General features: G+C 35.1%; 3 protein-coding genes and 1 long non-coding RNA gene across 4 annotated transcripts in view; 3 read left to right on the plus strand and 1 right to left on the minus strand.

Annotated features, from left to right (window-relative positions):
* Positions 1-5,889: 5,889 nt before the first annotated feature.
* LOC102806055 (uncharacterized) lies at positions 5,890-35,883 on the plus strand. The gene is made up of 15 exons (XM_085497760.1): positions 5,890-6,115; positions 13,744-13,793; positions 15,160-15,325; positions 16,293-16,326; positions 16,663-16,728; positions 18,367-18,514; positions 19,196-19,273; positions 21,442-21,511; positions 23,378-23,442; positions 24,619-24,685; positions 25,379-25,427; positions 29,098-29,234; positions 31,450-31,601; positions 33,392-33,451; positions 33,643-35,883. Exons 1-15 carry the CDS (start codon positions 6,008-6,010, stop codon positions 33,761-33,763), a joined length of 1,371 nt encoding a protein of 456 aa, XP_085353886.1. The 5' UTR covers positions 5,890-6,007; the 3' UTR covers positions 33,764-35,883.
* Positions 35,884-40,039: 4,156 nt separating this feature from the next.
* On the minus strand, positions 40,040-46,290 carry LOC100368232 (FAD-dependent oxidoreductase domain-containing protein 2-like). Its single transcript, XM_002737139.3, has 7 exons — positions 46,185-46,290; positions 44,380-45,060; positions 43,545-43,799; positions 42,919-43,161; positions 42,592-42,805; positions 41,739-41,967; positions 40,040-40,470 (listed from the first exon to the last, which is right to left on the minus strand). The coding sequence occupies exons 1-7, from the start codon at positions 46,210-46,212 to the stop codon at positions 40,303-40,305; spliced, it is 1,818 nt and encodes a 605-aa protein (XP_002737185.1). The 5' UTR covers positions 46,213-46,290; the 3' UTR covers positions 40,040-40,302.
* A 9,091-nt stretch (positions 46,291-55,381) lies between these two features.
* Positions 55,382-72,089, plus strand: part of LOC102809259 (uncharacterized) — an 83,016-nt gene continuing 66,308 nt past the window's right edge. The window contains exons 1-8 of the mRNA XM_085497761.1: positions 55,382-55,468; positions 60,649-60,793; positions 62,072-62,147; positions 62,697-62,776; positions 66,543-66,618; positions 67,444-67,764; positions 70,311-70,439; positions 71,730-71,868. Of these exons, the coding sequence (XP_085353887.1) occupies positions 62,087-62,147; positions 62,697-62,776; positions 66,543-66,618; positions 67,444-67,764; positions 70,311-70,439; positions 71,730-71,868 (806 nt within the window). The 5' untranslated portion in view covers positions 55,382-55,468; positions 60,649-60,793; positions 62,072-62,086. The remainder of the gene's footprint in view (positions 55,469-60,648; positions 60,794-62,071; positions 62,148-62,696; positions 62,777-66,542; positions 66,619-67,443; positions 67,765-70,310; positions 70,440-71,729; positions 71,869-72,089) is intronic.
* LOC146746613 (uncharacterized) lies at positions 63,198-65,076 on the plus strand. The gene is made up of 2 exons (XR_014929085.1): positions 63,198-64,418; positions 64,903-65,076. It is a non-coding gene; the product is annotated as an uncharacterized LOC146746613 (long non-coding RNA).

The following is a 72,089-nucleotide window of genomic DNA, read 5'->3' on the forward strand; positions in this document are numbered from 1 at the left end:
GTGAATACAACTGAAAAGTTGGGAAATCGTTATTTTCAGTAAGTGATACAAAAATATAATTTAAAATGGCCATGTGAAAGTACTGACGTAACTTATCAATATTCACGACCTGCAGATTACTAATATGTTTATAATCAGTTGGTCATTGCTATGTGTACAAATATGACAGTTGAAAGGTGAAAGGTGAAAGTTGATTAGTATTAAAGCGCAGAAAACTAATGAATAAATTGTTTAAAATGGGTCTTCGGCATAATTCTTTAATTGAAATGTACAAAAAACGCATTAATTTTAATTGAACATTATGCACGTAAAGGGCGGTGGTCGTCGTGCTGCGTTCTGTTCGGTGTGGGACTCATAGCGACGTATACAACGCGTGTAAAATACGTTGTTTGTTTACATGAAATTCGAACACGCGCTACGCGACGACCACCGCCCTTTAACAATGCCATGTGGCTGCATAACAGTTAAAAAGTTAAATCACGAAGATAGTAAATTGTCTTGAATCACATTTAATTCAATCTTTACGTAAAGGGATCATAAACATGGTAATAAATTTACCACATACATAGAAAATACAACACTCTGAAAGCGAATATTTTTCTGCTGTTGTTGCGCTTATTTCGGATTACCCATTTCAAATATTCAACTTCAAACTAAACCGACTACACAGACAGTTTTAAAAGATTCAGGAATGCTATTCAAGAATATAAAGCTGACAAAATTTGCTTGGAATGTGGCCTTCAACGAATTTTGTTCTGTGTCTATATTGAAATACATGACCTCTTCTAAAATAATGTCTTTAATATTGTTTTTATTATTTTTTTTATTATTATTTACGTTAACCACATATATAATTACATAGATTTATCCCAACAAAAGAGTAAAATTTCTACAAAATAATATGGCAACGGGATAATTATAAGAATACGAAAATAAAGATAAAAGAAAAGAAAAGAAAAGAAAAAGGGGTATGTCAGCGTCACAGCATATTAAATGATTCCCACTTTTCAGTGTGCTTCGCTAATTTGCCTCCCCCTATCGCTATCACTTTTTCTAAATTATAAACTTGCCTAATGAGATATAGACATCCATGGAAAGAAGGTTTTTCGTTTCTCATTTTGGAAAAGTAGATATGGCGTTTAGCTAGAAGAATAATATGATTTGTTATTTTTGAAAAAACCTTGTTCCCAAGAATAATATCTTGGTTGGACATATTACTAAGGGCAGGCAGATGATCGAAATGCACCGAAATAGTTTGCCAGAAAGTCTTCACAACTATACACTCACAGAATAGATGAATCAATGTTTCATCATACGTTTCACAGAAACTGCATTTTGCTGATGTAACCAGGCTAGAGTTGATGAAATATAAATCTTTGTTTGTATAGAGAATATTATGATTTAGTTTAAATTGAAAATGTCTTGTTCTATTATCAATTGTAGTGGTGAATGGCAAATTATACACATCTGAAAAATTAATACTAGTATGGTCAATATTCAATATTTCTGACAGTTTTCTTTCACTCGTAGGACTGGTGGCAACTTTGTTGATTAACTCTAAGCGTATTTTCCTGCTGTCAATTTCGTTAATTTTGGTAAAATTATTGTTGATATGTAGTCCAAAATCGTAAATTCTAAAATTTCCTTTAATATTAGGAATAGCGCTTACTACCCTATTCCACAACATAAGTCCCAAATGTGATAACCCACGTGTTTGCCATTCGTCCCAAAGAATGAAATCGCCATTCTGTCTGAAAAGATATGATACATAATTTATACCAAATTTGTGCAGTATTCTATAGAAAATAGACTTTCCTCCAACCGTAATTACAGTATTATTCCACAAGTACATATCAATACCTAAATCAGTTTGGTTATTTAATTCTGACCATGCGCTAAATGAATCTATGTAAAATGGTGGCAAATTAACATCAAGTAATTCAATGGTGAAGTTACATTTAAAAACAATACTCCCACCTACATTTTCAATTCTCTTTGTTAAAAGATCCTTCCAGACGTGGCTGACATTTTTATCTAGATAACGTATGATCCAGTTTATCTTTTGTGTTTTATAAATTATACCAATATCTGGTGCTCCAAGACCCCCATTGTCAATGCCCGATATCATAGTTTTACGGGAAACCTTGTATTTACCGCCCCAGAGAAAACTAAACAACATTGCATTAATTTTTCTCAGTTCTTCGAGCGGAACCGTTATCAAATTTAAAATGTACTGTAATTTAGAAATACCAATTGCTTTCATAATCTGAACTTTGCCAATAAGAGTAAGGTTGCGTTGTTGCCAAATATTAAATATTTTGAGGAGATCAGATTTAGGTTTTAAGAGATTAAACGCCAACGCTTCATGTTTATTGTATGAAAAATCAATGCCAACTAATTTAATTGGAGACGTAGGCCACTTAACATTGTACAATTTATGTCTACGCTTCCGCCACCTACACAACCATAGGGCTTCAGTTTTCTGAATATTTAGCTTAAGGGCAGAAGCCATATAAAACTTGTTAAATAAATGCAACAGATGATTTCCAGAATTTTCTGTTGATAAGAAACAGGTGAGATCGTCGGCATACGCGGACGACCTAACTTCTTTGTCACCTATTTTGACACCACAGATATAAGGACTTACATTAATTTTGATGCCAGTTTGGCATCCACATTCATAAGGGATATCGGCCGCCAATTTTTCAAACAGAGATGGTTTTTACCCGGTTTATTAATTAATGTGATAACACTTTGCTTTTGTGAATCAGATAACTCGCCCTGTGCATAACCCTCATTTAACGAACCCATGACCAAATTTCCAATAATGTGCCAGAAACATCTATAAAAAGTAACCGTTAGACCGTCGTTTCCAGGTGATTTGTCACACGACATCTTTTTTAGAACCCCGAAAGCTTCATCTAATGTGATATCACCGTCTAGGACAGTGTTTTGTTCTTCCGACAGTTTTGGTATATTTTGATCAAGAAATTCATCTTGGCACAAATTATCAGTAACACGAGACAAATACAGGTCACTATAAAACGACTTAATTTCTGATAATATATGTTCAGGATGCTCTAAAATCTCGCCTTTCGCCCCTTCAAGTCTAACAATATGGGATCGTCTACTGTATTTTGTGTTTCTTTCACCCAATTCATACCACTTTGCTTTGGAGCGAATAATTGCGCCATCTGTTATATGATTATAATACAATTCTAATTCATGTTTACATCTATCCAATTGTTCATATTTAGTCTCAGTTGGCTCACTGGCACACAAAACCTTGTAATAATTTAATTCTTTTTCCAAATTAGCAAGTATTGCTATTTTTTCTTTTGCCTTTTGTTTACTGTATGTTCGTACTTCCAGTACGATGGGCCCCTGGACATACCCACCCACTTGAAGACAATAGCAACTGCATCATGGTCAGAGCCAATGGATGGAACAATTGAAATAGATTCTACCTGATTTTGTGCCGAATCCGAAAGTAGAAAATAATCAAGTCTACTACAGACATTATAATTTGGCCCCTTCTCCAAGTAAACGCTTTGGTATTAGGGTGTCGGACCCTCCAAATATCTACCAGATCGAACACATTAATAAATTTCCTAACACAATTTAGTGACGCACGACGTGCATAATGGCGACTTCCGAGTCTATCGCCCCCTATGAGTTTAATTGCATGTGCATCAGTACATTGTTGTTCTAATAAAAGCGTTACATCTTCAAGAAAACCTAGGTGATCAGTTTCAATATTTGGGACATTAATATTTAAGAGCGAAAACTGAGTATCATTGAATTTAATTCGAGATAAAATATATCGACCGTTATTATCTGAAACTGTAGTTTGAATATCAATTGTATTATTACGAATTATGGTCATTACTCCCCGACTATTATTGGTGCCATGCGAATAGAAAATACGTCTTGAAATCTCTTTGGACCAGAGCTTTTCAATATTCGGTGTGGAATGGGTTTCCTGTAAAAAGAAAATATCAGCGCGTGTATTATTTAACCACATGATTAAACGTGATCTTGCCTTAAAGTTGCGGAGACCCCGGCAATTTAAAGTGGTCACCTTAATTTGAAAATCCATTCTGATTTAACAATAATTTCTTTTGTTGACATTGTAAACATTATATGATAAAATTGAGAAACAAGAAGTACCAAAAAAAGAAAGAAAATAACCAACAAATAATTAACATAAGAAAAACGAGTGATGTATAAGACGACATCCGTGAACTTCACGTTTTAACAAACAATTAATGCAGGAACCATATTAGACATTATTGTTGACTAATGCCGAATTCTTACAAATTGTATTTTCATATTCTTAAATATTGGCATTATCGCTTGCCTTACTACAAATAAAACATGTAATTGAAAATCATATGGACGGGAAAAGGGGCGAACAACTAATAAAACAGTACCTATTCAAGTTTCAGATTTGTTTCAGGTGTTTATCAATGTCCTGGATTGTCACGGAACGCAGACTGTCATCTTCTGCTTGGTACAGAGCAGTGGCCGGTACTTTCCATGCAATAAAACATCTCTTTTCTGGATACCGTTCCCGAAACATTTTAACAAAACGTTGACGTAGAGTTTTCCTTTCTTGTGCAACTCGACTGGAGACGTCGTCCGACACATAAATTAAGGTACCACCAAATGGATTGATTCGAAGCGCTTTCGGTGCATTAAATAGTATACGGTTAGCAGTGCTGGAGTCAACGAAACAGACTTTAATTGGGCGGTGGACGATACCCATCTTTAGCTGGACCGGAAGGTGTTCTGTACGCCCTTTGTATTGCCACATTCTTCAAATTTTTGAACTTCATATGCACAGCAAGTAAATGTCGAATAAGAGATTCACATCCCCCAAATTTCAACTCTACGTTTTCCGGTATGGAAGTGAAGTTTAAATTTTTTCTATGAACACGATATTCGAGGTTGTCGTTAGCGTTTTTGCAATCTGGTGATTTTCTCACGTAATACTTTGCTTTCGGTCAACAGGTGTTCAACATTATCTTTTGTCTTCGCCATTGAATCCTTCACCGTCGCCACTTGGCCGGTAACTGAGACATAATTTCCCTCCAACAGAGAACACCTTTCGTTTATTTTTTCCACATGAATTTCGACATCTTCTATACGCTTACCTATGTTGGAAGTCTGATTACACAGGTAGAACAACATCTTGACTATAAACTGTTCACGGTCTTCACTTACAGGTTGCATAACTTTGTCAACATCCCTGCTTTGAATCAGTTTGTCAATTCTACCAGAGCGTTCTTTACCTCTCGTTTCCATCAGGAATTTGTCTATCGTATTACCGTTTTCACTATGCTGAGTCCCGGCTTTATTAGCTGGCATATTATATCAACGGTATAGTTGAATAAAATCTAAGTCGACCGTTTTGCTGGCCCTGAAATCTTTACGTTCACGGAGCGTACGATAAAACACTACTCACTCATTCCTGTCTTTAATATATAATGTGGCAGCAAAACAAATAATTTTTTCAGTACAGGGTTTGACTATTTTGTGCACGCATGTTAGCATATACTAGTTTCAATCGTACTAGTATTAATCTCGTTTTAGAATAATTCATCAATGACACGTGTAGCTGCGGTTCATATCCCTCTTTGTTGGCAGTCGTCTTTTAAATTGGTGTATACTGTTGAGTATACGATTAAAACAGATCAGATAAGTAAAAGAAAGTTTAAAATCAGTTGTTTGTCACACTAGTGAGCGACAAAACCGCATGCAACACACCGAATCCGCTTTTGTGGGCTCCATTCGAATCGTGTAATGAACCCGAATCGGGAGCTAATACTAACTTCAGCATTGTAATTACAGTAATGCCTCTTCCGGTTGTTTTTAGTCATAACATAATGTAAATACGGTAGTAGAGCGTTACCAGCTGACGTTTCGGCCACGTTGATTGTTTGTATGTCTGCTTCAATCTAACACTCATTTTAGTCACAACGGAGGAATATCAAAGCAATTCGCCATGCACGACGGCGGTGGTGGGACTGACAATCTCGTCAAAATATTTGCCAACATATTCATTTCATTTATTGGAGCTGGTGTATTAGGTCTTCCATATGCATTTCGGGAGGTGAGTACTCCATAAACTTTACAAATTATGTGCCTCGACGTACATGTAGTTATACAACTGTCAAGTACACTACCAATCGTGAGTTCAGTATTGTTGGCGGCCAGCCTTTTATTCCGGGGGAGGGGGTTACTAACCGGCCGCCATAGTGACCAGTAATGGCAGCTTCAGCCCCAACCATTTGCGAAACGGCCAATATACTAGTACTAAATTGTCACTTTGAGGAAATTTTGCGGAAAATGTATTCCACCGTGGAGGCCAGATCTCTCTTTCTCTCTCTTTTTCAGTTATTTTTGTAAAGTAATTAGCACTTTTCTCCATACCAGTATAAAGATTGTTTCAAAGCTTAAAATAGGCTTTTATTGATTTTCAAGGATTTCTTTCTATTGCCGCTGCTAAATGCAGTCATAGCTCTTCTATCACAATGGTAGAGTGTGGACTAAAAAAACCGTGCCCCATCCTCACCTTAAAAAAGTGTTTACTGTAAAATACTTTTTTTTTAGCTGGAATTAATTTTCGCTGAAAAGACTTTTTGGGTGTTTTGTATGGAATTTATTTTCACTGATGTTTGTCCAGTTGAATGTAAAATATAGGAAAAAGGGTATATTCGCTGGATTTTATTTTCACTGAATTATTCCTTCAGCGAAAATTAATTTCAAGCAAAAATAAAGTATTTTACAGTATTACATTACACTACAATATGTTTTGGGGTGGTGTACAAGGCTATGCATGTCGATCAGCACTGATCGAGGTAGCTATATATATTGCACTAAGGTCTGTAACATAGTCTCCATGAAAATTATTAATATGAATTCATTATTACATACCATACATAGCTATCTATAAAATGTATCAAATGTTTTTGTCAAGTAACCAGTTTTATGCAGTAGAATTGGTTTGTAAGCTTTTTGACTTAATTGTTCAACCTGTGTTTTTATATGGTGCAGATATTTGGGGTTAATTCCTATATGTTCCTATATTATACAGTTCTGGGGAAAAATAAGTCGCTGATTAACACTGATATCTTTAAAGCACATGTTTTAGTCTGACAACTCTGAGGCTTAGAATCTACATGTAAAGTTTTGTAAAAGAACTCTTGGTGTGCATTGTAAAGCTTCAAATATAGCATTCAGAAGTGGATTAGATCATTATCCACAGTAACTATCACAAATATTATAAAAGACTTGATAGTGAAATATCCAATATGCTAATAATAATTTCTATGATCCGTTGTTTACATTTATTGAGCACTTATTACAGATTACATTACTAATTATAAAATAACTACTGGTAACATAGACTTTAGCTGACACTGAAACCCTGTGTCATTTTTTCCTTGATCACTGGAAACAAGTTCTTAGTAAATCAGGGCGAAATGAGATGCTTACAATAGTTTTAATGATGCTTACACATTTGTGAGTTATTTGATCTAAAAACAGAAAACATAGTGGCGCTGACCAAATTTAGGACTTCATCCCATTGTCTACCTGTAGAATTAGGAAGACACATGGGAATTAAAAATATAATAGAAGTGACAGAATTTGCCATTTTTGTAATTGCCATTCAGTGGGAGATATTAATATACATTACTTAACAAAATGTGAGCATCACACTGTCAAAGAAAATATCATGAAGTTGCTTGCTGCTTTGTTTATTTATTTAAAGTGTTATTTACTTGTGTGCTTTCTAGAAATGACAGTTATATTCCCAGTAAATTAGAGAACTTTGTTTTTCTTGTCTTAGAATTATTTTAGCTGTCTTTTTTTATTATGTATGTCTTTGAACTGTGCATAAGCTTTGTTTTGTGTATGTACCAAATAAAATATCCTATCCTAACCTATCCTGTATTACATACTCTAAAAGGGTTAATTATTCACTGGGTTTTAATTTTGCTTATTTCGCTGACTGGAAAATGCGCTAAATTAAAACACATTGAATGTGTAAAATTTAGCATAGCACACATTATCTAAATGATTAAACCGTGAATTTAAAACCCACTGAATATCCTTGAAATGGTAAATCAGCGAAATTTAAACTTTAAGCTAAAATAATTTCCCAATAACTTAAATGATCTACATATTCACACAGTATGGTTACTGTCAACAAAATAGATCTGCTTGCTTGCTTATGATGGACTAGCCATGGCTTTGTGTCATTTTGGGTCTGGATATGTTCTTTGCTACATCTGTCAGTATACATGAGAACGTCGATGTGCAGTCCAGTCTGTACACTGACACCGTCCTGTATACATGTACTGACAAGCAAATCCTAGGACCTGTCAAACCCCAAATGATGTGAAAAAATGGCTAATCACAGACGCAAGTTTGCTGGATACCTGTAAATGATGAAAAACAAATTCTAAAAATAGTATAGGTTCGTTAGTAAATGCATATTTGTGTCTTATGCAACAGTTGGTACATGATTATGCAACAGTTACGTTGTTTGTGTGTATTTGATATGACATGCTGTGATGCAACATGTGCTGATTCACTGGTGTGTCATTGAACAACGTACATTGAAATAGTGACATTGAAAAACATTTTAATATATTTATATAATATGTAATTTGGTAAACAAAATATAAAAATAAGGGGAATCAGAGTCACATCCATTTTGTCACCTATATAGACATATACAATTTAAATTTTTTTCATAAAGACCTGACTATGGGGGGATTCCATTCGAGATCATTAAAAATATCATAATGCACAGTGCTAACAGTAATAGACTTGTAATGTAGTATATTCTTCAGTGATCTGTGTGTCACAGCTGTTTTTGTTATTATCGGTAAGCTTTTAGATCTAGAATGTGATTATCAATACACAAATTACAATACGAGTTGTTGGACCTGACACGCTCAAATACATGCCACGCATACATTGCTGAAAAAGAGCTACAATACTACCTAATAAAAGTATTATAGTCAGTTTTATATATTCTTTACTTAAGACATGTTGGCTAAATTTGTCAAAAATAAGGTTAACATAGTCTTCCGCATTAATATTAATGCTGTCAATTTTACTAATATTGTGGTCTCTGGTCTGACATATTCTGAGAAACCAGAATCAAATCAAGGTCAGAAAATTTAGATAGTATTAGATACTGTAAAATACTTTATTTTAATGGGATTAATTTTCGCTGAAAAAGCTTTTTGGGTGTTTTGTATGGAATTTATTTTCACCGATTTTTGACGAGTTGAATGTGAGACAAAGGAAAAAAGTATATTCGCTGGATTTTATTTTCACTGAAGCATCCATTCAGCAAAAATAGTGAAAATAAATTCCAAGCGAAAATAAAGTATTCTACAGTAAAACTGAAATACCGGTAATCAGACTATGTGTCACAATTATAAAAGGCAATGAAATGAAAAAGTTTTTAACTGATAAACAATTAAAATTCATGACAGAAAACATGACAACTGACAATTGTTGATGTTAGGAAACATAATAATAATAAAAAAAATCTGAAGGAATAAAAGGTTGTGTAAATCCTGTGAAGCAAATGACTGTCATTTTGTCATTAAGTGTGAATCCTCAGTACCTCGAACACAGTGCTTCTGTTTGATTCGGCACAACTGACCATGATGGACAATTAAAAAAAAAAATTCAATTTATATAATGGAAAAAAAGATGAATGAAATTTTAAAGATTTTATGGCATTCAGAAACACAAAATTTCACTGACACTAGGCACGTAGGCATGTCGTAGGCACACATTAAAATTTTCAGTAGTACAAATTCTTCAATTGTCACTGACTTGCAAAATTCATATTTGTCTCATGAATTTACATCTAAGATGTAATCTCAACAAACTTTACTCTCATTTAACATTGATATGTGAAAATATTGTCTTAATGAATCGTTAAACTTGATATCTTTTTCAAATGTTAGTGGGCCAAATGAAATAATATGTATGAATAACTTATTAAATCTATATAAAATTAATCATCCATCCTAAACTTTTTTGGGACAAACATGAAAAAATGGCCTAAATGGCAAAGAATTGACTGTGAAACTGTGAACATCAGTAAACAAGGATTGTGTATTTAACAAGCTAGTGCAATGTAGATGATGTCTAAATGGGGAAAAACAATTTTAAATCTGTTTTTGAAACTGTTCTATAGATCTATTTAGGAAGTGCATGTTATTTAAATAAATAACTGATAAATAAATTATAAATGATCAATTAAATAAATATTTAAATAAATAAACAAACAAACGAATGAGCGAGCGAATGTATAAATAAATACATGATCAATTAAATAAATAATCAAACAAATAAACAAACAAACAAATTAAATAAATAAATCTTGATAAATTTGCCCTTTTCATTCAGGAGATTATAAGATTATTTCTGAATATTATATTTACCTCAAATCAAGATATTGACCATCTTACATGTGCTACATTCCCAGTTACATGTAGGTGTTCAATCTCCAAAAGTGTGTGTGTGTTTTTTTTATTAAATCCTACATACATGCATTCATCATATCAATTTCAACATTAGAGATTTACTGTAAAATATACATCAAAGATTACAAGTATGGCAGCCATAACCAATGTATTATATGTAACATGATTTTCAATTGTAAATCAGATACATCTACTTAGCACGCACTTCTGTCTAAAAAACACTAAGGCTATTCACTATTATACATGTATACTGGTAATAATAGCAGACAGACTGCACACCACAATCATCCACCTAGTACAATCACTGATAGTATTTAAACACACAACAGCTGTGCTACACAATAACCTTCTTAGCTATATTAGATCAGAATAAAAACGTATCAGATTTAAATACAATCTTTGTTTGAGGGTCATTAGTTCATTTACTAATTTTTTTTAATGTTGTTTTCACTAATCAGTAATATTCTAGATTGTTTTTTTGTCTGACTATTGTCCCCAGATGTCAATAACTGAATAAATATCAACAAATTATTTCAAAAAAAATTTAATAAACCAAAAAACATTAAAAAAAATGAACTATAAATGCCCCCAAACTGAAATCCTATATTAATCAGTTTGAATTTAAATATAGATTTGATTAAAAATTAAATGAGTATTTCATCTGTTCGGGCATAGACCTTAGAAAACAGGTCTATGGTTCAGGGTATTTCCTTTATAAATTATTACAACTTTGGATACTTTTAGTAATTTATTGTTTTGTGATGCAAAGCAGACAATGTCTGTGTGTATAAATACAAGTACCGGTACTGGTATGTAGTTGTGTGTGTATATAAATCCGTTCTACCCATACAAAAAAAAACCTGAATGAAACATTGTACAATGATGCCAGGAGACAATGCCCAAATGTAGTAGTTTTAGATTGGAATATGTGCATAATAATTACCTAATATGCATAATAATTCCTAATTTCCGAGTTACTATTTTTCTCACGAAATTCGATAGAGGGCGTTCTCAAAGTACCCATATGACAGTTCGTTCGACGTTCGTGGTGGGGTTGAAATTTGAGCGGCGTCAGCTGTAAGCAATATACTAGTAGTTACTGTTGCCGAAGTTTTATTTTTTACAAACATTTTGCAAGAATTGGTCAAAACCGTTAACTGGTATTGTAATGCCCCAGGCTATTCTTGGGGTTTGATTAAAAAGAAAAAACAGCGAAATATCCTGAGATGAAAGGCGTAACTTTTCATACATTTCTTTCGTCCAAGAAATCAACACTTCAACGCCAGTGGATTCGAATGCGTCGTCGGGAACCTGAGTGGACACCAAACTATATTCTCGGGTTTGTTCACGGCATTTTCCATCCTGCACCAGTATTTTTTTAGTTCAATAACTGGAGACAGTCGTCTTTCAACCGCAGTTATACATTGAAAAACGAAGACTCCGTCAGCTTCCCGAGACGAGCGCAGACGAAAACATTGAGCCGGATTTGATGGAAAATTCACTTGTTGCCGATTCCCACATCGAACTTCTTGTTCAGAATCCTTATGATGGCATTTGTTGCGAAGTTGAAGTTAAAATAACTACGGAAGGAAAAAACGTGTGTCCATTTATGATAACTGCATCTGCTGATCGCCTGGTGAATAAAATATTAAATCAAACTTACACTACACAGTTACAAACACCAGAAACTATTTTAGAGTTTGATTTAATAATAAACCATGGCTTGTAAGGATTTTCCTTCATGGATTATTGCCGAATACACTCTGCCATAATGAAAATATATTCTGTATTCTGCACATGATGAAGCTTTACAGAAATTATGAAGTAAATAACCATTATCAAGTCGATATTCTTTCAGTCTGGCTGTTGACCAGTCACTTCGATGCAACAAATATGCGAACATATAAGCTATTTCAAACAAAGGCAAAGTATGAAGGTTTTTATGCCAAGTTTTTACGTTACACGGATCTACCAGAGTTATTGTCGACTCACTGTGTTTTACAGTACGACGACGATTGTTTGACTCTTGGCGAACATTTAACTCGTTTGCTAACACAACAAGTTCAAAAAGTTTAGCTTTACGAACATTGTTGCAAGTTATACCACGATCCTGAAGAAATTTGCAGAGTTCTGGAACTTTTTTGCTTTTCCAATCTATTGATTTACGCATGTACGAATACAGAACTTCAATAAAAACAACCACACTCAAGCTCGTCATCCGGGTATTTTGGATGCGCCCTCTAGCGGAATTCCGTAGAAAACTAACAACTCGAAAATTAGGAATTAAGTAGCCAATTTTCAGCATCATTGCATTTCAATGACAATGTGCAGCCCTAATTAGTTCTGGGTTGAAATTCATGCTAATTAATTTGCATAATAATTTTACATAAATTAGTCAATTTACTGTATCTCAAAGATTACTTATTAATCAGATTTTACATTAAACTTTGGTGTGCTGGAATAAACCACATTTTTATATTATTTTATATCAGTTTTCTGTTGGTATTATAAACTTCAATACTGCAGAACAGATTACATTCATTTTCTGCATTTCAACTATATCAGCTGACATTTTTAATTAATTTTCAAAGTCTATCCCTCTCCCCGCAATGCTCTATATAAAAAGCATTGTGGTTATAATCCCCCAGGCGCTCCTATATTTTTTAGCTTGTGGTTAGAACCTTATTGGTTTGTCCTGGTAGGTTTGCCTTGGTTTTTTCCAAATTATTGTTACAGGAGCTGAAACAATGTGAAGTATACATGGTTTTGTTCATAAACATCTGGGTTTTGTAACTAAGTTGAAATTATGATGAAAAACAAATTCTTTTAGAAGAAAAGAGACAAAGTCTTTCCCAACACTAAAATAGACAACTGTAACTCAGGATTATTCAGATTCCAGCATTAAGTGGAGTCCGTGTTTCTTACATAAATATATAAATGGCAACACAACTTTTTTATGGAATGTACAAAATATAGAAAACGCAGACAAAAATTGCTTTTAAGCGATAACTCCCAAAAAGTAAAAAAAAAACAACAACAAAAGAGCGAAAATTTATTTATCTAATGAGTACAACTGGAGACAGACAGAGTTAGACAGATTAGAGAATATTTAATATATAACATTTTTTTCTATTAGGAGGGAGTGAATTGATATTTTATTGATGTACATTGATAGAAATATTATTTCTGAAGATTCAATAAAACATTATTTTTATTATAGGCTGGTGTAATAGAAGGTGTACTTATCATGGCCTGTGTAGGAGTATTAAGGTAATATTTTTTATTTATTTTTATTTTTAGAATTCATTTTAAATCCTTGTGTGTCAGGCCTTATGCATGACCCGTCTAAATTTTTTGTTTGTTTGTTATTCTTTGTTCTCATAATAATTGTAATTGTTTTTGTGTTTTGTGAACGATATAAGATAAACAAAAAATGCATAACATGGGGGTAATGTGCACCATTATTGCAGAATGACTGTGATCATAGAAATGTTATATTTTCACATTCATGCTGTGATAGGCTTCCATAGCTCTTCATGACATACGATGTAAAGTGATAGGCATTCTTCACCATATTTAGGGGATGTATATTGCTCAATAAATTTATAATTGTGTTCTCATGACCCTGTACCATTGTGTTTGGTTGCGTTCACAGATGACTTCAGGTCACATGACATAGGTCAAAAGATCAAACTACACTTTTTCTATTATACTTTAAATGTTTCAAAATTCAACAAAAATACCAAACCACTCTCCCAACATCCAATTTTCTTCCAACATGCTTTTTTTTTGTTTTCAAGTGATACAGTTACTGTAGAATACTTTATTTTCGCTTGGAATTTATTTTCGCTATTTTCGCTGAAGGGATGATTCCGAGAGAAAAAAATCCTATATTTCACATTCAACCTGTCAGTGAAAATAAATTCCAAGCAAAACGCTCAAAAAGCCTTTTCAGCGAAAATTAATTCCAGCAAAAATAAAGTATTCCACACTACCACGGTATATGCAATAGTTTCATCCATTCATATAACATGCAAGGGTATTAAGATATACATAATATTTCTTTAAGATATTTTTCTTTGCTTACTTATTGTTTTATTTGTTATTGATGTTTGTTACTTGTTGTTGTATGTTTATTGACCATAGATAATGTAATTCAATGCATTATTTCGTGCCAAATAAAATATTCTATACTATACTACAAATAGCTATACGTCCAACCTTCATCTGGTTCAACAACTTAATTCACCAATTACTTGATGATGTTGCCAATTCATGTACATTACTGTAAAATCATTAATTATTCGCTGTCTTGTAATTTCACTATTTAAGCTGATGATGAGTGAATTCTGTGAAATTAAATCCATGTGAACCCATTATTTCATTGGAAAACTCTAAAATTTTAAACACAATGAAAAGTGTGTTCAAAATATCAAAATGGTGAAATTAATTAATACCATTATACTGCTATCCCCATGTACTTTAATTCTAAATACGGGTTAAGCTTTTACAGTAATCTAGTTGTTACAGAGCTAATTTAGGTTTGTTTTACATAGTCAACAATAGCTTTTTCAATACTAACAATGGTAACTTTGTGATTGATACTGACATTGTCTTCTCTTGTTTTGTTTTGTAGTGTCAAATCAATGTTGTTAATCATAGACAGTAAATACAGAATACTTGGTCAGTCACCGCATGGGGAGGCACATCAACAGGAACAGGAAGAATTAATGATGAACTCAGTGGAAATGAATGGTATAATATCTGAAGAAGAAGAAAAAACTCAGACAGATCAAACCAAGGTTTGGATATTGCGTTATGTTTTCATGTAACATCACTGTTTCAGATTACCACGTAATCAAACCTGCTGAAAAATTGAAAAATAGTTAATAGCACCTATTATTATACATCTGTCATAGTAACGCCATAAGTGCATTATTGCACTGGGTATTTTCATCCTACCATATTAGGAAATGCAAATTCATAATACGGCATTTACATGATGTATCCCTAGGAGGAAAAGATATATAATAATAAGATTATTACAAGGATACTGCAAAGTATGCGCTCAGACAGTACGCGGTCGCATCAACCTCCGTCGCATGTTGGTCGATACTCCCGCCATACTGTCTTCGTGCATACTTTGCAGTATCTCATAGTAACTTCCTATTATTCTATTGTACTAGGAGATAAAAACAAACAAATATATACAGTATATACCGGTAGTATGTATATTTCAAGACAAACTTAATTTAAAACTAGCTATTCAAATTTGAAACATCTTGGCAAACCTAAGAATACATGATGACCAATTTAAAATAAATTTAAACAGACATGTGTACTTTTTTTTCAATTTTTCAATCATAGTTTTATTTTTAGTTGAGCTCCAAAACAGTTTTGTGTCAGGACTGTCTGAGTGCCTGCATCTATACTTAACATAACTGAACAATGGATTGAAACGTAGTACATGTAGATACATTCCTTGGATTGCAGTACTGCACTGTGTATGTTGTTTTCCAGTCAGTGCACTGCATGTAGGAAATGAAACCTGCACAATGATTTTTTTTATGTGCATGTAGGAATATTTAGAAACTTCAAATTAATTAAACTAAATATGAATAGATTCTGATTAAAAAAAAACACTCAAACCATAAAGTTGAAATATATGTATCCATGATTGCGTAATCATCTGTTGGAGAGTCAGTTGGTATGTTTGAACCTTATCTTACTGGATATACTTGTTTATAATGTTACTTTGTTTCTTCACAGACATCAGTTCATGAAATAGATTATGGTGAAGTAGGTGAGTGAATTGATACATGTTTGTATATAGACTAAGCACCCTCTACCGTACATATAAACAAATGAGTTGAGTTGGAAAACTTTTTATAGCTAGCTGGTAGTGCATTGTACATAAAAATTTGAACAAATTTTGATGTTTATTTAACATTTTTTGTTCATTCAGCATTACTTCCAAATTACAGATGTTTTGTTCAATGAGAAAAAACAGCAATTATTTTATTTAATTGAATTATGGTGTGTACAACAATGTAATTACCTTATGCTGGGTTGGTAATAATACTTCATAACTAAACAGTGGGAAATTTGGTCACATGACTGTTATGTTTTATATTTATAGGTTATCATGCTATGGGCAACACTGGTCAACTTATGGTCGATGCAAGTATTATTATAACACAAACAGGTACTGGACAACTTTAAAAAAATTAAATCTCTCGAAACAGGTGACCCCATCTGCATCTCATTTACATGTAGGCTTTAAATATATTAACCCAAATTACTTTTACTGTATAATATATCTACATATTGTAAAATTTATATTCCCAGAATTATTATTCAATAATAATGTTGAAAACAAATCATTTAAAATTTAAAAATTTTTTTGTGTGCAAATTGGAGTAAATACCGTAATAAGCAAGCAGCATCACCACATAACATTGGCTTAATAATTAATTCTTTTATAAACAACATTAGCATCCAATTCATATTATGTTATATTTCATTATTGTTTTCACATTCAGCACTCCACTATTTCACTCTGTCAAACTGTGTGGAAATACATATATATTCTCACAATATTTTCTCAATGATAAAATGATTCTATATTGTTTTCACATTCAGCACTCCACTATTTCACTCTGTCAAACTGTGTGGAAATACATATATATTCTCACAATATTTTCTCAATGATAAAATGATTCTATATTGTTTTCACATTCAGCACTCTACTATTTCACTCTGTCAAACTGTGTGGAAATACATATATATTCTCACAATATTTTCTCATTGATAAAATAATTCTATATTGTTTTCACATTCAGCACTCTACTATTTCACTCTGTCAAACTGTGTGGAAATACATATATATTCTCACAATATTTTCTCATTGATAAAATAATTCTATATTGTTTTCACATTCAGCACTCTACTATTTCACTCTGTCAAACTGTGTGGAAATACATATATATTCTCACAATATTTTCTCATTGATAAAATGATTCTATATTGTTTTCACATTCAGCACTCTACTATTTCACTCTGTCAAACTGTGTGGAAATACATATATATTCTCACAATATTTTCTCATTGATAAAATGATTCTATATTGTTTTCACATTCAGCACTCTACTATTTCACTCTGTCAAACTGTTTGGTAATACATATATATTCACACAATATTTTCTCATTGATAAAATAATTCTATATTGTTTTCACATTCAGCACTCTACTATTTCACTCTGTCAAACTGTGTGGAAATACATATATATTCTCACAATATTTTCTCATTGATAAAATAATTCTATATTGTTTTCACATTCAGCACTCTACTATTTCACTCTGTCAAACTGTGTGGAAATACATATATATTCTCACAATATTTTCTCATTGATAAAATAATTCTATATTGTTTTCACATTCAGCACTCTACTATTTCACTCTGTCAAACTGTGTGGAAATACATATATATTCTCACAATATTTTCTCATTGATAAAATAATTCTGTATTGTTTTCACATTCAGCAATCTACTATTTCACTCTGTCAAACTGTGTGGAAATACATATATATTCTCACAATATTTTCTCATTGATAAAATGATTCTATATTGTTTTCACATTCAGCACTCTACTATTTCACTCTGTCAAACTGTGTGGAAATACATATAAATTCTCACAATATTTTCTCAATGATAAAATGATTCTATATTGTTTTCACATTCAGCACTCTACTATTTCACTCTGTCAAACTGTGTGGAAATACATATATATTCTCACAATATTTTCTCATTGATAAAATAATTCTATACTTTTTATCTCTGATAGGTTTTTGCTGTGCCTACCTCATTTTTATAATAGAAAACTTATCATCGTTTGTACATGAAATGCATATGTATCAATGGTTATTTATAATTCTTCCACCATTGGCTTTTCTTACACTCATCAGAAAGCTACATAAATTAGCCATATTTAGGTGAGTAGTTGTACATGGAATCTGTACAATATTGGTCATGTGACTTACACATGGGGTTGGTATAATAATGGTCATGTGACTTATACATGGGGTCGGTATAATAATGGTCATGTGACTTATACATGGGGTCGATATAATAATGGTCATGTGACTTATACATGGGGTCGGTATAATAATGGTCATGTGACTTATACATGGGGTCGATATAATAATGGTCATGTGACTTATACATGGGGTCAGTATAATAATGGTCATGTGACTTATACATGGGGTCGGTATAATAATGGTCATGTGACTTATACATGGTGTCGGTATAATAATGGTCATGTGACTTATACATGGTGTCGGTATAATAATGGTCATGTGACTTATACATGGCGTCGGTATAATAATGGTCATGTGACTTATACATGGTGTCGGTATAATAATGGTCATGTGACTTATACATGGGGTCGGTATAATATTGGTCATGTGACTTATACATGGGGTCGGTATAATAATGGTCATGTGACTTATACACGGGGTCGGTATAATAATGGTCATATTTGTATAGCAATGGTCAATCTATTGTGATGTATGATATCAATAATGTTGAATGGTGATTATTTGTAAATAATATCAGCATGAAATCTTCTTTAGTACATTTTTGTTTGTAAATAAACTATATTTGTTTTATAACAGTTTATTTGCTGACTTTGCCAATGTGACTGCTTATGCTGTTGTATTTTGGTTTGACTTTGAACATGCAAGTAAAATAACGTAAGTAATCCTTTCTTTGTTTTTGTCACAGGTGGTCTTGAAATAAATTTGTTTCACTCAAGTGACATTTTGCATAAATACATTGTAGTTGCAACATACAAAATGTACTTCTTTCCAGATTTGTTTTGTCTTTGGAAGAAATGCTTGCATATTCAGTATGTAATTTAATCAAAAAATCAGATAAATTTTAACTGTCAGTCTTGGCAGACCGATCTCTGAAGAAAAAAACCAGTTTCAGTGAAGCATTGTGGGGTGTATGGTTGGTACCAGGAAACAGATGTGTGTGCATACATGCGTTTGTGCGTGCATCCATGTGTGCATGTGTTCGGACCTATATCTTAGACATTCCTGGGCCGATTACATTCAAACTTCACACATACATTTTATATAATATTCTACATATGCACGTCAATATATTTCATGATCCGTTTCAATATGGCTGAATGGCGGCCTTTTTTTGTACAGAAATCAAGCATTTCTGGCTTTCAGAACTGGATCTCGGCTGTTTACAGATGGATTTTGTTCAAACAGTGTACATACACTGGACATTATGGGACCTTGATGCACATCATATTGTTTCTTCAGATCGGAATCATAATGTTTTAATGAATACATGGCCATATCCCTGACATGCTTTAAATGATTATGTTCAAATTTTATATATTCATTATATATTATGTCATAGATATACAGATGTATTTAAAATGGCCAACCAGTGCCGATTTTTTTTTTTGTTAATGCTGTTCCAGAGCAGTTTCTCTTAATATGGACAAGTACTTGTTTAATGATCAGATACAAGATGACTGAATGTCATTTTAATCTTAAAAAATCATTGTAGTTAAGCATCAGTTTCTGAATCCATATCTCTGACATGTTTGTGTTCCAACCACTGTAAAACATGTCTTTTTCGCGAGCATGTCTTTTTCGCAAATTTAGCGAGAGAACTGATTCGCTAAGGGACGATGTCAAAAGATCAATGTCGGATAAAAAACTTATTTCCTTTAGTTTGGGGGTGGGGGGGTTTTGACCTCAAAAAGTTTCCATCCTACAAAAACGATTTTATTTTTTAATGAAGTCAAAAAAATTTGTAGTTCGTTTTTTTTCTATCCAATCATGGACAGAAATAACCGAAAAAAAAAAAAACCCAGAAAAATGGTTTGGTTCTAGTGTAAATTTGTGCATCAAATGAGGTGCATTTGTAAAATCTTTTTACACCCACCCGACAACCAACTGCTATGCAATACTACTGTCTGATTATCAATTTGTATTTAATGGTGAATGTAGTCTGACGCCATGACCAATATTTATCAATTAAGTTTCAGTGGGGGGTAAGGGGGTTTGGAAAAAAACTAAAGGAATTAAGTTTTTTATCCGACATCGATCTTTTGACGTCGTCCCTAATTCAAAATGGCCGCCAAACAACGACTTTTTTCTCCACACACACTTTGTAAACAACACAAAACAAACGTACAGACATGATGATAGACTTTATTGAAAAGTAAATTAACACAAAAAAAATAAACGTATTCTTTGTGGTCATTATTTCAATGAAAATAAATAAATGAAGTGATACTGATATATTATTACGGGAAATTAGTAGTATTTAGTAATTTTTGAGTCCCAATATAAAAGTTCAATGTTCTGGATGTAAAGCAGCAACGATACCCGCTTTTTCAAATTCCTGTTAAATCGTTTTTTTTATCATCTCGAACAGAATCAAATTACACTTGACAGTTTTTCTTTGCTTTTATGGAGGTGATAACTGCGCATTTGTTTTGGCGCGCGACAAACAAGTATTGTGAAAACAGGAAATCAACAATGACAAGAGAAATTCGCTAAATCAACATTTCGCTATTACTTCATTTTACCACAATTCGCTAAAATTGCATGTCGCTTTTACAATATTACTATAAACAAAACTATATATCTTAAATTTGATAACTACAGGGATTGTGCCTAGCCTGACGAGTTGGCGTAGGTGGCGCCCTGGACTGCTGCGATCCCCACCAACTTCACCTACGCAAACTTGTCAGGCTAGGATTGTGCCATGCATGGCTTGTTATCAAATATCACACACTGCATATCCTCTTATCTCATACATCTTTATCTATACATGTTTATTAATGCTGCTACCTTTATATGTATCATTCATGGCCTTCTTTTCACAGAATACATCCTAAGGCAATGTCTTTTAAAGGGTTTCCATTCTTTCTTGGAATATCCATCTATTGTTATGAGGTAACTATATATATATATATATGTTTTTTTGCAAAATTATTTCCGTTTGTCACTAGCGGGTGTGATTTCTGAGAAAGATGTCTATTGATCTGAGTAATAAATGAATGAACGAACGAACGAATGAATGAATGAACGAATGAATGAAATAAGTCACATGCTATGAAATAATTATATTTTACAACACCAATTGCAGAGGCATTTTCCCTAAAGCTACAAAATTAAAGTGAGCTGATTGTCTATCGTCATCTGTCTATCTGCTAGGTGTGACCCATCATTGATCTCTTAGCTTTCATATTTGCCATAGATGAACTAGTATAGTTTTCTGTCAAATTTGTTTATTTGTTTACGGTAGCTATATATACATTTTTTCTTTTTAACCTGGTGGGTGCATGGCACACCTGCTGGTTTAATTACCTATTGAATGTTACATTCATTCGTCAAACCACTCCAGCTTGCTGTTTAAAAATATCGTCTGAACTGATTTACATATTGTTGTTATTAAAATAGTTTTATGAATGTGTGTACATGCATGCAAATGCTGCTGGTAGGGAATTTTGCTCAGTGTTTGTATATATGTGTAGGTAAAATCGTATGTGATGGCGAGGGAGCTGAGTGTCTGTATGTATGTATGTACTGTGTAGTATCTCTGGTATTTCTATGCCGATTTTTTTCAAAACTTGATATGGTTAGTGTACTTGTAGGTATGGTGCTGACAGCACATAATGTGTCTGCTAATTTGTGTATTTGCATATATTAATTGTTATGGATGTAGTCATCTTTGGCATTTCTATGTTGATCTTCTCCAAACTTGGTATATTTAGTGTAATTACGGGTTCAGTGTTGACAACATATAGTACGTGTATGTGTTGCATATGTTAATGAATGAATTCATATCTATGGCACTTCTATTTTGATATTCTTCAAACTTTGTATGGTAAGTTCAACTATTGGTTCATTGGTGACAACAGAATGTGTGTGCTAATTTGCATATGTGAATATATTTGCATATCAATACTTATGGATGAAGTCAGACTATAAATTATGCTATAAATTACAACAGCTTGTATATGTGTTACATTGTACTAGTTAAACCTGTCACATAATGGAAACACTTTATATCAAGTTTTAGAAAGATATACTTTGAGTAAAAGTAATTTTCAGACAATTATATCAATTCCAACAAAATTGTGGGATTCTGTTTTGTTTATATGGTTAACTTACATACTGGTTTATGGTGCGCATCGGGTTTATGTTTTTGTGGTTAATACACAGGTATTACTTGTGTGGCGTAACTGATCCCCAAAACTTTGTGTGAATTCTATGAGTTATTCTGTCTGCCAAGATGGCATCCAATATGAATCTTCTCCATGGTAACACTGCTTTCTGCATGTAAAGACTATGTGTAGCTAATTTACATACATTATAATATCAGTTTTATGAGTATTTTTAATTTAAATCCATTTATTACAGTAAATTTCATGAAGGCATGTATGTTTTTATATATAAAATATTTTGATGAATGTGCACAGGTGCATGGCAATAAATTGACCAATGATTGAGGAGAAACTGCAAAGATTCATGGGTAATGGGCATTATCACATTGCTTCTGTGGCCAATGAAATCATATTTTTTGAATTTGAATGAAGCGTTAGGGTCATCTCAGTGTTAATTTGTTATGAATATTTTATAAATTTTCTTAAAAATTTGTCATGCCTACATAAAATTCACTGTTATCTAACCACTTGTGTATATACTAGTATCCAAATCTACACTATTTAAAAAGAAAATATCAGGTAATATTATAATAATATATACATCTTTGGTTTACTCATAACCTTGTGTATTTTGTATGATTTCAATTGTCAGGGTGCTGGAATGATATTGTCATTAGAATCATCTGTTATCAAAGAAAAAAGACACAGATTTAGAAGGTAAAGTATATACCAGTAACACATTGTACGTATGTAGAATAGATGAGTTTTGACTTACTGCCATTAGTCAGTTTCTGCTCATGAATGGAGGGTTGATTTCAAGCTTGCATAGTTTGTTTGCTGGTTTACCTGGATCCCAGCATTCAATTGAGCTAGTGAACGTTTATGCATTGAAATCAATGAGAAGCAATTGGCACATTTTTACACCCGAACACGTTTTTTCTATGGTAATGGCCGAACTCAGAACTTGTCAATTGCAACTTTTTCACATTTGATGCATTTCTTTCAACAAAGATGAAGAATGAAATTTTGATATGCAACAAACACTAGTTGTAAACATAAACTCCTTTGACCAATCAGGAGGATCGTTCTCTTGATGTTGGATTATGGTTGCAAGTATTGAAAATATAAAATTAAAACGCTTCATTATTCATGAAATATTGTTACTCATTTTTATCTGAAACAAACGAATTTCAGAATGCATCGGTTTTGTGTGACTTCAATCACCAACTGTCTGAAACAGGGACTTATTTTTTGTGTTCAATGTGTCCATCTCTTTACACCTGGACAGATTTTGTTCAAAGTGGTTTCAAAGACAAGAAATGATTTGCATATGCATGTCAATTTTTTTTTAGCTTCACTGAAATCAACAAACTGGTGAATATTCTGTCGTAAAAAACCTCAAAATTACAACATGTTATAAAATGTTTTTCAGACATGCCCGGACCAATTACAGTCAGAACATGATATTAAAGGGTGGTGCTCATCGCGCATCGTTCTGTTCGATATGGGACTCACAGTGACATGCACAACACATGTAAAATGCATTGTTTGTTCACATGCGATTCAAACACGCGCTGCACGATACCACCAACCCTTAACATCACCCATGGTGCGGGGATTACTGATACATGTCTGTTTGTTTCATGACTGGATGACTTTTTTTCGTTTGTCCAAACCCATTTCTCTGTCACACTTGACAGATCATGTATTAACTTTGTACAAAGGCAAGAAATAATGGTTTTGTATTTATGCCACTTGTTTTGATGTAATGTCCTTGACATATCATTCCATGTTTTATGTCCTCAAATGTCATCCAAATAATACTTCAATAGAGGAACTACATTTACATGTTAGGTCATTGACCTTATTCTCTGTATACTTGTTTTTTTACAGTGTCTTTATATTTACAATGTTTGTAGTTACATCTTTATATATTTTCTTTGGAGTATGTGGTTATTTGGTGAGTTTAATTTCTTTATTCACATGACTTTTATTTGCTTGCAAATGTGATTCATGGTTTAGACCTACTAAAAAAATGTTAGTGTCTTGCCCCAGAGAAATGATGTAATTTTTTTTTTATTTTGTACTAGGATTATTCAATACTGCAACAAGATATACATGTATGTTCAACATTTTGACCCAAAAAAAAGTATTTTTGATGTACAAAAGGGCTACTAGTCATTTCAAACAAAACAGCTACTTTTTTATATAAGATAGAATTGGATCCACAAGTGGTCCTCTGAAACAGAAAGCAAACATTTCTCCTTTCTAACACATGTGGCACACTTTACCAACCGTGTATTGCAAACAAAAAATGTATTAGGTGTATGTTACAAACTGATATGTGCAATGATAAACAAAACCTCTTTTTTGGACTCAGAATAGAAACATTCAGGATATTTTGCTATCTAATAAAGCTTGCATTGGCTGTTACCACTTGTACAAACAGTTGTTCAAGATGGCGGCTATCAGCAAAGTTAGGAGGACTGCTGATGTCTGTGTTTATTTCAAACTGTAAACATCACATATATTGAGTGCATTATTATAATTGTAAATTTTTGATAATGATAATGATGACCTTGTGTGCAAAGAATCTCAGTTCATACTCTTGTATGTCTTGTAATACGTAGATATATATGTTTTTAATTTCCAGTCATTTGGAGCCGAAACTGAAAACATTATAACATTGAATTTACCAGCTGGTGAGTCCATTCTAGTGATTTATGTTACACTATTTATATAGAATAATAATATTTTAGTAGATGAGCAAAATGGTTTCAGAAAGGATAGAAATTGCGAAGATCATATTTATATTTTGACATCTATTATCAGAAATAGAATATCCCATGATTTATCAACTTTTGCCGCTTTCATTGATTTACGAAAAGCGTTCGACAGTGTCGATAGAGACGCATTGCTATACAAATTACTTATTAACGAAATTAACGGTAAAATGTACAAGTCTATACGAGCTATGTATAGCGACACAAATTCTTCTGTAAAACTAAATGATTTTAAAACAGACTGGTTTAACACTGAGCAAGGCGTGCGTCAGGGTGATAATCTCTCTCCTACATTACCGGTATTCTCCATCTTTATTAACGATTTGGCAGTTGAAATTAACCTGAAACAAAAAGGAATAACTCTTGATAATAACGTTAATGTTAGTATTTTGTTATACGCTGATGATATCGTGTTGTTAGCTGATAATGAAATTGATATGCAAATGATGTTAAGTCATTTAAATAGTTGGTGTGAAAAATGGAAAATTAGGGTTAATAATGCGAAATCGAAAATATTACATTTTAGAACAGCCAGTGAAGCTAGAAGTGTATTCCAATTTTGTATTGGTGATGACGTGTTAGATTATACTGATAAGTATAGATATTTGGGAATTGTTTTGGATGAATTCGTTGATTATTCTGTAACTGCTGGTATCGCAGCAGACTCGGCAAGTAGAGCGTTAGGAGCGTTATTCGTTAAATTTAAAACTCTCAAGAATCTTGGGTTCTCCACATTTACAAAGTTGTATGATGCCAGTGTCGCGCCTATACTTGACTATTGTTCCGGAGTTTGGGGTTTTAGTAAATTTGAAAAGTGTGAAATGATTCAAAATAGGGCTTTAAGATTTTTTCTTGCACCCATAGGTTTTCCCCACTCCCGGCGGTTAAATGTGACACTGGGTGGGTCTCATGCAGAGATCGGAGATGGGCCCATATGGTTAGACTGTGGAATCGTCTTACTGAACTTGATGACAATAGACTAGTTAAACGAGTATTTCTGTGGGATCACTCCCTAAATTATAATAATTGGTCATCAGAGATTTACCAAATTATGGAGCTCGTCGACTTAAATTATGAACACCTAATTGACGTAAATATACATGCATTAAGAGAAAATATTGCGAGGAGATCAGAGTCATCTTGGTCAGAAGATGTTAGTCACAAACCAAAGTTACGTGTCTATGCAACTTTTAAATTTGAATATAAACCAGAAAAGTACGTGCTAATAAATTTAAGTCGGGGTCAAAGGTCACTATTAGCTCAACTGCGCATGGGCATTTTGCCTCTCCGTATTGAGACTGGGCGATTTAGACACGAGCCTGTAAGTGAACGAATCTGTAAATTTTGTGATGCAAACGTTGAGGACGAAATGCATTTTTTGTTTGACTGTCAGCAATACACTGAATTGAGGCATGAGTATCTAGATTCAATTCTTAATGAAATAACTGGCATATCACGGGAACAAATACTGGTTTGTTTATTTTCAGGGCCAATAAGAAAACTTGCTCTTTTTATAGAAAAGGCCTTTTACAAAAGAAGAAATTTGTTGTACGTCTGAATTTTTATGAACTACACGATTGTATTGTTGATATATTATTTCAAGCTCTCTTTCATAACCTTTATTTGTGAATGTAATCGTTATTATTTAAGGTGACTTATAAGTCCACTGGGCTGGGCAGTTCTCTGAGCTGCAGGTCACTATAATAAATAAATTACTTACTTACTTACTTACTATATGCTGCACATCAAAGTGTTGTCACATGACCTCATTAATATGCGAGAACTTGATTCTAAGGAAAAATGCAGGTTTAAAGTGTGCTTGTTTTGTTGTTACGTTAGTACTGCTGCCAGCACGATTAAAGTTTGTGCATCGACTGCACATGCTTACAAATGTGTAAAAATGGTAAATTTACACTCATCTCCTCTATAGCCCTCAAGAAAAATAAAATATTTATATATAAACCATATACTGGTATAAGGGATATTCATTACAATCGTATTAGCTGCATCTGTGATGACATATCCACTATAATATGGATTTTTTATGAGAATAAATTGTGAACAGACATATACTGATGTTACCATCATTTTATTCATTGCTGCATGTACCACTGTTTTATTTAGCATTAGAAAGGGAGTATAAAGTGTGACATGCCAAATTAAGTTCATTTTCCAATCACAGCTGCTAGTATAAAATTCAAATTAAATGCAATTATGAATATCATAAACTGGAAAAAATACTTTTGAAAAACATTGAACCCATTCTCTGCATTTTTGAAAATGTATATGAATTTTATTGTGCAAACCTAAATGAGAGGTTTTGAGTGGTTGATGGAATAAAAATGTACTCATTAATTGGGTGGTTAGGTTTACCTGTCATTGAAATTTCTAAATATTTATCAAAATGAAAGGATTTGGTTATTTGTGTTGACAGTACCTTTATATCAGACTGATGTATAGTTATTGTTATAGTTATATAGAGAAAGTCCCAGCAGAAGGATGGGCATTACATTTGTCAAAATTAGCTCTTAAATTGTCATAAACGTATGCTCTGCTCAGATATGTGACACCACTGTTTTTTTGTTTTTTTTAAATTATTTTTGTGCCAGGCAAAAGTTCTGGACATTGAGTGTCACTGTTGTCTCTCCTGACTCTTTTTTTTTTGTATGTGCAAATTGCAAGTGCTAGTACTGACATAGTGTATTTTGCCACAGAAGTCATATTCATGTTTGGGACTACATGACAGGGCTGTGCGGTCATCTCCCTATCAAATGGCAATTTAATGCGCTATCCTAGCGTCAACCAGGCTTGGTCAAACACAAGCACCTGCAGACCTTAACCAAGATTCCCCCAAAGTCGCATTCGTTAGTGAATGAATCTCGACCAGTGAAATTGGCCTTCCCATTGAGTCTGTGGCACACTCTCCCAGGGTAGGGGTCGACCCTTTGATATTCAGCCTAAGGTAGGATTTGAACTTGCGTCTACCAATCATGAGTCTGATCGGTTCATTTTTTGAGCTTGTGTGTTTTTGACTCCCATGTGCGAAGAACACAATGGGAGTCTTTGTAGTTAGTGTGTCTGTACATATGTGTGTGTGTCTGTCTGTTCCACTGATATCTCAGGAATTATATGTTGGTTTTTGATAGAACTTCATGCATGGATGCTAATGTTGAGATTTGATTAGGTTTTGGTTGAAAAACAATGCATATTAATTACTTAATTTGCATGATAATTAGTTAATAATTTTAGCTGTTCCATGACTGTTCTACTGATATCCAAAGAACCACTCATTGCATTTTGATGAAACCTGGTACATAGATGTTCAGGGACAATGTGCAGACCTGATTACTTTGGGGTAAAAATCCATGTGTATTAATTACCTAATTTGCATAATGATTAGTCTATTTTTGACTTTTCCACTGATGTCTCAAGTAATAATCATGCCATAGATGCTATAGGACAATGCACAAACCTTATAAGTTTTGGGTTAATATGTCTCCAATACTCTCAGCACACAGGAGTTCTTTCTAAGTATTCTTTGATTATATGATATTCATGGTTTAACTTGTATATTATGTATTCATTCCAGGGCTGTTTCCAATATTGGTGAAAACATGTTTATGTTTTTCTTTGTATTTTACCTATCCTGTTATGATGTTTCCTGTTGTTAAGTTACTTGAAAAAAGATTATTACCTGACAATAAAGATAAAAGTTATTTACAAGGGGTAAGTATTATGCTCAGTACAGTGTTTACACTTATCACTGACATGCGTTTACACTTATCATGACATGCGTTTAGACTCATCACTGACATATGTTTACACTCGTCACTGACATGTGTTTACACTCGTCACTGACATGTGTTTACACTTATCATGACATGCGTTTAGACTCATCACTGACATATGTTTAGACTCGTCACTGACATGCGTTTACACTTATCATGACATGCGTTTAGACTCATCACTGACATATGTTTACACTTATCATGACATGCGTTTAGACTCATCACTGACATATGTTTACACTTATCATGACATGCGTTTAGACTCATCACTGACATATGTTTACACTCATCACTGACATGTGTTTACACTTATCATGACATGCGTTTAGACTCATCACTGACATATGTTTACACTTATCATGACATGCGTTTACACTTATCATGACATGCGTTTAGACTCATCACTGACATATGTTTACACTTATCATGACATGCGTTTAGACTCATCACTGACATATGTTTACACTTATCATGACATGCGTTTAGACTCATCACTGACATATGTTTACACTTATCATGACATGCGTTTAGACTCATCACTGACATATGTTTACACTCGTCACTGACATGTGTTTACACTCGTCACTGACATGCATTTACACTTATCATGACATGCGTTTAGACTCATCACTGACATATGTTTACACTTATCATGACATGCGTTTAGACTCATCACTGACATATGTTTACACTTATCATGACATGCGTTTAGACTCATCACTGACATATGTTTACACTCATCACTGACATATGTTTACACTCGTCACTGACATGCGTTTACACTTATCATGACATGCGTTTAGACTCATCACTGACATATGTTTACACTTATCATGACATGTGTTTAGACTCATCACTGACATACGTTTACACTCATCACTGACATATGTTTACACTCGTCACTGACATGCGTTTACACTCGTCACTGACATGCGTTTACACTTATCATGACATGCGTTTAGACTCATCACTGACATGTGTTTACACTTATCATGACATGCGTTTAGACTCATCACTGACATATGTTTACACTCGTCACTGACATGTTTAGACTCATCACTGACATGTGTTTACACTTATCATGACATGCGTTTAGACTCATCACTGACATATGTTTACACTCGTCACTGACATGTGTTTACACTTATCATGACATGCATTTAGACTCATCACTGACATTTGTTTACACTCGTCACTGATATGTGTTTACACTCATCACTGACATGTGTTTACACTCATCATTAACACCTGTTTACACTCATCACTGACATGCGTTTACACTCGTCACTGACATGTGTTTACACTTATCATGACATGCGTTTAGACTCATCACTGACATGTGTTTACACTCGTCACTGACATGTGTTTACACTTATCATGACATGCGTTTAGACTCATCACTGACATGTGTTTACACTCGTCACTGACATGTGTTTACACTCGTCACTGACATGTTTTTACACTCGTCACTGACATGTGTTTACACTCATCATTGACACCTGTTTACACTCATTACTGACATGCGTTTACACTCGTCACTGACATGTGTTTACACTTATCGTGACATGCGTTTAGACTCATCACTGACATGTGTTTACACTCGTCACTGACATGTGTTTACACTCATCACTGACATGTGTTTACACTCGTCACTGACATGTGTTTACACTCGTCATTGACACCTGTTTACACTCGTCATTGACACCTGTTTACACTCATCACTGACATGCGTTTACACTCGTCACTGACATGTGTTTAGACTCATCACTGACATGCGTTTACACTCGTCACTGACATGTGTTTAGACTCATCACTGACATGTGTTTACACTCGTCACTGACATGTGTTTACACTCGTCACTGACATGTGTTTACACTCATCACTGACATGTGTTTACACTCGTCACTGACATGTGTTTACACTCATCATTGACACGTATTTACACTCATCACTGACATGTGTTTACACTTATCATGACATGCGTTTAGACTCATCACTGACATGCGTTTACACTCATCACTGACATGTGTTTACATTTATCACTGACATGCATTTACACTGGTCACTGACATGTGTTTACATTCATCACTGACATGCATTTACACTGGTCACTGACATGTGTGTTCTTATCTATTCATTATGTCTATTCACAGAATATATTACGGTTTATTATGGTAACTGTAACTGGCCTTGTTGTATTGGCAATACCAAATTTTTCTACCTTAATGGCATTAGTAGGAGCTAGTTGTTGTACTTTATTAGCATTTATATTACCGGCAATATTTCATCTGAGGATATTCAAAGGGTGAGTCTACTGTTTTGTATTTTAGCATATTAACTTGTTATATCCCACTGTGATGTGTTGACTCAGGAACTCATGAAACATCAAAGAAACCAGAGAGCTTTCAAGTTTGACTTAACCGCCATTTTCAGTTACACCAACGGCACTACTTTTTACATATCATTACACTTGGGTGATCAGGTGACATATAACACCATTACAAAAGTATGTATTCTGACCATGCAATAAAGTACCGGTAGTCCCGAACATGTCACACCCACACATAGTGAAATATATATAAGTTTGAAAATGATCAGAAAACAATTGTAACAAGAAAGAAAATAGATGTGGGGACAGATATTTTCCCCTGTTAACAACATCACTAGCCAATTATTACCAATATTTAGATAGTAGTTAGATATTGTTTAAGAAATATGATTATAATCACCTCAATTTTAGCCCACACCAGAAATTTTAAATGGTACCTCTCTTGGTTACCTAGAAATGCAAGGATTTTAGAAAGCATGCATGGCTATGCATGGTTCTTCCTTTTTTCCATGCTAGACAGCTCAGAGTGTAAAATTCTATTTTGGACTTTCATTAGTGCACTTTGATGTTGAGTGGTTGTAGTCATGTCGCAAGCCTACGTGCTATTTAGCAACAAATATTGTGAACTACAAAGTAAGATACTTATAAAGCGTATTTCTATCAACAAGTTGATAGCAGTTCCCACAAATCCTGTATTACGGGTATATGTTGTGTTAAACCGAGTATCATACAGTTTGGCACAATTCCATACAGGTCTGTCATCCTGTACATGTGCCTAGCCAAAATGTTCCATCTTGTGAATTCAGTATAGACCATGTGCTTCCTCTGCACTCTATTAGTCTTGGGATAGAACCTGGCATACACATCTCAACATAGACCCTACCAATCATAATGCACTGCTTGTTTGTTTGTAACAACCCCTGGTATGAATTCTAGTCAGTCAGTAATATAGTATAGTTATCACACTCCATTCCACTGTCACCCCCTGGACAGAGTCAGCACTAATAGCTGTTTCCAAGGGGACTGATGAAGGCAAAGCTAGTTCAGATGGAGGTGAGCCTCCTTGCTATTCAAGGGTGCTTCCACTAGTTGCATGTCAACCAATTCTGAGTTTTTCTGTTTGGTCTCTGCTCAGCTCACGGGTGTTAAGTCAGATATGTATGGCAGTGGTCAATTGACTCCATGCAAGAAGGAAGCTTTTTTTGTTTACCCATATATAGATGACTGTTTTTTTTATCATTCATCTAAAGAAACTCTGTCTGAGGAACTATAATAGTGTACTGTAATTGGCAGTAATTACTAAACAACAGTACTATGTAAAGCAGTTCTTCTAAATATTGTATCTTTGATATGGGTAAGCCTAATATGGAATATTGTGAATGATATTGCCAATTCAGAAAGTCCATATTTCTTGTTGTACATATACCATCTCTAGTTGGGGCATTGATTTTGTTCAATAGAATTTGTGCATATTTCTTATATTTCTTACTAATATTTTAAAAATCACTTAACAAATCTTGGAGAAAGCTGGTTCATATTACTTTGGGATAATCTATATAAGACATTAGATAATTGGTGAGAATCTTTGCATAATAATTAACCTATTTACATAATAATTAACCTATTTCTAGACATATTCAATCAAATTTTAATCAAACTTTATATACACATCTCACATGCCACACTGCTTTGTTTTTCTATTTTTTGTGTGAATACATTAATTATTATCTTTGCTTGACCTCTGGATATACTACTTTTATTTTCAGATCCCTAAACAAGAAACAACTTTTTCTTGACTATTTTCTTATAACAGTTGGTGTTGTTGGGTGAGTAACTTGGGTGTTTGAACTTTCATTTTGCACCTAATTATAGATATTATCTGTCCTGAGACAAAGAGATTATATAGTATTGCAAAGAGATTATGTTGTATTGTCTATTTTGGATTATGTATACCACATTATTATATTATACCGCATTGTGTGATCTTCACTTTATTTACTCTGCTTTTTTTCTGTAGGACTGTTATTGGTACATGGGATGCACTTAAAAGATTATTTCCATCTCTAGCTGGCACATCAACTGTTGTCATGGATACACTAATTTCTACTTCTCCTTCATTAAATACCTCAGTTAGTTGATAGCTCTGAGAATATGCTTCCTAATATATGAAGCTTTTAACACATTTTATATTAATTGTAATTATACTATTATTAGTTTATATTAAGGATGCTATAGACTGCATTGTATTGTATATGTATATACTTTGTTTATGGCAACAAATATTTCTTTTTACCTACTAAGTTATATATTTATTTATTTGAAACTCTTGTTCAAATATTGTGAAAATCCAAATCGAATTGACTTACATATCAAAATAATAACTATGTATAAACAGAGAAGTTATTTTTAATATATGAAATAACCAATGCAGAGAAATATTAGTGCAGAGATGATTGGATGGAATTTAGCTTAATTAGTATAAATAATACAAGAGACAAATCTGAGGATTTATTATGAAGATAGTTGTTTGTGGTAATGGTACCATATATCAAGGTAATGCAATGAGCCATGTCAGGGATCATGTCAGGTACATTTTTAATAGTATGCATAGCACGAGGATACCTCCTAATTTGCATATCAATGGTTAAATAGCTGATCAATTTTTTTATGACCCTTTTATGACCTTTTATATAATATTTATTTGTATTTTTGTTTGAATATATTGATTTTTTTGTTTTTTCTTGCCGTTAATCTAACTAGTTCGAGGCGACTGGGACACGATTTTCTAAGAACTGATTAACGGCAAGAAAAACCAAAAAATCAACATATTCAAACTAAAATACTAATAAATATTATATAAAGGGACATAAAAAAAATTGGAGCCTCATACCTTCATCAGATTTCAATCAGATTGATAGTTGATATAATGTTTAAGTAAATTGTTATGAAATCTTCTGTGACAAATTTGATTTTCAGCACAATCAATATTTCAATACCAATCTTCTGGTTCTTTATTTAGGTCAACAAAAGATTGTTAACTGTGATCACAATTTTGTACGTGTTCCACTTTACAATGAAAAAAAGTATACAATCCATCTTGATTAACATGTGTCAAACGAATGTCTACAGCATCCTTAATGAAACTGTGAGAAATGTGAAGTGAACCACATGCTTTTTAGTCTGTCAAAGTGTGTAGATTCATCCTGCATCAACTTCCATAGACATGTACAGTCTTACAAATATGTATATCTATTTAAGTATCATAACTAATTGAGCATTAACACAATATTTTATATTTTACGAAAAGGAAAACATTGCGTACAGCATCCCAGTTATTCATGCGTAAAATAAAATGTTGTGTATGTTGCACAACTGTTATTAAACACGACATCATGTGATGGTGGCTGAAGCATGGAACCATATTGTCAATGTCTATAAAAATATGTATTAATATATCATTTCATTAACTCGTGCATCAAACTTTTATGCAACTCGCAGCTTTTGTGATTTCTGTCAGCACCTGCATCTTGGATATTCCAGGGCTCATGCATTGTGTGATCTGTTTCAAAATATCTATATGGCCAGGTGGATGGTCATGTGATGGGCCACAATACCATGATATCATGTCATCAAGATGTGGCAGTCAGACCATGTGATGTGCCAGATCAGGTGGTTTAAGTATCAAAGTGGAGCCAATACAAATTAGCCGAGTTTATGTGAGTCATAGTGAACTATGGATGTTGATGTGTCATATGCATATATTATGTTTATTATTATTTCTCGATTTCATATTGCATAGTGATTTTCTCTATTTTCCATTTTTAATTTTTTTAAGAAATGTGTTAAATACTGGTGAAAATATTTATTTAAACTCTTAGTTATTATTTTAAAGCATAACAGAATTTTCAACTTCTATTATTACTCTCATTGCCAAATCTCTCATGCTGGCTCAAGAGAAAGCGGTCACATGTCATGAAAGAAAACAATATTTTGGATTGGTTATTTCAAATTTTTTACTCAAAAATAAGTTGTGCATCTTAATCTGATGATTAAGTCTAATATGAAAATGTTTTGACATTAAAACTTTTTTAATTATCAAATGAGTGGTTCCACAGCTGAAGCAAAGATGATAAATTACATTTATTCTAAACAAATTAGAAGAAGAATTCAGTGTTGGTATGAACATAATTTGCAAGAAATATATTTTATTGTGTTTTATTCAGTATAAAAAAATCAAATAAATATCTTGGACGATTAATTTCTATTTGGTTCACCTGGGCTGGATATTGACCCCTGGAAATGCTTCGACCCTACCCCCCCCTTGTTATTAAATGTTGTAAGTGCGATGTGTTGCCTCAATCCTTTTGATGAACTCTGATTGTACAAAATTCCACAAGACTGTTCTTCTACTTCGAGTAAGATGCTGACCCTTAGAGTGTACATCTCACTGACCGAGGATTTCGGGGTTTTAAACGACACTTCGAGCAATAGAATGATGTTTTTTTGCAGATTCAAGTATTCAAGACAGTGCAGTGACAATTCCTACAAGACATGAATGTATTCCTCTGTAATAATAATGATGAAAATCGTTTTTGGCATTGTGCAATCTCTTCTGAACAGATTTTGTTCAGAGCATAATGTAATAATCAGTCGATAGAAGAAAATGTCGATTTGGCACACCTGTCAGTGCAGACATTGGTTCTCTCCCAGTGAATGACATTAAATATTATTAATTAGTCCCCGTTCGGACGAAGTCCGAAAACGGGGACTTATAATTCGGTCTCCGTCCGTCCGTGTGGTCGTGCGTCCGTCCGTGTGGTCGTGCGTCCGTCTGTGTGTCCGTGCGTCCGTCCGTCCGGAGTCATATCTCAGAATCCCTTGGACCGATTCCGTTCATTCTTTGCATGTGCCTAGTACTTTATGTGGAACATATGCACATGCAATGGTTTAGCGATTCGATTCAAAATGGCCGACTGGCAGCCATCTTGTTTTTTGAAAATGTTGTATTTTGGACATGCTTTGTAAGTTTTCATTCAAAATTGGTACATAGATTATACATGTTAGGATACATGTCCATGATGATTTATTTCACAATTGGATCAAAGATGGTCAACTGGCAGCCATCTTGTTTTTTTGAAAATGTCGTATTTTGGACATGCTTTGTCAGTTTTCATTCAAATTTAGTACATAGATCATACATGTTAAGATACATGTCCCCGACCGTCCGTGAGTTCCTGAGTCCGTCCGTCCGTGTGTCTGTCTGTCCGTGCGTCAGTCTATCCAACGTCATATTTCAGAATCCTGTGGAACGATTCCGTTCATTCTTTGCATGTGTCTAATACCCTATGTGGGACATATGCACATGCAGTGGTTTAGCTATTCGATTCAAAATGGCCGACTGGCAGCCATCTTGTTTTTTGAATATGTTGTATTTTGGACATGCTTTGTCAGTTGTCATTCAAACTTGGTACATAGATTATACATGTTAGGATACATGTCCATGACGATTTATTTCGCAATTGGATCAAAGATGGTCGACTGGCAGGCATCTTGTTTTTTATGCGGTATCTTGGACGTAGATGTTAGGATGCATGTCCATGACAATTTGTTTCAAAATCTGGTCAAGGATGGCCAATTGACAGCCATCTGACTTTTTGGCCTTACTACTATATTTGCACAATTTATGTACCATTTTCATTCGTATTTGGCACATACATCATACATATCAGTGTGTTTCATAATCAGATCAAAGATGGCTGAATAACGGCTGTTTTTATTTTGGCCATATTACTATGGCACGAAACACGTGTTTTGATGCAAATAAACAATCTGTTGTATACGCCACTTGGAACTCAAGTTTCAAGGACCCGCTCGCGAGAACCCCTCCGCTTTAATATGACAAGCACAAAGAGAACTTAACGGGGACTGTGTCATTTTCAATGACTTGTTGTATACAGGTATGGGAGAAACCGGCTTTTAGTAAAATGTCACCGTCCTAGTGATCAAATTCCTCAGAAACCTAGAACTGAAACAAATTAACAAGAATTCCCCAACGCACACTCGTTAGAAACTTTTACTATTTTGAGATTATATTCATAAACTTTCCCTGTATTTGTAATATCTCCAATTGTATTCGTGAAGCATCATTTCTATTTATATTAAGAATCTCATATTATCACCATTTGTATTGATAAAATATTTATTTGTATTCGTAAAAACAAATGCTTTTAAGATTTGTGAGCATGGAGGGCGCCACTCTTGCATATAATCAAGATGACAGAAGATCATGCGACATTGACTGTGGATCAGTCACATGAGACCTTAAAATCCAGAATGATTGATCAATGCTATGTGAGTGTATAAATGGAGATAGCCGAGTTATCGCGAAACAAGCTAGAAAAGCAATTCGGTAAGTTGGTGACTTTCCGCTACCGGTGGGGTCACTCACAAAAACATTGCGACCAGAAGTGTACGCATCGACGACCTCTCATTGGTATTCTTGAAGCGATGTATAGACTAGTGTTTCTAGGGCACCTTTGACGCTGTCTGGCAATGCCATCATTACGAAATCTTAAAAAAATATTGCGCGGCTACTAATAAATCATCGAAAAGAATGTTTATTAAACCCCAATTTCTACCTTAACGTTTGATGGTGGAATGTAATTTAGCTAGTCAATAAAGAGGGGAGGCAAGGGGGGTAGCTGGTACGGTTTTACGAGAAATAAAAAGGGCGTTTTACAATTTACAAGGAAAAAAAGACGTTTTTACTGTTTACAGTGTTAAAAAAAGGAACATTGAATGGTCCGAAGAGCTCTCCGGTTCAAATTCTCCACCATTGCTGAGCCGTGTGTAGAGATGCACGCGCATATTACCCTCGTAATGCTCTTCATTCGGTTAGAGGGCCTTTTACGTCTTGACATTCAATTTTGTAGTGAATTGTGTCATCTAGTCGTTTTACAGTTTCTATAATGTAATTTCCCTGGATTATTCTTTACGATTTTTTTTATTTGGATGTAAATCCTTGTACGCACCGAGAAAAATGACACATTTTTATCGTGTACGAAAAAAATATTTGATCGATTACGTTGTACGTCTAGCCTGTGATTACAGAATTACGGAATTTATTTTTTCAATTTACGTAGTACGAACAAAAAATATTGCAATTACGTTGAACGAAAATAACCCTTGCCCCCCCCCCTTCAATAAACGCATCACGCACCGAACCTCACACCGGCGACAATCATCACTGGTGTCGCAAGAGGGCGTAAACAAGGGTCACAAGTATCTTGGATGTTTCGCGGTCAACCCGACCTTTGCCATTTATACACCCAAATAATATTATATTTTATGGAGAAAAGCACCAAAAAACAAACAAAAGTCTGTATTTAAGTCTGGAGTTATAGAGAGTTATGCTATCTTACGCACGATAAATATACGATAACTTTATTGAGATTTAGTCGAAAGCCATGTGCAATAGAATGGAGAATCGTGTGGTAATGGCGAGCGATAACGCACTGTCCAGTAGTCGAGTATTTACAACACCAAAGTGCTAAGTTAGTATGCTCGTACGTCAAGTATTTCTAAAAATCTTGACCGTTTTTTTAGTCGACGTAATCCTTTTGCAAGCCCACAGCAACTTTCAGGTCACACGACAGTATGGGGGGGGAAATTATTTTACAGGGCGGGATTATCACACATATGTCAAGTGCTGAGCGTTATTCACTCCGCATGGACTTTCAGTATGATAGCATAACACACATTGACGCTGAATACACATCGATGTGAAATGTTTATAAAAATTACTCGAGTCATCGTTTTATGCATGGCGAGCGGGACAGTGTACAAACGGTCCACGTTGAAATTAGATCTTTTGTGGGAAGGTTCTATTTCGCACAATATCCCAGACTGTGATATTATATTGCCCCAGTGCTACATTGGAAACTAAATTTTCACGAAACATCGAAATGAGAAACCCAAAATTACTAAAAATATTTACCCGTTATTAAGTGTTTGTCATAATTTAGAGGGAAGCGTGGAGCGAGTCAAAACATTATATTGTGCAATATTCAACTGTAAAATAAAGACTGCAAAAGCCCCACTTTTTAGTTAGCATGTTATTTTAGCTAATTCAGAAAGTATATACCCATAATAAGATTATGTTACATTGTGTTTGAGTTTAATTCGCTAAAACTAAATTGGATCTTGTTTTGTTTTGGTTAGATGACCGACCATCATTGCTGAAATTATATGAATGTGCAGTACTCGATCACGTTAGTACTAGTATATGAGTTAGAATAAGTCACTGGATGACACTGCGACAAGTGACATATAATTGAGACTGATTTTTGTACTTCCTTCACTCAGAACACAAATACATATGACAACATGCATTCACCAAATAATAACTACCAGTATATTTTAGCACTATTTATTCTCAAATATCAACCATGTACATTGTTACTCAACGGATATAAAAATTACAGAAGTTACTACCACTGCTACTGCTACTAATAATAATCAAACAGCAGCGATGTGTGATATGTATAGCACGCGGAAACGCACAAAAATGGTCTCGCGTTTGTCAAATCAACGCCACTACGACTGTTGTTTGAATGGTCTTGTTTTAACGCATAACGCGGGATCTCGTAGTGCAATTAAGTGACTTGATGTTCAAAGATTAGTGAGCCAGCTTTGGTTTTAAGTCGATGCTGAATGGAATGCACCTCTTGAAGACGCTAAGATCCGGTACTCTGCTTTTCTCGTCCTCTGTGAAGGGAGTGACTCTGTCTGACACTTTCTCCATGAAGAATCCTTCATACAAATGTTGTCCGGGCTTTAGATTCAACTGTAAGAGAGTACACAGTGTGAGTTATTACAGGATATCGTGGTTTAGTATATAGAGACGGGTAATACATTTATTTAATCATCGAAAATTTATCGAGCCTCAATCTCGGCACAAATCACCAATACTGTACAGTTAAGCCGAAGCGTATTTTCAGGACAGAATTTGAAATGTCAAAAATACTGTAAAGGGGATAATTATTCACTGGGTTTTAATTTTGCTTATTTCGCTGACTGGAAAAATGCGCTAAATTAAAACACAGTGAATATGTAAAATTTAGCATAGAACACATTATCTAAATGACGAAACCGTGAATTTAAAACCCACTGAATATGCCTGAAATGCTAAATCAGTGAAATTTAAACCCAGTGAAAATTAGTCATTTTACAGTAAGCTGCTTTCTGATTGGTCAATCTGTTAAAGTGTTAGGGTAGGGCAGCCAATCAGGCACTAACTTGTAAGTAGCTTCGAATTGACTGCAATATCGCGAAAGTGAATCAAAATGTTTGAAAAATTACGCGAAAAATATCTTTACCGAAAATGTATTTTTGTTACGCTATTTCATAACATCATTATCGTATAGTCCCGTATCAGTAAATCTGAAAGGGCGGTGGTCGTCGCGTCGCGTATGTGCGACTTTTAACCTTTTTTTTTCTACAATTCAGTACGAGTTTTAACATGGACGCGATGTGCACCAATTGCCGTTTGTGATTATTTTAATACAGCACGTTCACCAACGTAATTACCTAATTCAGCTTAGAAACGTTCAATTTTGAACTCGTCTGCGCAATAATCTAAGTCTTTTTTTTATATGTATTATTATTATTATTATTATTATATGATATTAAAACAGTACAAATACAAAATAACATAACAACGTAAAAATTAAAATGAAAAAACAAAACAATTTAGAGTAACTCCATTGAATCAAACAGTGGGTCCCATGTACTTTTGAATCCATGTAGAGAATCTTTCTTAGAATAATCTAAGTCTTTGTTCATACGAGACCCGTATCCCGCACATGCGAGGCGCGACGACCACCGATTTTAACAAGATTATTTTAGTAACATTTTTATAGCGTTTCATAATATGAGTAAACGTAATTGAGTAACGTGTACAAAATATATCGATTCTTTTGTTTATGTTGTCTTTTAGGTTGCTTATTGTCAGTTGACATTCTGTAACTTGTTTGAGTTAGCGCAGGATGGGACCGCCATAAAAACCTTTGAATGAAGCAAATGAAAAAGCGTTCTGGCTGTCGCTATAGTTACCTGTTTGTTGATGAAATTTCTCAGCCTATTATTTCCCACATCTGGGTTTTGGTTCAGAGTCAAAGGAATGTCGAATCTCAGCATTAACGACTCGGGTAATTTCAGTTCATCCTTAAGATCACCGTCCTTGTAGTAGGTAATAACGGGATGTAGGAATGCCTGACAATCAGTAGCGTTCAGTTCGGGAAAGTGAGCAAACTCCATCGCGTGTTTGCCATCTTCTCCGAAGCTAGTGAGAAAAAGTATAGATTATTATAGATTATAGATAAATTATTTGACATTGTACCTGATAATATAGTAAACGCCGCAATGATAAAATGCTTAGGATCGCACGGTGTTACCTCTACATCATCAAAACAGCTATCAGAATTCTCAGCTTTAACAAAAATAGCATCTTATCAACGAAGAAGCAGTAAACAACAATTTGACAAAACAGTACGAAAGAATGTTACATTCGGTTTATACGCAAATCATTTGATATCGTCTGTCGAGGAATCACATCGTTTCGTGTTTAATATTCAGTGAAATAGTAAGAAGATCAAAATCAATTATAGCCTGACAAGTTGGCGTAGGTGGCGCCCTAGACTGCTGAGAACCCCAGCAGTCCAGGACGCCACCTACGCCAACTTGTCAGGCTACATCCATTACTACATTGATATCTTCTCTCTATTGATCGCTGCACTGATATATTCATGTAAAGGCAGTGTAAGCACGTTTTCATTCTATGTAACCAAGTAAAACATATAGGATATAAAGAAATAATTTCACTATAAAAAAACAGCGCAAAATGCATACTTTGTGCATTATCACGTCATGTCATAAAGTCTATTTACACTGTGTGCATTTTACTTACTCTTGAAATCCGTACGCCAGTACAATAACGAATACGTGCTTGTATTTAGCGAATCTTCCTTTAATGGCAGTTTCAAGTACATATGGTTTTGGGAAATCTTGGTAGAGTTCAGCTTTAATTTCTCCTTTCATGTTAGGGTCGATTTCGGGAATGGCTATCACGTGACACAACTCGTTATTCATTTGATATATACCATCACTGACACTTACGCGTTCTGAAACAAAATAATAAAAACTCGTTATTTAATATACTTTTACTCTTGTATTTAATTTCTTTAAAACGATTAAAGTTGTGTGAATTAAACATAAAACATTGTGATATAATTACCTAGGATCTTGTCAGAGAGTGTGTTAATTTCAAGCGGGTAAAGTTCGCGTGGATATGGGACTTCTTCGTAACGTTCTTCAAGGAACTTGTGCAGAGTACGTACGTTGTATCGGAACCCGTGAATAAACCCGGAAGCAGCTTTCCTGTCGCGGCATTGCATCACTGTGCCCATGAAATACATATTGTCGATGTTGGATTCCCACGTATTGGAGATAACTGGGAACTTGTCATCCTGTTTGGTTACTATGTGAGAATACAAATAAGAGGGAAAACACTGTAAAGAGTTTGTTTGTTTTTAGCATTGTCAGTTGGTTGTATTTTTTTCGTGCATTGAATCATTTGTTGCGAGTTAGTACGCAGTTCTACGTTTAATGATATTGAACATTTCTGACTATCATACTCTTAAACGTATGGTAGTAAGTAGTTGCATTGTTATAACCATCTTCCTATCTTACGTCAAAACGAGTTTTGCTGCATTGAAAATACGGAGACGGAGAACAAAATACTAGTACGGGTCATGTTTGTTAAAATCTACAACACAAATTTCACCACTATTAAGCGTTGTCTGTGTGAATAATAATGTATAAGTATTTTTTATGTTTCGATAATAGGATATAGCTCTTTACCTGGTTTGCAATTGTCGTCAAACATCGTTAAATCTACATAATTGAAGCCAGTGCAGCAGATGACGTGATCATATGGAGGTAGTTTTACTTTGACGTGGCCCTGACTTTCCCGCCAATGTGGAACAATGTCGTCAATAGTGCAAACGTAACCTTCATCTGTTTTCTCCACTTCTATTAAGTTCACAGCCTGGTAAACGTGCAGAGATTTCAACTGGTACATGTCAAGTACAGTATCGTTAACTGCTCTAAGATCACCTGTGAAAAGAAGTCATATATGGAATGTTTAATTAATATACATACCAATCTGATTAAAATCTGATGTAGTGTACGGGCTTTAATTATTTTGGCTATAAACTTATTTTAATTTTATTTTTTATCACTTTTGTTATTAATGCACTTTTATTTTATTTTATTTTATTATTTTACTTTGATTTTGATTTTGTGATTTTTTTAATTCCGCCCTACCTACATGTAGGTAGGGCAGAATTAAAAAAAAATCACAAAATCAAAATCAAAGTAAAATAATAAAATAAAAGGGCATTAATAACAAAAGTAATAAAAAATAAAATTATAGCCACAATAATTAAAGCCCGTACACTACATCAGATTTTAATCAGATTGTATACATACTAAATGATGCAAGAGTACATTTCATATATGGAACCTAGAATTAGTATATTACACCGAATATAGAATGTTGTATAAATATGCATTAACTATCGAGTGTTGAATTTAAATGTCTCCGAATATGGAGAGCTGAATTTGAAAAGTGCCTCGAGTAAAATGTCGTGTGAAATAATGTTAGAATTAGAATTATCGCCAACTTGTTACTTACCTACAAAGTGAGTGTCCCAAGCATGCTTTACTTTCCGATCTCCAAATATATGTATTATACTAGCTGCTCCAGCGAGGTGGTTAGCAACTTCGAAAGCACTGTTGCCATTACCGAGAATCAATACTTTCTTCCCATTGTATTTCTCGGTGTCAAGACTGTGGTTACAGTACGTCTCCATAAGCTCGTGACCTTTGATTTTCTTGGGAACTTTCTCGTCACGTGCACCAGTAGCCATTAACAGAACTTTGCATCGGTACTCGCCTTTGGACGTTTGCAGAGAGAAATTTTCGCTGGATTTGGGTTGACTTTCCAGTTTCTTTATCTTCTGCACTCGGGTATTGTAATGAATGTTGAGGTTAAACTTCTTCGCGAAATCATTCATGTAGCGAACCAGATCATCAGCATTTGGGAACAGCTCTTTAGAGTATTTGGTAAAGAGGAGTTCGGGATCATCGCTTAGCAACGAGTTCCAGTCATGTCGCATGTTGTATTCCGGTTCTGGGAATGGGTTGAATCTTTTATTGATCGATATCAAAGTACGATGACGTGGGTGTTCTGCGAAGGACGAACCTGGTAAATCATTCATTTCCAGGATTGCGTAACTACGCTTTTTCTTCTCCAGGAAGTAACCCATCTGACATCCACCTGGACCTGCACCAACAATGATGTAGTCGTACTGACCTGAGAAAAAAAAATGAAAAAAAAGGCGAAATTTAGTCTACTGTATATGAGTGTGTTTATCATTGCAAGTTGTGAGCTGAACCCTGTAATCACACGAAGCCGAAAATATATAATATTGAAAGATTAGGCAAGTAATTGCATTGTACAACACTGCAGTTGATTCACATTTACAAAGAGGGTCTCTTCATTGCTATGATACAACATTAGTCAGTCAACATGTGATGATAAAAAGAGCTTGTTCGATTACGTTTGGTTTGATGTTATTTTTATTTCGTTCATCGCTGTGATTTGTTTTAATTCTGATTACTTTATACATGTATTAATTAAAGAATATCGATTTAATTGCAAGAGACTTGATTTGTTCGCTTTACTGCCACATTTACGGTATAGGCTACAATCTTTGTGAAAGTGTTGCTAGTACCGTGTACACGTCTTGTTTTATGTCCCTTTGCATTGGTTTAACTACTGTGAACACGTTACGCAGAGTAAAGGGATTTTAAAATGACGTAAATAGTACGTTATAACACCGTCCATCACGGTGTTGAGGGACGGCGGTTATAGTTACGTCGGAGTAAAATATGAGAACACGTTACAACGGCATAAAGGGCGCAACTTTCATGGTATAGATATTTTTTTGATAAATCTTAGGACATATGTGCACGTGTGTTCGTTTAGCGAGCAGATGTAAGCTGTCTCGTTGCAGTTGTAGTGCTAAAGAGTCGACAATATTAAGCAATTATTTCATTCCGAAAACGAATTTAGTTTCTTGACCGGATTTCAGGCGTGCATGGATGGCTTGGATTGGATTAAAACTTGTTACATTGTCGTGGTATGGTTCTGATCAAAATTGGCAGACGAATGGCCATTTTTATTTTCAAAAAGCTATTGAGCCAAATTAAACCACATATCGTTGACTAAAAAGAAACTGAAACGTATTTTTCTCTTTCTCCAAATTAAAAAAAAAATGGGAAAAATGTCACGTAGAAGACGTTGAGATCCAGCTACTATTAGACTATTAGGTATAGGAAGAATATTCCCGATATGAAATGCAACCACTGTATTTTACTGTAGGACGGCCATAAACTGAACAGACGGAAAAAAAATATCTGGAAAATTACACTTACCGGGCATCTTCTTATTCTCGGAAGCCATGACTGTGTGAAGCTATAAATGCTTTGGTAGATCAGAGAGACTGTGGATAGACCAAAGAATACTGTTATCTTACCACTGAGATGAACTCTTTTATAGGCGTACAGGTTTCCCGTCAATCACGATCAAATACGTTTAGCCTCGGCTGATCACGTTCAATCACCTGCCCCGAAAGTGTGAACTCGCGTGATCTAAAACCAACAGGAAATCACGCGAACATGTGTGACCACGTGGTGTTGAAAGGAATAAAAATAAACACAAAATATTCCTACAAAGATTAAAATTTGCATAAAAACGAGAGTTGTAAATCTATAACGTAAACACCAAATCAACTGCTGGTAACTGCATGGAGTTCCATGCTTGGTTATTCAAGAGCACCGTGGGAGGGAGACCGAACAAGACAGATACATTTGATACTGTGGTCTGTCAAGATGTAAAAATAAATAATGTTGTCACGTAACTAACGTGTAACTGGTCGCAGTGTAATATTTCTTTTCCTAAAGGGTCAATTTGAAATCATAGGGGATAGCTGTACATTTCTTTTCTTCATTTTTTTCCTGTAACAACTGACATGCATTTTTCTCTTGCGGTGTCTAGCTTGCTTTTTTTTGTAAATCTTCCAATGATTTAATTAAATGCCTCATGATGCGCCGTGGACGGAAAACAAACATGCTTATAAACAGGTAGTATATGTTAGTTTATTTACCGTCACTGTTACGTAATAGTGATTGACAAGAGTTTATTCACGTACGCGCATATAATAAATATAAACAAGGTAGGTAAGCTTCGTCCATTTCTTACACATACTTGACAAGTGCCTGTGAATAGGACAAGATGGTAGCCGAATTTAGCATGGGGGGGGGGGCAAGGGTTATTTTCGTTCAACGTAATTGCAATATTTTTTTGTTCGTACTACGTAAATTGAAAAAATAAATTCCGTAATTCTGTAATCACAGGCTAGACGTACAACGTAATCGATCAAATATTTTTTTCGTACACTGTAAAAATGTGTCATTTTTCTCGTACGTACAAAAATTCACATCCAAATAAAAAAATCGTAAAGAATAATCCAGGGAAATTACATTTTAGAAACTGTAAAACGACTAGATGACACAATTCACTACAAAATTGAATGTCAAGACGTAAAAGACCCTCTAGCCGAATGAAGAGCATTACGAGGGTAATATGCGCATGCGTCTCTTCACACGGCGCAGCAATGGAGAATTTGAGTCCGAGAGCTCTTCCATTTGTTAACACTGTAAACTGTAAAAACGTCTTTTTTTCTTCGTAAATTGTGAAAAGCCCTTTTTATTTCCCGTAAAACCGTACCAGCTACCCCCCTTGTCTCCCCTCTAGCATGCCTATCCGGTCCAAGCTAGTAACGTCGTGGCGGGGTATTCCGGGAACCAGAGCCTGTCGGGAACTATGTTTTGGGGCTGTGAAAGTGGAACACGCAACGAGTCAAACATATATTTACTTGGAACCGTTCACCATCTAGTAGTTCCAAAATGGCAGTCTCTCTGCGGTCTTGTGTAAATCTCAGACTAGTAATACTATATTACTAGTCTCAGTGTAAATCAACTGGTGCGTGAAAACCAGATTGGTAGCATCATGGAACTATAATCATGGTTTATAGTTCCATGGTAGCATGAAAAGAAAGGGATTCGAATACACGTCTTAAAGTCATTGCTGATATACATACAGTACACCAAGAAAGAATAGAACGCCAATATTGCTAACAAAGTGTTGCCACAGGAAGCAATGGTTACATTGTGAGCAATATATACAAGTACAAGTAAACAGTGACTCGGACTACAATATTATTGGTCCATTCTTTCTCGTGGTCACAGTAAGTCTTAGTTCAAGAAAAACCCACAATTCAAATTTAGAATTCCCCCCATCCCTGTGTAAACGAACATCCCAACGAACATACATACACCACAATCTCCTATTTCAACCTTTTTTCCGTTAGTGCTAGACTTAGCAGGTAAACATATGCACCCAAAAAGTACATGCCCTACTTTTAATTATGTTATGTGACGAAACAGACAGTATTTACGCAATAATGGATCAACGCCAACCTGAAATGTTTTAATTTCAGCACCATGTTTGTTCTAACATAGAGCAGCTGGGCACATGCAATTATTACAAGCAGCTCTGGTCTGCATTCAAGGTTATGCAATATCTTTGTTTATCTGGTGTTGTATTTAAATAAGCATCTGTGTATTCATTTCAAAGGATGTTTGCACCAGTTGTTGACGGCGGGAACATAAGCATGAGTTTACATAGTAGATGAAGACAGAGTTTTGAAATTGAAATTACCCATGAGCACTTAGTTTAATCTCTGAGAGTTGGCGGCTTAGGTGTTTTTCGTCTTTAGAATATTACTCTTTTCTCACTTTAGTTGGTCCAGTCGCTTCTTATTTATTATCCATCGGTGTATGCTTTTACAGATTATGTTTCTAGATTTATGTATGACTCACAATTTAGTGATTGTATCTCCCGGAGAGGACAAAAATGGCCATTCACAACAACAACAACAACAACCCCCCCCCAAAAAAAAGCAGCAAAAAACAAAATTTAGCATAACAGTAAAATAGGGCTATATTCATGAATTTTCACAGGGGAAAATGCAGAAAAATTTGAAATGTCTACTGTGAAAAACAAGCTGCTTGGGTAAAATCTATAGTAGACCATGGGTGGACCATGAACGTACTACGTTTTTTTTTACTGTTTTCATGCTGCCGATACAAAGGTTGAATAAACATTATTATTATTATTATTACGTCATATGGTGGAATAAGCCCTGGTTTGTTTGGCTGTCAATTTCACACCTATTACATTAAGACCAAACATAAACAAACTCGATGTCTAACACCTTGCCAAATAACAAACGGAAATGTATTGTACCGTGTATTTATTCATTTTGTTGCCTTATTTGTGCATGCGGGAGTTGGATTACGTTTTTGAAAAAAAAACTATACCGAAAACAAGTGACAGCCTTGCAGTTTTTCTTGTTTTTTTTGTGGTGAAACAGTCATTTCTACGAATTTGCTTTCTACATGTGTGTATGTTGTAAAAGTGTCTCACTTCACACGCAGGCCCAAAACATATGTTTTTTGGGACGTGAACGTTACTGGTACACCAGACTACAATATGCTATTTCGGTGCACGGTGAAAAAAAGTCACAGGAAAAAAAACAGTAAAAAAAGCCACACACAAGTATTTTACAGTAATAGTAGTATTTCATCGCTACAAAAACATTCGTCCCGTGCATTTGTCTGAGATAAAAAGTTCATATACCCACAATGCAAGTAATGAATCACAACATGGAACTATAGTTCCATGATCACAACAAAATGGTGTAAAGTTTATCGAAAACGGGATAAAAGTAATGTATAACTTGGCGTAGCATATGATGACTGGTGCGCATCCAAAATATTGGAACACTCTAGTAAGTCAAATGCATAGAAACACTGAGAAAATCACGGGTAATAACGTCACATGTAGTGACGCAGCGAGAACAGTGTTTATCAGCATTAATTATCGCCGACTGTAGATTTTTAAAGAATTACACATTAATTTGAATTTACTAGCTTACTTTGTGAGATGTATTTTATGTGGCTTCCTTACTTCCACTTTTTACCGTGCCTTTATTCAGTATTTCCTATGTCTTTTTTTTCTGTGAATTTTTCTTGAGAATTTTGCCCCATACATTCGCTATTTCTACACAAAGTCCCTGTGTTCTACCTCAGACAATCAATTTATTGATTGTTATCAGTGTTTTCACGCATGCGCTAAAAAACCGGGTTGGAGGCCAGCTTTATAGTGAAGCTGGCGTAGTTATCGGCCGCCATGTTTCTCTAAAATACTTCAAATGAACAGAACTCTAGCGCGAGGCACATGTGATACTGGGAGGATTAATTTAATTGCCTTCCAAATACCATACTAGCTCCATGCAAATACCAACCAATGCGTTGCTTTGCAATGCTTATGTTGGTCGTCTAATTGACACGCCTCATATGAGACTTGTGAAAGTAATTGTAATTTTCATATTTAACCACCAGTGGTGACTCAGTATGTGACCACACTGTAATTCACAGACCATGAATGTGATCGACGAGCATTTTCAAACCGTTTGTGGAGGGACTGTAGTAACCGTGGTTCGGGGGGGGGGGGTCTGCACTTGTATAATTTCACAAAAATAAGTACTTAGTACGTGTTTAGGGGCGTTTTTGAAAGCTATACAACAGCATGGGTACCAGTTCTGACTTGGAGTACCCCCTCCCACCGGGCGCATGCCCCCACGTTGCAAAGAAGCTCGTCTGTGTTTTCTTTCCTGTAATTCATTAAACCACAGTCCCTTTGTGGAGGGAGTGTGATTAAACAGTGCCCTGAGTGGTGTTTATTTCACGTCTTATGCAAAGTAGGCATTTTGAAAACGATGTGGGCTGGACGCCGGAAAATTCGAAACTTTGAAACTCATTTTCCCGGCAAAAGTAAATGGTCTAGCTGTCAAATTCACTACTATTTTTATTTATGGCTTCCCTGAACATTCATGGCGCCACTCACGTTTAAAAAATAGAAAATGTAATGCAATGAATCACTGTTTCTCGTGTTTTTGTAGAGCTTTTAGACACCGTTGTTGCTGTGGGCGAGGGCACGGTTATCGTTTTTAGTAACCGTGGTGAGGGCGACTTCATTTGAATTGAGACTCCGCCCGCGCCTGTTTATATACCATGTCGGTCTTTAACATCATCCGGGTAGTGGGGGTTGGGGGTTGGCACGAGAGGGCGCCGTCCAAACTGGATGGAACTTTTGAAGTCAGTCGTCTGTAGGCCATCGTGGAAGCAACAACGACTACTTCACAAAATAATCCTCAGCGACACATTATGCAGAATTAGTTACCCTAATTGAATTATTGGATGCTACATTCAATATTGAGAAATACCTGACATCCCATAAACCACGTTTTGATTTGTTCATTTAACGTTGAGGCTTTTTTTATTCAAGTGAACACAGCGGTAAAACGTAATCGGAGCCTGGTACATATCCAACGCGTCCAACCATTGCATATATTGGAAAATGCTCAAATTAGAAATCAAATACTAATATACTAGTAGCCAATATTGCTGCCCTCTCGAACATCGTAAAATACCACTATCGCGTTCACTAATTTTACATTCTGTAAAATTGCATAATCACGAATCGTAAAACATTATGAACATACCCTTTGCGCCCCAAATGTGCGCCATCCATTGCCTGTGTGTGTGTGTGGGGGGGGGGGTCTACTCTCCTGGATTTTGGGAGATAGTGCTCCGCAGAAAACTGTACCCCAAGATATCGACAATGAGGGTGCTTCTGGCTAAAACAAACAATGAGGGCGCTTTTTGCTAAAACAAATTGCGATTTTTGCGAAAACAAATACATAAATTTTGCTTCAATGACCGAGAAATTGGGGTAAAATAATCGGTTCGACCATGAGAACGGGGATTAAAACAGCATATAATTCAACTATGTGCTTACCCTGGGATTCTTTGTGTTTAGTAGCAAAATTGTTACCTGATCACTGCGAAGAAAATGCAACACATTTACGAGAAAGCACATGGTTCATAATGTAACACGATTTTACAGAATGCAAAATTATAATTAGTAGACAAGGTATTTTGTATCGTCCCTTGTTATATATACAGTGCAGACTGATCAACCGGAGACAAGTATTGATTTTCGGGGTTTCGGGGCGTGGATACTTAAATTTAAATGGCATGTGCTTGCTTTACATTACCAAGCAAGCTGTTTTAAATATTTAATTTCCATTATTGTGAGCAAGACTAAGGTCCTGTAGCGGGACATAGTCGTCCATATATTGTCACGAATAGATCGTCAGGCCCCTGTGGGGAAAAAAAACGCTCTAACGTAAAATGAACAAATTAAAAATTGAATTATGGGATGTCAGTTTTTCATTGCTCTGAAATTAATTGATGCAAATGAATCTAAGTGTGTTATGCATTCCAAAGCATCACATAACGCAGTGAACATTTGAAAGTGTTATATTGCGTAAACAGAAACGTTCAAGATTATCACCGTTACTCAAAACCAATAATCAACAACACTACCAAAAACTATCTGAGAAGCACACAAACCAGGATTACTAGAATAGAAGGTTTCTATTGAGATTTTGTGATAATAACTCAATTCTGAAATCTAAATTATCACGACTAAGCGAGGAGGGAAAACGTTATGTTTGGATGGATTTATGTATACTAAGAAGAGAGAATCGACCTTACTCAGCTCATTAATTTTTATAAACAAACCTATACCACCAACACTTATTTTTATGAAATCAACAGGTGTAAATTTTACAATGAAGGAAAATCATTATGTCCATCACGTATATTAACAATATAAGTGATAAAATGTAGCTTTCTTATATGTTACCATGGTTACCACCTCTGTTTGCCTGATCTGATTTCACTAATGTCGGCAACATTACTTGTAACGCTAATTACAAGTACTGAAGATCGTGTTTTTTTACAGAGGAGAGCCACGGGCTGAAACGTCCGTTCCGGTCGAAACTCTTGGCCAAAACGTCCTTCCACCGATATATGACAGGTGCCACATGTACTCAATCTTTTCGAAACACCTGACTTCAAGTCCGGTTTCAAGTACACCACGGGATCTTTTTCTTACCCATTTGACAGGACACTCGGGAGGGAGGGGTAACGGCCTGAAACGCCTGGTTATATTGGATAATTACCAAAGAATAATATTATCTCTGAGTGGTATCAACAAGGGAGAGATAATATTATCCCTGCGTGAATCGACAAGAGAGGGAGATAATATTTTTTTTAAATAATTTTTGGTCTAATTCTGCTGTTTTGATTATTTTAGCATATTCTGCTAGTAAAATAAAATATTCATGGTCATAATAATTCCATGTTGCTAGAAACATTGTTACTACCATTTGACCTACTACATATTACCTACTACCATTTTACCTACTACATATTACCTACTACCATTTACCTACTACATAATACCTACTACCATTTTACCTACTACATACTACCTACTACAATTTGCCCTACTACATACTACATACTACCTACTACCATTTCACCTACTACATACTACCTACTACCATTTCACCTACTACATACTACCTACTACCATTTTACCTACTACATATTACCTACTACATATTACCTACTACCATTTCACCTACTACATATTACCTACTACCATTTTACCTACTACATATTACCTACTACATTTGTACCATTTCACCTACTACCATTTCACCTACTACATACTACCTACTACCATTTCACCTACTACCATTTCACCTACTACCATTTCACCTACTACATACTACCTACTACCATTTGACCTACTACATAATACCTACTACCATTTTACCTACTACATATTACCTACTACCATTTTACCTACTACATAATACCTACTACCATTTTACCTACTACATACTACCTACTACAATTTGCCCTACTACATACTACATACTACCTACTACCATTTCACCTACTACATACTACCTACTACCATTTTACCTACTACATATTACCTACTACCATTTCACCTACTACATATTACCTACTACCATTTTACCTACTACATATTACCTACTGCCATTTGACCTACTACATACTACCTACTACATAATACCTACTACCATTTTACCTACTACATACTACCTACTACAATTTGCCCTACTACATATTACCTACTGCCATTTGACCTACTACATACTACCTACTACGTATTACCTACTACCATTTTACCTACTACCTACTACCTACTACCATTTCACATACTACATACTACCATTTTACCTACTACATACTACCTACTACCATTTCACATACTACCTACTACCATTTCACCTACTACATACTACCTACTACCATTTCACCTACTACCATTTCACCTACTACATACTACCTACTGCCATTTGACCTACTACATACTACCTACTACGTATTACCTACTACCATTTTACCTACTACCTACTACCTACTACCATTTCACATACTACATACTACCTACTACCATTTTACCTACTACATACTACCTACTACCATTTCACCTACTACATACTACCTACTACCATTTGCTATATATTACGTCATTAAGTTTTCCAGTACTATAGACTCTAATAGAAGATCTAAAATTTACCACGTGTACTGCGTCACCGTGTGCACTGCGTGTACTGCGTCACCACGTGCACTGCGTACACTGCGTCATCACGTGCACTGCGTGTACAACGTCATCAAGTTGCGTCACCGCGTGTACTATGTCACCACGTGCACTGCGTCATCACGTGCACTGCGTCACCACGTTCACTGCGTCATCACGTACACTGCGTTAGCACGTGCACTGCGTCACCACGTGCACTGCGTCACCACGTGCACTGCGTCACCACGTGCACTGCTGGCACACTGGTTGCAACGATAACATACTATAAAACCAGATTTTGACATATTAATTGGTTGGAAAGTCAATGTCTATAAAATTACAATTATCTGTAAATTTAATTTAATTATCGTAAATAGTTTATGAACAAAATCGTAAACATCAATTTATGCTCTAATTTCTAAAAACACACACACCCACACACACGAAAGTCTTTACGTGATCTGTGTTTTACCTTACACATATTAGTTATGTAAATCAGTTTGTGCGAGGCTCTTCACAAAGTTTGCAAACTAGCTATTTGTGTTGACTTATTAAGTAAGAACAGAAAATCATAGAACATGAAGTGCATTTCAAATCAATTGTCAGCGAATTTGCATAAGGGGGACAAGCAATAATAAAACTGTAAAATGAAACCTAAAAGAAACCAATTAAAATGGTTAACCTCTGCGATTACCCATAGTTGCACGCCAGGTCAATGACCTCAGCATTTTTATTGAAGTCTTGCGTGAGTAGCTTTTTAGGGCAAACACGTATCCACGCATACGGTTATAACATTTGTTACAGAAAATAAGAGAATTTGGAAATTATGCGTCATAAAACAATGGGACGAAACTCCCGGGTGATTGACCAGAATCAACCAAATTCATCAGACTTATCACACGGCGCGATTGGTTAAGCGGCGGCGCTCACCACTTCGGAAATGAAAGCTCGTGTCAAAGTTCACCAAAAGTTGTGTCACCTGATTCATATTATGGACAATTCTGCATTCCGTTTCCTGTTTATTTGAGGCTACCGTTGCTACGTAGCTACAGTCATTTCTCACGTTAGTGCCTTTAATATTTTATATTCAAGTGTCATATTCGCCTAACAGTTTGTTACTTTCTATGACCTATGACAAGATTTGACAATTACGTGCACCAAGGACTGACTATATGTCACAGTTTGGGAGGATTCCATTCGGTCGTAGTGTGTGCGCAATATAACGCAGTGAGTTTTAATATACGCCCTACGATATGAACATTGATTTCTAAAACTTTATGATTTACATAACAATGAGACTCCCTTACTATTAGCACACATTACTTATGTAATTGTCTTAGGGAAGATGTCAGCTGTGGGTATTGTATTATGGATATGTGAGAAAACATTTTCAATGTAGTTTACACTTGAATCAAAGTTATCTCCAATCCACCAAACCCACTCACAACACGCGGGTTTAAGACGCGGGTGAGTGTTTTAAAACAGTGTTGTGCATAATTTGCCCAATTCCTCATCGCCAGGGGCAAGTACATAATCCAAATCGTGCAACAAAACCAGAAAATAGAAAGAGTTGAGACCCCCACTCCTAACCTGAACCATGACACTATATATATATATATATATATATGTGTGTGTTCAGTGTTAGGAATCGAGTTATGTATGTGGGCCCCAAGAAACTATCGCCAAGCATGGCTGCACTTGAAACATGAGAATAGCAAGTTTGGATCTAATGCATTAATTATTCACTTTTTTTTTAATTTCGCTAATTTCGTTAAGTTGCTACATTGAATCAACTTGTATATTCACAATAAATGTTTTCCTATCAAGTTAATGTACTTACACCAAGTGAAAAAATCAGAATGGTGAATCTTAATGAAAGTAAAAATATTAAACGATTTCACGGTAGTTCTATATATAATTTATATAATTAACAAGACACTTCGCGGTGAGCATCTTTTGCGGTCAGTAATATTTACGAACATTTTTGTTGGCGATCCGCTCCACTAGGATTGCCCTTAAAATCAATTTTGTGTGTCTGTGTGTGTGATTTCCAGTGTTTTCACGTATTAATTCTTCTGTGATTTTTTGGGCTTGGCCTATTTCCCTCAAACTTGGCAGGCAGTTCACACGTTGCAATAGTAACAGCCAAAAAACTGTTTGTTTTTTTGGATAGCTTCGTGCCAAATGTATCTCCTCCTACAAGTTTAGGATAAAACTCCTCAGACATAGCTCCTTATACTCAGCTTGAGTGTGGGCACGAAGTTACTATTTAAATTTTTGATATCTTTCTTCATTACTGAGAAATTTGACTCTTCTGTGATTTTTTGGGCTGGGCCGATTTGGTTCAAACTTGGCAGGCTAGTCACACCTTCACTCTAGTTAGGTTGTAAAATCTGAAAACAAATTCTGGCCCACTGTTTCCATGGCAACAGCCAAACAACTGATATTTGTGAATACCTTCGCATTAAATGTGTCTCACCCTACAATATTAATACTGGTTTTATGTCTATTTTCATTACCGAGAAACTTAGTTAGGGTAACTTTTCACCAGCGGCTTTTAACTGCTCTGTGTTTTTTTGGCTTGGCTGATTTTGTTCATACTTGACAGGCTGGTCGTAGCGTCACTAATTGAAAAAAAAATTCTCGCTCACCGCTGCCATGGCAACAGCCAAAAACTAACTTTTAAATACTTTCGCCCCAAATTTATTACCTTCTACCAGTCTTGTAATGGCAGTATTCATATAATCATGTTTTGTTTTGGCTACATTGCACACTGGTAAGAGATCACCGGCGCACTGTATCGTAATCCCAACGCAATTTTGAACTATGAATGAACTGTAGATGCTGCCTTCAATCTAGAAAATACTATCGCAAAACGGTTGGAAATAATAAATTTAAGAGCAGAATACGTCCTAGCAATAAAATAAAGTGACTTTTAAAGACTGGACGTTTTTTTTTTTGCGAACTTCGTATACGGGCCCGGTTTTAGTTATAAACCGACGTTAGCACGGCAACAGCCGAAAACATGAGCTTGCTTGGTTTTGAGCGGAGCGGATCGCTAACCAGCCTACCGGCTTGTTTTATAAACTGGCTTGGCAATTCCCACCACCAATCAGACCATGTCACAGCATTTCGGCTACTTTTCCAACAAATCCAAAATCACTCGATAATTTTGTTTACTTTACATTTGTACTATGATTACATTTTAGATTACGATAATTGTAATGCATACATGTACACTCACAAAAATACCCCCAAAATAAAAGAAATTATGATATAGCCTTGACAAAAAGGCATTATTTTACCTTGACATAATATTGCATTTTTTTTCTACCTGTGTAACTTCATGTGGAAATCCTGATGTGATTTAAAGTTCAGTTCACAACTAACGGTTTTGCAATATTAGAGGCTGTGAACTTGTCCATGGAGGCTGCAAATTAATAAATATTGTATTCACTGACATTTATTTTGTATTTGCAATGAGTTCCACAGTATCTTTTTCTTACTGGTGTGGCTACAGTGACTGTGTAGTGTTTTTGTTTTGTTGATTGTTGTCAGTTGTTTGTTTTGTGTTCTTGGAATTTTGTACAAAAATCAACAACGGTTAAATAGGTATGTTATTTCCATTTTGCAGTATATCGTAGACAGTACTTGTATACTTTGTTATCCAGCATATATATCAGATTGTTCGGAAGCATGGGATTGTAAATGTAAATTTCGTTCCTTAATCTTGTAAGATGACGCTGTCTCCGGGGCCTTCAGAGTCCCATGTTGACTATATCCCGGCCCGTTTACTTACTTGTTGTCAGTGTCTGTGAGTGGTATATACAAAATACGACCAAGTAAACGTCAGAATATTAATACAGTCAAACTGACTTGTGTGCATTAGATATTATTTAATACCAGTAGACCCGGATTAAAAATAGTACTTTTATTTTAGGTTCATGTATTTGTTTATCTGATACTTGAATGTGTTTTTATTGGCTTTCACATTGAAGTAATATGTATTTTTGTAATTTAGTTTCTGTTTATCTTTATGTTTCAAACTAGGTGTATTCCTATGTGAAAGTCATATCAGGTCAGTACTCGGGCATTCATATTTTGAGTATGGCGGGTGAGTGTCAGAGGGTGTTAAATGAAGGATGTAGCGGACAGGGTGCCTAAACATAGCATCCATGACTGAGCAAGTGGTTACAAGTCATGTTCTTCATGCTTCTGTTCTGAATGTAGCCTCATGAACCCCATTTTATCTGACAAGATCTACTTTTATCAGGTGTCTATTGAGAGAATTATGACTACACATACAAAATTTAACAGAAGTAAGAGTCACTCGAAAGGGAAACGAATGCTTTTTGCAGAGACTATTGATATGCAAACTATGCAGTCAGGGTAGTAGACAAAAAAGAGGGGTTAAAGCCAGACAAAACTAAAGACAACAGCCACTTAAGGAGGAAGTAGCCATGCTTGAACAGGTGAGGGAACTTACGATCGAGGTCTTTGAAGAGTAGCTATCACCTACAGTTCCACGTTTTGATGTCACTGTAAATAAATTCACACCTGCCACTCGCCTTTGTGTGTATTTATTATTGGATCACCATGTTTCTGCTGTGCATGTGGAACCAGTTATCTAATCAATGCTTGATTGATTGAAGGTAGTTGGCAAAGGACCAATCGTGTTCAACAGTCGACTGGAACATTGAGAGGGGTATCTTGAGCCAATCCCAGAATGTCGAGGATTTCAGTGGCTGTACTCATACCACTCTCCACTGATGAAGCTAGCAAACATGGTAAACAATATCGTGCCAATGCAGCAAGAGACAATGAAGGCCCTTATTGTGTTCTAGGTGTACAAAACCTAGCCACAAACCATAGTAGTATACAACTTGTTGTTATCCCGAATTACCATCTATTAGACACAAACTGCTATGAATCAGCTGAACAATTTCTCTTGCGTGCTGTATACGTGGCTGAGACATCATACCCGATTGGTTTGTACAGTGTGTAAAGCTTTCACCAAGAGATGGAATGCGAGGAATGAATGTCATGATTCATCTTTCACATTTTAAAACCGATTCTGCAAGACAGCCATCTCGAAAATCTACCTCTGTCACCCTATCATGGCAACTGTTTCAACATTATATTTAGCAATGAGCAGATAGTCTACATTCTGAGTAAGATGGATCTTACTTGTAGGCGACTTTTGAAAACAAGGCACTTATCTTATCCCATATTTGCCACCACACTATGGTGGCAGATAATCGAATCTGTGGCTATCCACATCTTTATATCTATGACCACTTGATTTCTCCATCTGTGTTATTATGCAAATCTTGTTTCCTGCACTAACCAAACTTATTGAGCATGAATTCAAGTTGTCCTTCATGGATCCAATTAGTGTTGAAGAATTGACTGCCAATGTCAAATGACTGGTACAGTCGGCTTGCCCGTACGAGGGAGTAGTTCTCTTGGTGGGAAAGAAGGTGAAGTACCGAATCATGGGTGACATAAATTCAGTGTTCTTTAAAATTGGAATACCATAACCGCACCTTGGCCCAGTTATTCGCTTATATGTTGTATGGTAAATACACAATTGATGGTTTTCAAAGCTGGTGTATAAATATAAAAACCCACCGTCCTATATAGAGAACACTGGAGTTGTGTAATTGGATCCTTTCACTGTAGTATGCAAATTTATAATTTTACCAATTGATAGTACATGTCCATCGTATCTCTCAATGCCACGACTATTATGTTTGTAATCATTAATGTGCTACTAAGTTATTTAATCTTATTAGTATTGTTTCCATAACACAATTGACTCCAAGTTATGCATAATATATTTCAGTTGTATTTAAACTTTCCAAGTATATGATACAACAATGATTACAAATTATTATGTTTTTGGCTACATCACTACGATATATTAAAAGTCTATGTCCTGCCCTGACTTATCAACACTATACATTGTGATAACACCGGATGTTCTCATTCCTGCTATCACGAACATGCCAGTAAAGTAATTGAACTTCATGGTCAAGTTCTTCCCAAGTAAGTGTAAACTTACAAAGACACACTCCGTAGTTCATTTATCATTACATATCTACGATTTATTGTGTATATATTGGTCAGAACATGGTACCTCACAGTTTGGCAAAATGTGATTGCAACTTCAATGATCCGTGTGAATATTCTGCTTGCAACGTTGATACTGATAAGAATACTAATCTAAATTTTCCATTTCAGGTACCAGGGTATCCATAGTGATACAATATCACCTATGAAGATGTCACAGAAGAAGGTTTCCCTATTGTTTACACTTATAAGATGTTAGATAATAATGAAACAGAAGATCTTCAAATTATTATTTAATTACCAGACCACGGTTCAGGTAGGAAGTGTTTCTCATTACGTATGCCGAGCACACGCAAGCAAAACGGTCCTTCAGGGCCACACCATCCTCCTAAACTTAAACTACCGCTAATAAGAAACATTCTAGATACATACAAGTGCTGAAATCCTTTGAATGGCAATGACAACGTTTGTAAGTTTTCGCCTATTTAATTATTTGTAGTAATGGGTACTAAATATACACAGATGAATAGAAATATGTGAAATTTTGCACAAAGTATTGTCCAAAGCCAAAGTTAAAGGGATGGGAGCTGCATTTTCAGTGAATCTATTTGAATATTGAAATGCCAATTACCATGGTAATACAAAATGAATAAACACCTGCTCATACTCCATTTGTTTATATGTTTAGGATAATAGCCTGTAAATTACTAGAAAAGTTACAAAAATGCAGACTCTGTGCCTTTAATATTATTTGTGGGATCTAGATGTGAAAGTAATAGCAATGCGTCCGGAAGGGGACCAACGAAAAAAGGATAGGTGTACAAGTCAAAAAGTATTGTATGTGTGTCACCGCTATGGTGATTGGAATAGCTGTCAATAGTGTCAGTAACAATTCAAAAAACTCTAGTGGACAGTTTAGTGGATTTAAATGAAAATGTGGTGATTCTACAGAATGTTTTCGTCTTAATTCAGCATTTAGACCTTTTAATTTACTGGATATTTGCTGGTGTATAATGCCGACAGTCAGACTCCAGGAATTACATACGCCAACTACAGTATCGTAATCTCAAAGTGAAGTGTAAACATGGTATAGGTGACGTGAAACATGTTAAAGATTTATGCAAATCTAGTATTTGTTCAGTTATAAAGGCTTTCTACATCCCATAAAAACACCAGGCGCCATGACAGAAGACTGTGGTCATACACGTAGCTTTGCTTTAAAGACGCGATCTGCAAGTTTGCATATTATCCAAGGGCATATAGTACAGCCACTATTCAGGTACAGATATTGTGTGTGGTGAGTGGTACATTTATTCGAACTAGTGTGGACACGGCAGATGGTTATAATATACAATTAACTACAAAGCTAACACTTTTCGTGTATTTGAATTGCCAGTATCATTATGGTTGGGTGAGTGTGTGGAGTGTGTAGACGTAACAAGTCAAAGTGTTTGAAATTAACCTCAGTTGACAGGAAAATACGTAACGAAAATAACCAAGATGTATTTAGTGTGACCACTAATGCCGTCACGTGGTACATCATAGATTTTGGCAACGTTTGCATTTATTTACTGTATTTATTTAATTTCCACAGAACTAGACGCGGAGAATGCTAGCATATATGTATATTCCTCTAGCACTGGCGTCAATGACAGTGTTGATAAACGCAGGTATGATATATTATCCAGACTTTACACACACTAGGTTCAATTGCACAATGTACAGTAATAACACCATATATAATCTGGGTTTAAGTATACTGTTTATTGTATGCTCTAACGCAGATACTAGACTTTGATACCATTAACCAATACTTAAATGGCCGTTTCTAACGACCTTGTGTTCTGTGCAATAAATGTTTACGTCGCTCACGGTTTCAAACTTACCTTCCTATATAATATTAAAATTTTTCTTTCGTGAGTAGTATACAAGGAAACATTAAAAAGAACAGTAAAACAATTGTATATCAACAAATCGCAGCATAATATGATAAGTCGGTGTTTTTCCTTTTTAACTATTATGCCAGCGTAATATTAGCACCAATTACATAAACAACAATGATAAATTATTCAGAACATCATGATAAAAAAAAACTGAATTGATAAGGAGCTGGACCGAATTATAATCCAAACACTAAAAGCTGCATATACCATCCGTGACTCGCATATATTTTTCATATTGGGATTATGTTGATGCAATGTATGTTTTTCTTCACATAGATGGGGGGCCTGATCGAATGTCAGAAGACTTTGAACCTTTCTGCTACTATGAACCAACTGACAATATTACAAATTACAAGGTTGGTACTGTCAAGACCGTCTTTCATGTGGCAATAGAGCAATAGCAATAAATCGGTTTCCGTGCCAAGAGGTGGGGGTGGGTGGTTGGTTGAATGGGTGTTATTTCTAGCTCGCGCAATTTGTTTGTTGGTTTCCCTGGTTCGCGGCGCACTGGTGAGTTATCGAACGATTATGGGGCGAAATCTCCCTCCCCCTACTTAGACGAAATTGGAACGTTTTTAAACCAGAGAGCGCAAGTTGCCAAGGTAACGGCGGAAATCAAAACTATAGCAAACGTTTGGGGTGTATACAAAACGAAGAACAAAGAACATGTCTTTTCACATTAGGAAAATATATTCTATAACTTGCCAACTACGTTAACTACCAATATTTTGTCTAATTTTGTTTTGTCTGTGTGATTTTGTCTAAACCTCTTACTGTCAGATATTGCCTTTTAAAAAATAATGTTCTATGGGTATTTGACACACTTTATGTGTGAAAATAGTTTGAAACTCTTACGTTTCATAACAGCATAAGACCACATGATACAAGCCAAGAATTTCTGATGATAAGTTGTAATGGTAGCCAACAACCTTAACACTGATAGCACTAAACTGGCTCCGACTCAGCAGGGCGTGGTTTCCCCTGCTGCCCAGTCTCCTGGTCGACCACGATCAGTTGTTGTTGTCTGGTCTAATGACATCGACAAAACTCGCTGTGCTCGCTAACAAACCCACAATACACTAACATCAGTGTATCAGCCAAGCAATGTGTCAGCAAATAAACTATTCCCGATTCCCGAATTACCGTCAGACGCGATGTAATAACATTTGCGCATGCTTAACCTAGTATCTAGTAACAGGCGAGGTAGGACAAAAATACCAAAGTCAAAAGAACACCCGGGAAATGTCGGCGGCATATTTGAAACAGTTTTTTTTTAAAGATAGTGGAGTGAGTGTGTCTGGGTACAAACGAGAACAACAAGTAGAACTATTCAAGACAGCTGAGAAACGTGGATTTCCAGTTGAAAAAGATTATTTTTCAGAGAAAATGAACTGAAATAGAGATGGTACGTGTGTATTCGCAGAGTATATATGACCGTGACATAGTTTTTTAACTCCCAAAATACCCGCAAAAATTATTAAAATATTACGATATAGCCAAAGATAATTCACATGCTCATTATCCTAGCTTAGGCAGAATAGTGTGCAAATTTTCAGAGGCTGGTGCGAGTTAGTTGAAAGATGATGGCAGTCTTATTTCAGGGGAATTTTTACGTTGCGAGTTGGAAACATTGGTGTTCGATCAATCTGATTAAAATCTGATGTAGTGTACGGGCTTTAATTATTTTGGCTATAAAGTTATTTTAATTTTAATTTTTATTACTTTTGTTATTAATGCCTTTTTATTTTATTTTATTTTATTATTTTACTTTGATTTTGATTTTGTGATTTTTTTAATTCCGCCCTACCTACATCTGAGCCGATGCCTATGTAACGAGATTTCAACGAGACCCACTATCGACGATTTTAGTCAACGAATCACATACCTCCTTCTATAGCGCACATGATGACGTCACCGGGCGGAGTCGGGTGGCAAACACACTCAAATAAAATGGCGGATTATACCGACGTTAGCGACCGAGAATAACACGGCTTTTCGGTAAGTTTATCATAATGCAACAAAAGTCATTTTTATGTTAATATTGTGGCTCGAATGGTTCGACTTTAAATCGTTATTTTGCATAGTTATTCTGGGAGTGACGATTTTGTTTCCGCCGTTTCGACCGAACACCAGTGTCTTTTTCCAGTCGCCTGCCCTGGAGACGGGTGATGTTTTGTTGAAGATCGGGCCAACATCGTCTACGGTATTGAAACCGTAGCCGTAAATATTCATCAAATTGTATCATCATTTTGTACATTATACAATAACTCTTTATTAAAGTAATTGAGCTGATTTGGAATAAAATATTTTTTATTGGAACACATCGCAATTGATCAGGAAATATTTTTTTGCTCCAATTTTCTGCGTCGATGCCGTGGGCCGGTGACCGTCATACAATTTAAAATCAGTTTGCATTGTTTACTATAGCTGTTTACAGTGTTCTAATCATTACGATTTACTTATTTTTTTGCTTCCATTCTAGATAATTATGCTCAGTGATGTAAAATTGAAGCGATGACTGAATGAACGAACCTTGGCTGGTGAAGATGTATCTGGAAGTGTACACATTTGTTGGAAGTGAAAAAAATATTAAATGTAATGACAAAAATTGTAAAATGCTGTGGAATTTCTTTTGCAAATAAAAATATACTAGCAATTTTCTATTAATGGTTTATTCAAGTGGGCAAAATATAATGTACAGAAAGATTGCCCGTAGTATCGCTACACTGAAAAGTAAGCAACCGACAGCCTGTATAAAAGGGGGGCTGTGATTGGTTGTTACTTATGCGAGATTTGAACGGGACTTACATAGGCGTCGGATCAGATGTAGGTAGGGCAGAATTAAAAAAAAAATCACAAAATCAAAATCAAAGTAAAATAATAAAATAAAAGGGCATTAATAACAAAAGTAATAAAAAATAAAATTATAGCCACAATAATTAAAGCCCGTACACTACATCAGATTTTAATCAGATTGGTGTTCGATGTACTGCGAAATCTAACCCCAGGTCACGCAAGGGCTATCAATTCGGGAACCGGGAATTTTACAAGTCTATTATTCCAAAGTCATTGGTTCAAATACCGAGATTGGTGACTGACAAGGCGCCGCCATTCTTTCTATTACACTATCCCATTGCCTATTTTATCTTCATAATTACCTAGGTGGATCTCTTTGGATCAGTGGACACACACTCTTCCATAATTTATAAATTAATGGATCTAGCACTAGATCTGAATCTCAATACTATATTGAAGTTTTTTTTTCAGAAACAAGCAACCGAGGAATCAGTTGCTAGGCAGCCACCACCCTGGTTACTGTCAACTGGGCTAGATGTATTAAACAAATGCGTCCAAGTCTATAAAACATATACTGTACACTTTCCAGTCGTGACTGACACGCAAATTTATACTAGCTACTAATACATATTCATATTTAGGCGTGACCTTACTGTTTCCCCCTTAACAATTTTGAAATCTAAACACTCTGAAACACTATTTCCTCCATTTTGAGAGGCCAATTTTGCTGACAAAATAGGGTTTCAGCTTGATTGAGAGCGCCCCTCAACATCTTTCGAGCGCCTCCCCTCCGGTGCCGTCGCCACTGTGCGTGGAAAAATGCGTTGCATAGGGTTCTCATAACCGTGAACACTCCCATTATATGGGATTTCCCCCTCTTTTTCTATAGCGATGCGCCCTTTTTGACCCCCATTATCACCAAATATGAAGGTAAGACCCCGAACAGTGCCTCTACTGAGTGAGTAACATTGCCCCAGAGACGGCGGAACGAAATGTCGCAAGGGAGCGAGATCTGCTCACCAACCTTGCGCCGAAGGCGCGACCTTACTAGGGGGTCCGGGGACATGCACCCCTTAACAATTTTGAAATCTAGACCTTCTGAAACGCTATTTCCTGCATTTTGAGGGGCAAATTTTGCTGATACAAAAGGTGTCAGCTTGATTTTGGAGGGCCCCCAACTTTTTTCTGAGGGGCGATCAGGTTTCTAACTATAATTTAACTCTCGAACTCCATAAATATCCGGTTACACACAATTGAAAGTGCGTTCAACTAAGTTTTGCCGACAATACAACTTTAGTCATCGCACATTTATATTTTATATTTTAGGATTTCATATCTATTGATTACACTCGTCCGCTTTGTTCTGATGCCCTCATGTTTGCAGTCGTACCTGGCAATAAATGTGAGTAATCATGTATCATCATGTATTTTCTTACAGTAAATATAAACTGTAAAAAAAATATGAAATACATATTTGGGTTCTTGCGAGTTTCTGTCAAAATAATACTAGTATATATAACGATGCATAAACCCCAGTAATCCAAATAGGAATGATTTGGTATTTCCAAGATGGCGGATGAGCTACTAGACGAAGTGTATCGCGAGAAGGTTCTACTAATTGCAGGAAGGGGTATTAAAAATAATATCGTGCCGTATTTACAGTGAATACCGGCAATCGCCAATAGAAATACATGTACTAAGAAATTGCCCGGTGACGTTCCTGCTGAGACTTGTCACTCAAACAACTACTACTTCCTGTTTATTGGTGACCCGTTTCGCTCATGATTGGTTGATTGGTGTATGACGTAGTTTGAGTAACAAGTCTCAGCAGAAACGTCACCGGGCAATTTCCACGTAATGCCGCATGAGGGCGTTTACATGCTATAACGACATTCTAATAATCAATCGAACTATAGACCCTCAAGGGTCTATGATCGAACTGAGTTTTGACTCGACAATTCATTTTATTGATTGTTCGGTTTCACTTTCCGTTTTGGCTCCAAGTTACGTCATTACACCGTTAAGAACTTTGGGAAATATTGAAACGAGGGTGCTCACCCCAAGTTAAAAGTGAAATGAGCCTTGAAGGTAGGGATCCACATAATACCCCGATCGTCAATCTATGGCAGGGCTTCAGAAATTTGCCTGAAGTATGTATCAGAATAGGGATATTCACTACTCAGTGTTCATGTAAAAACGGCGTATTAGTTTGTTTCATACATTACAGGCAATGTGACACTATATGTACCGATTCCCGACAACGGTCTACCAGCAAGCCTTTTGAAACATTCTACTCTTACATGTACTGACGTCACCCATAGATCCTACCATGCTAACATTGAGTCGTCAGTGTTCGTTCCAGTCGAAAACTGGCCAGTATCCCCCGTGATACGGTACAATGAGTGGGGACTGTTGACTATCTCATTGGCTAGAGCGGTGCTGCAAGGTATTCCAAGCGGGGTGACGGAATTTGCCTGTTTTTACAGTTTCCCAGTCGCGTCCGGTGTTACGTTTAGGGGCACGTTGATATACCACAGTGACTTAAAAGGTAAGTATTTTGTTGTTGAAAAGTTAATAGTTCCCATTCAGAGGACAGACAACGACTTGTTATTCAAATTTATACACCGGTAGTATATCGTCGCTGTAAAATATGCAAGTCGTACGCCGATATTTGATATAAGATGTTTATTATGTCAGGCTGTGTAATTAATTAATAATGATAATTGTTTTTATTTATTCACGGCCAAATAACTCGAAACTTGGTAGGTAAGATTTTTATATGAACTACCGTTTAATTTCATTTTAAACTAAAAGTCTGAAAAAAATAAATAATTACCGATTGGACAACGGTCCAGTTATCGGAATACGAAAAGTGCACGTGTTTACAACACTGTGTAGTAGTTGAACTCATTCACATTGTCAACGTCTTAAAGGTTATAATTACATACATTAAGTTTATTCACATTTTAATCGACAAAGTCCAATTTTGATGATTAGCTCTAATTTGTGGTGATGAAAATTATTTTCATTTCGAAATATCCGTAAATATAATCTCGGCAGAAATCATGAAAATATGTAATTACTTTGTTAGTGTAAAAAGGTTGTTCAATGAGAAAGGATATTTAAAAATATTATAATAGATAATTACGTGATTATTATAGTTATGACATTTATTATTTGTTTGATCTATTTGTTCGCCCTATTTATTGATTTAACTTGTCGCTTACTACGACAAGTTATTTTCGAAAACTGTATTGGTGTGCGTATACTAAAAACGTAAGTCGACATAACTTGATGGACGAAACGTTTTGATGAATATATAAGAATCATTGATAGACATTTTCTGCTATTAAATATGTATTTATCCAAAGATGAAAACATGCATTTCCAATACTTAGTTCTTATGATGTATTAAACGAAATCGAAATGACTAATGAAGAGAAAGGTGAACTTTTATTGCGAACGAGTAGGACGTTATAGCGGTCAAGCGACGCTTCATGTAGCGGCCATCATATCCATCCTAGTCGTGAAACGAATGAGCAATACCGGGGACTATATATCATTTTCGTAATCACATTCCTTAAGCATAAACAAGTTTCTAGTAAGAATTGTTTCATTTATGTTGACTATATAGAGGCATTTTTGACTTTGGAGGAAATTTATTAATTAAAAAGCCGGTGTCGTCCACCTCGCATTTAAAGCCGAGTCGAATACCGCTTCTGCGAATCACCTTGCGCTCGATAGCTAAGGAATAAATTAATTTGAAAAATATTAATTAATATTTAACACAAGTCAGTTTATTTTAACTTAATGCATTTATTTACTAGGTAATATATAATACATCAAATTATCACACAGTTCTGTACGCTATTACCCCATTAGTGACTGCGGGTCGTAAAACATGTACTTGTCGGATTAATTGTACACACCAACATGTAAACTTTTATGTGCGATTTCAAGCAGTTATTATTTATAGGAAATTCTGGGCATACAAAATGATATATCCCTGAAAATACATTTATTTTTGTTGTTGCGTACTCCAAATTTTGAACATATTGCATTTTGCAATGCATATCACCATATATAGTATGGCGGCATTTTTGATATACCGAGTCTACGTATTGACATAGCTATATGACTATTCTCGATTTACTATATCATAACTTAAAATTAAGTAATTTGTTCATCGCTAGCAGATGGGTATATCTATCGACGTTGTTTAAAACGCTTGTTAATACATTGATTCGTTCGCAAAATAATTTAAAAGAATGCAGGTACTAGTAGTACCATTTTCATTTGGCATAGAACGTTAAATTGCAAAAGCGAGATAGGATATTACACTAACTATGAATTAACATTACTGAGATGTTCTGAAAATAACCATTTTGTTTAAAAAATGCAAATTAGTGTTTGAGTATGGCTATGTGTGTAGATAAACATATACTGGTAATTATTATGAATGACCTTTGTTATCAGGCCAATTTGTACTCAGTATCATGGAAGTTCAGTGTCTATATATCCATACTATGTAAAGACAAACCAGGCAATCTGATTGGTCTGTGCAAGCAGATTGGTTCTTTTCACATCATAGCTGACTATCACAAAATAAGCCAATATTTCAAGATATTTGTGGTTTTACACAATATTTTTCTTGCATTATTGTTATGAATTATATCAATTCGAATATAAATTACAGATGTCGGATAAAACACGTTTGTGATATAAATCGGCGTATATGTGAGACTCCATTTCAAATTCTCCCAACTTCAACTTCTCCGCGCTCATAAAATTGTGTTAACCATGTTTAGTGGCGATTCATCGCGGATTGTGTAATGACCATGGTTTGAATTGACTTCAGAATTAGTAATTATGGTACCAATGCGTCCACAAAACCGTAAATACCTTTATGACTCCAAAAATAAAGGTAATCGGTGTTCCTGAACGGTCTGCGATTATGCAAATGAACCAGAACGCTCTTAGTTTTTAGTCTTTAGAAGATGCGAAATGGATATACATAGAATATCAAATATACAATATCAGATCATATATATTACAATTATAATATTCATAGTTATATATTTCTTGTTTACATAGCCTGTCCACGTGGTACTTATGGCATTGAATGTAATAGCACATGTAATTGTCAGAATGGTGCTTCCTGTCACAGTTTTAATGGTGCGTGCTGGTGTGCTCCTGGTTGGAGAGGGGAAACTTGTGAGCAAAGTAAGTTACGCATCCACTTGTCATCTCTGGACGGTGCTTGGTGTGCGCATCGCATTTTAGACATAACCAGATTCTCCTTTTGCGCCAGTTATGTGCTTATTAATACATTCGTTTTTTTAACTAGTTTGGTATATTTTAGTTCACATTTTTCGCCATATTTGAATACTTTGGGGCTTTATGAAATAGATTTGCAGAAAATAACAGGCAGTTCGAGTCGAATTACAATTTTAAATTGAGAGAACTTCCGATTGTATATTAAAGAACGCTATTACACTGGAAAATGCACTTAAATAAATATTACCTTTTTCAAAAACATTAGGAATCAAACCAATACTAATAAATGATTTTTCACACTATATCATCAAGCAGCACTTTGATATGGAAACATATGGACAAATTCTGGCTGCAGTGTTGTTTCTCAAAAAAAAAAATAGTCAAGTGCCCCCATATTTTCGATATCCTGATAGCATTAACCTCTAGTAATGAAACATGACAAAATATCATATTCAATTCGGCGCAAACATCCTTTCATGGAAGGACAATACTAGTGTAATAAATCAATTATTTGTAATCAAATTTGGCGCGCTTAAGGTAGAAGCCTACTCATAATTTTTGACAAAATTGGTCATAAATCACTTGACAATGTTTATTGGTTTAATATGTACAATCATGAAGCTAATGTCCCATGGTGCAAAGAAATTGCATTATTTTGTGTTACAGTTACAATTTTTGAGAAACCTGTCCTAATATTTCTTGAAAATTGCCATTTTTAGAACAATTCCACAGAACACAATGTTAAAGAAAAATTGCATTTTTTGACACTTTTTAAAACCCAGATTTTTTTAATAATTCAGAACAACAAAATGTACTCCTTTATTAACAATATATGATTTTTTTCAGCCTATGTCACCAGGCTAGATTCTGAGATATTGCATAATATTTCTGTCATAGGAACCTATGGTAAAAGCACTATAATAGTGTCAAAATGGCGACTTCCCACTATAAAATACAACCATCAATTTCTCGAAAATAAGACTAGTGACCCCCAACTTTTTTTAAGTCAATATCCTTGTATTGCCTTGGAGTACAGTTTATTGCAAAATGAATAAATTCTGGGTAGGCTTCTACCTTAAAGGACCATGCAGTGGAGACTTAATATGTTGATAATTGATATAGAAAGTCGTAAAATGTACAATTCCCTGTTTTCATTCCACAACGTTTTCGAGCGAAATTGTGTGCAATACATCTATTCTAAAAACATTCTTATTTTATATATCCATAAATGCATAGTTTACCCGGAAGTTGTGGTGCGCCCGTCACATGATGAAATATACATAAGTAATGAAGTAAACCTGACATGTGGTGTATATCATATGAATGTGTCTACTGTACAGTGGTATTATAACAACAATAAGATAGAAGCCTACAGGTAGATACTTTCCTTTCTCGTATATACATATCTTGAATATAGATAATCAGATTTAGGCGTTTATGTTTATTTTGCGTGGAAAATAGATCATAATATTTTTCATTTTACAACATTAATTATTCAAGTTTATTTTTAGAATGATATTAAGTTTAATTAAGCTGCACTAGTAATTGGTTGATACGTTTATATTTAAGAATCCAACGAGAACCTGCCAGGTTGAG

This window comes from Saccoglossus kowalevskii, chromosome 4 (genome assembly GCF_978046115.1).
Source record: "Saccoglossus kowalevskii chromosome 4, keSacKowa6.1, whole genome shotgun sequence".
Taxonomy (NCBI): Eukaryota; Metazoa; Hemichordata; class Enteropneusta; family Harrimaniidae; genus Saccoglossus; species Saccoglossus kowalevskii.

What these genes read in the sequence shown, in the direction of transcription:
- LOC102806055 (XM_085497760.1), top strand. Translation starts at nt 6,008, where the DNA reads ATGCACGACGGCGGTGGTGGGACTGACAATCTCGTCAAAATATTTGCC. An exon ending in AATAGATTATGGTGAAGTAG is followed by an intron (nt 16,327 to 16,662) that starts GTGAGTGAATTG and finishes TTATATTTATAG; the next exon opens with GTTATCATGCTATGGGCAAC. An exon ending in CATCTGAGGATATTCAAAGG is followed by an intron (nt 31,602 to 33,391) that starts GTGAGTCTACTG and finishes TTTTATTTTCAG; the next exon opens with ATCCCTAAACAAGAAACAAC.
- LOC100368232 (XM_002737139.3), bottom strand. Translation starts at nt 46,212, where the DNA reads ATGGCTTCCGAGAATAAGAAGATGCCCG. An exon ending in TGACGACAATTGCAAACCAG is followed by an intron (nt 43,162 to 43,544) that starts GTAAAGAGCTAT and finishes ATTCTCACATAG; the next exon opens with TAACCAAACAGGATGACAAG. An exon ending in GAAATTTCATCAACAAACAG is followed by an intron (nt 40,471 to 41,738) that starts GTAACTATAGCG and finishes ACTCTCTTACAG; the next exon opens with TTGAATCTAAAGCCCGGACA.